At 38.9% G+C, this 72,089-nt stretch overlaps 2 protein-coding genes across 2 annotated transcripts; both read right to left on the reverse strand.

Annotated features, from left to right (window-relative positions):
* Positions 1-3,993: 3,993 nt before the first annotated feature.
* On the reverse strand, positions 3,994-7,328 carry LOC128981724 (alpha-1-antitrypsin-like). The gene is made up of 4 exons (XM_054400659.1): positions 6,545-7,328; positions 5,805-6,075; positions 4,892-5,039; positions 3,994-4,200 (listed from the first exon to the last, which is right to left on the reverse strand). Exons 1-4 carry the CDS (start codon positions 7,326-7,328, stop codon positions 3,994-3,996), a joined length of 1,410 nt encoding a protein of 469 aa, XP_054256634.1.
* Positions 7,329-18,208: 10,880 nt separating this feature from the next.
* LOC128981725 (uncharacterized) lies at positions 18,209-41,897 on the reverse strand. Its single transcript, XM_054400660.1, has 8 exons — positions 41,264-41,897; positions 38,743-39,013; positions 35,871-36,018; positions 34,576-34,758; positions 20,760-21,261; positions 19,661-19,931; positions 18,952-19,103; positions 18,209-18,399 (listed from the first exon to the last, which is right to left on the reverse strand). Exons 1-8 carry the CDS (start codon positions 41,895-41,897, stop codon positions 18,209-18,211), a joined length of 2,352 nt encoding a protein of 783 aa, XP_054256635.1.
* Positions 41,898-72,089: the final 30,192 nt, after the last annotated feature.

Below are 72,089 nucleotides of genomic sequence, written 5' to 3' on the forward strand. Positions count from 1 at the left end.
ACGCATGCATTTCTTTTGGCCCAGGCTTTTGCAGTCTCTTAGCAGCCAGTTGTACAACTAAATGCACTCCATTCCAGAAAACATATTTTAGATTCATTACAACCATTGATGCCTTCAGAGCCCCCATTCTGAGCCCCAGACATACTCCATGTAGGTGATTATGCTGCTGGTAACTCCATTTGGCATATGTAAGCTGTATACATACAGTTACCAAGGGCCTGTGAAGGCTGCAGGAGAGCACTGCCTTGAACAATACATCTTTCAAAAGGGCTTCCTGAGCCTAGGTGTTAGTGTGATTAGCAGGTGATGGATGTGGCTATGTGGATCTTAGCCACAGTACTTTCATGGCTCCCACATTCCTGATGACAAATGAATCCAGGTTTTCAGCCCTGAATAATTTTCAAAGCTCTTCAAGAGCTGAGAAATTCATACAGTATTGCCCAGGGATATCTGTTAATCACTTATGGTGTGATAATTTCTAGACTGATTATATAATGAAACCCATGACATCTGATTTTGAGAACCTGGACACCCCAACTGACAGGTCCATGACATGAATGACACTATTTTCACAGAATCACACAGAATCACAGAATAGAATTGGAAGCAACCTATGGGGATCATCTAGTCCAACACCTCTGTTAAAGTAGGTTTGCTTAGAGTGGGTTGCACAGGAATGCATCCACAAAGGTTTTGAAAGTTTCCAGAGAAGACTCCACAACTTCTCTGGGCAGTCTGTTCCAACGCTCTGTCACCCTCAAAGTAAAGCTTTTCCTTATACAGAGGTGAAATTTCCTGAATTTCCTGTGTTCTAGTTTCTGTGCCCATTGCCCTTTGTCCTATCAATCTTTGTGGCACTTCACTGGAGAGTTTCCAGAAGTTCCTTGTCTATCATGAACTGAGGATCACAGATCTAGACACAATATTCCTGGTGTGGTCTCACTAGAGCAAAGTAGAGGGGGAGGAAAACCTGCCTCAACCTGCTGATCACACTCTGCTTAATGCACCCTGGGATCCCACCGCCTTCTTGGCCACAAGGGCACATGCTGGCTCATGGTGAACTAGTCCACTAGCACTCCCAGGTCCTTCTCCACAAAGCTGCTTTCCAGCAGGTGAACCCCTAATCTGTACTGATGCTTGGGTATATTCCTCCTCAGGTGCAGGACTCTACACTCACCCTTGTTGCTTTGAGGTTCCTCTCTGCCCAACTCTCCAGCCTGAAGGGATGACTATTTTCCTGTTAAGATAATGATAATGATGTGGATGTGCTGATCAATAATGAGCACCAGGAAACACATGCTGTCATGCAGGAGAGATTCTTATCCTACCATATTTACACAATGCTTGTTTTGCTTTCTTCTTCATTACAGACATGCTTATTGTATGCTGTTCTAAAGCTTCTATGGTATTGGCAGTTCTTCTACAGCCATTAACCTGAAATAGCCTTTACAGAAGATTACTTTTTACCATAACATCACCGATTTCTCTTTCAGCCCACATAGGCAATGCTTGGTTGCATGCACCTCAGATTTGTATATAGGCTTCAGAGCAGGCTGGGCTAGAAAGTGTCCTTTGCATTTTGTCTCTTGGGTGATTCATCAGGCCAGCTCCATCCTCTAGCAACATCACTGCATTGAAGAGACACACCACAGTACTTGCACACAGCAGCAGAAACTCTTGACTAGATGAGAGAAAAGTCCTTGCTCTGTTGCATTGAGATTTCTCACAAAATTCTCAGTCAGTGAAGAAACCAAAAAACAAGGATCCTGGAAAGAAGCAACAAAAATCCCAACAGACTGAAAGAAGCAGCACTGTCCTGAGCAAACCATGACTGCACTAGGTTTGTGACAGCCTTAAAGCTGACGGTTTTGGGGGGCTCACACAATCTTTCTTCACTCATTATTTGCCACATAAATTTGCCGTCTGTTGCACTTTTCTAGTGATGGGTATTCCCTGATTTTTTTGGTCAAAATAGAAAGAAAACCAAGGCAAGACAGAAGTATGTGGTCCCTAATCCCATTGGTAGATGATTCCCTTCCAGCATAATATTTTTTGATTACCCAGTTCTTAATTCAGCTTGATTTTTCTCCACCCACTTTCAGCTGAGTTAAGCAACAAGGTTATCTCTCAGAGAGGTGATTGGCAAAATCTTGCTTAGATATTTTTTTCTTATTAACAAACAGAGACTATTGATCTGGGGTCTGTGAAGAACAACAAACAAAAAGTCTCCTAGTATTTGCCTACCGAGTAATTTGTCATGACATAGATGGACTTTGACGTTCTGTCCTGAAGTAGCCCTGAGATTTGCCAACAATTTTAGATGATCTTCTGCAGAATCAGTTTATCTGTGGTACACCAAGTCCTTATATGTTTAGAGGTATGAAGCCAACTGTTTGTTACTAAATGTTGAACAGACTAAATACAGTTTTAAGAAAAAAAAATCTTTTATCATTGCTTTACATGATCTGAGAAGGGCTTTGATGGTGAATGTCAAGTGTTACTTGGCTGACAGATAGATATGGAAAAGTTCTTATATTCCTTATTTGTACACTTACTTAGATCTAGAATATACTAATATTGATACATTAGTTTAATATCAAAAGAAATAGATATGTCCAAACCAATTAAAATTATTTTGTTTTAGAAATATTTACCATAATTTTTATTTTTCATGTACATATTAATAGACTAAAGTCTAAAATGTTACCATTTATATTTTACTTTTTTTTTTCCCTACTGGTTTGAGATCTCCTATAACAAACAATTTGATCACTATGTAATTTAAGCACTTTCACTTGTTTTCTATACTTTAGTAAGACATGATATAGAATGTTGTTGTAAAAACTTAATGAAAAATATTTTACGTTTTTTCTGATTTGAGTTTCTTTCATAACTGTACAACTATCTAATGTAGGTGATATGCTAAAATCCTCTCAACTGAGTCACTATAAAACAACACAACAGCAATGAGTTAGACTCAAAAACCTTGAAGTGAAGAGGTAGAAATGTCAACTCATAGTATGTTCTTACTCTGTACAGTAACTCAGTGTGAACATTTAGAAAAGTGACTGCTCGACTATTGCCTGTATTTTGAATGTGTGTCTATGAGACCTTAAAGGAGGTTAGCAGTCCCTAGGAAAACTCTGCTGTTCCTACTAAGGAATTATAAACCCTATGCAGTTCTAATTTTTCATTCCTCCTGTTTTCTACCAAAATCTGAGAAGTCTAGCTGGAAAGTGTGATAGTGAAGGCAGTGTCAATAAAAGAGTGACACCAAAGTGGTGGTATGTCAAAGACTGCACACCAAAATTTTATCTCAGAGCACTGGCAATGATAGCTCTATTGGCAAGATAAAACAGTCTTTTTACTGGTTATTTTATTACTTGTTATTATCTATTATTTTCATGAGGATGGTTTCCATTGAGGAGGAGACAGAGGGAGGCAAGCTAAAACAACTGCACTCATCAGGCCTTTACATGGATTTGTCCTCTGATGTCCCAGTCACTGATCCTGCAGCCTCACACCATATGTGGTTAAAAACAGATTAATTAATGACAATTTTCTCCAATATTACAGGAATCTGCATTTAAGACTGGTCAACAAATATTACTGGGCTGAATAGACAGGACCTGTATCTTGCACCTCCTTTCTTGTTTCACCTCTGCTATCCTCCCACGAGTGTACAGCAATAGCTACATCACCTGTACACTTTTAACATCCTCAAATACCTCTCAGGAGCATGTCAGGAAGGGCTTTTATAAAAAAAACTTGAAAAGTGACTTGTGTTTCATTAACACTAGAAGTTATACATGGCTACAGACTAGGGGAAAATATCAGTGACTTTTGGACAAGGAAAAATAGTTTTTATGTTATAAGGGATTAACAATGTGTATAAGGATAATGGCTGAAAGATGAATATTAGTACCTAGCAGTACATGCTGGATCACAGGAATTTATCCAGCAAAGCGCATTAAGTACATGTCCTCTGGTTGATCAGTCATTTTTCAGAGGGTTCACAATTTTCCCCATGAAGAGGACAGTGCGGGTGTATTGATCCAGAATCACTAGGAGAAAGGGCCTGTTGAATTTGACTCGAGGTGGCTGAGGAAAATCACCAGATCTCCAAGTAACCTCCTTCACTGTGGCCCCTGCTGCTTCAGTACCATTCTCATGAATATTCAGCACAGCTCTGTGAATCACCTGGAAAGACACAAAGCAAAAACAACCTCTAGCTAACAGGTGAGCAAGAAGAGAGCAACTTTTGCCAAAGGGGACTTGCCTGTGGCAAGACCCAGCAGCACCAGCCTCTGGGAGGGTAATTACCAGCCACTTGCCTTCCCACCACAGTACAATCAGCCACCAGACCAGCCATGCTAGCCTCCTTCGCTGAGTAACCCTCAAACAACAGACTGCCAAAGAGCACTTAAGATGTCCGATGGCAACAAACTCTGGAAGCAAAGAAACCTGGTAATTTAGCCTAGATTTAGTTTTGCCTTTGGCAGCTTCACATATTATTATGAATTTACCCTATCATCTAGCTGAAAAAAATAACTCTTTGAGAACACCAGAAGAGCATGAATAACAGCCTTTTGCCCTCTGTAGGCAGAATTAGAGAAAATTTTACCAAAGCTAAGGTGTTACCTCTACAGAATTTTGTTTAGCAGCCAAAGAACTTCTAATTATATGTATGTCGTCTTCTTTGTTCTCAAACCATGTATCTATAACCCGTATAAACCTGTTTGGCCTCAGGTTTAGCAAAGACAGAGTTGGCTTTGTCTTCAGACTGGCAGTTGTTGATGATTCAGTGATGCTTCAGAGAGACTGGGATATACTTTTCATGCAATATTAATAGACAAATCATGTAATAGCTGTGTTTCACATGCTGACTTACTTTTGAAACCATCAGTCCAGGTTCTTCAGTAATCCCTGACAGATTAGCTTGTTCAGTGAACAGATCAATCATACCCACTTGTTTGACTATCTTTTTCACATCATAGGTACCAGAAATAGAAAATTTTGGAATGTGCAGGTGTATTTTTCTGTAACAAATAACACAAATAAAGACAAATTTTCATCTTGGTAACACTCCTCAATCGCTTCAATGTAGTGAAACTTCACATTTACTTTTCTAAATACTATCTCAAAGGTCAGATAGTACTTCTGACCAGGTTATGTATCTAACATGGAGAGTTGGAGCAGAATGAGCCCTGAGCCCACAGCAGGGCTCAGGTAGTGGGGTGGAAGACACAACTATAGCAACTCTCTGGCAAACAGTGGAAGTGGGTGGGTTTTTGTTTTTTGGTTTTTTTTTTTTTTTTTTTTTTTTTTTGGATTGTTTTCTTTTTGTGGGATAGGGGAATTGGTTTTGGTTTTTTTTCAGAAGATCGTAGATAGCTGTCCTAAGGCTTTTTGAATACCCAACAGTGCCTGGACCAGCACAGAAATAGTCGCAGTAATGGTGAATGAATAAAATTTCCACTTTTGCATATGATGTTCTCACATTCTAACATCCAATAGCTACTCTTTTGCAGTTTCACAATACCTATATGAAGCAAATGTCTGTTAACTTCACAACAGTGCTAAGAACTTAGCCCAAGACAGATTCCAAATTCAGTGCCCTATTTATTCCATACTCACAGCTCTTTCTCATTTTTCAGCTTGGAAAAGGTTAGGTCCTGCACAGAGATGGACCATTAAGTGAATAGAGTTCAGTAAAATAACATGGTCTTTAACGTTTCATCTTGGTGAGATAAACACCACTAATCTATAGCAGGGTCATCTCTTATCTTAGTAAGAAACCTTACCTGTCTTGGAGGAACTTTTCCCATTTTGACACAGTCCTTTTCAAGAGAGCATCTTCCACCTGTTTCATCTTCCCTTCGTCAGGCAAAACAAATAATGCTGCAGCATTTCCATTGTAAGGTATCTGAACCAACCAACAGGACAGCTCTTCGTCAAAGTAATTTCTGTAGTAACCCTTTCGATACATCATGTCAACTTTTACAGATGTTTCCTGATCCACAAAAAAATCCTCCTCTTTTGTATACAAAGTACTGAAGGGCTTCTCCCAGTGGGCTTATGACAAAAGGAAAAATAATTCAGTTGGAATACAAAGATGAATTTGTTAAAGTGAATAAAACAGAATCTAATCCCACAGCCCTCCTTTGATTAGAGCAAATACCTTTTTGAAGCTTTTGCATCCTCAGGTGTTACAGTACTGCAGCTTTTTTGTGTTTTTTTGTTTTGTTTTTTTTTTGTGCTTAAAGACAATTACGGACAGATCATTCTGAAAACACAGTTTTTCACTAGAAAATTAGTTTGTAGTCACATTAAAGAATTTACCAAAATCAATAGTCTTTCACTTAACCAATTGAGGACACATTTGTGCTAGCAATAAATATACAGACACAGATTTACAGCAATATTTTCCAGATACTAAACACGGTTTCCTCCATTTAAAGTATTTAAACTACAGTTTCTTTCTCTTAAGTATTTGTGCAATAAGATCTAAGTTGCAACCTTCTCACCCTTCAGTATTTCTTACCTTTAAAGAAGACATAGTTAACAAGAACCATTGCAGTGAGAGGATCAATATTTTCTACTAGTTTAACAATTTTCCCATTTGTCTTTTCCTCAATGTAACTGTTGATCTGATTCTCAGCACCAGAGGAGTTGTTAAAGTCAGTAGAAAAGACTTCAGAATCATAAAAGCTTTTGACATCATCCAAGAACTTCTGTAGTGGTTTTAGTGTCTCTTCTATAAAAAGGGCATTGCCCAGGCTCAGCTGGAGCTCACTGTCCGAACGGTTCAGCATGTGGAGGAGTTGGCAAAAACCTTCATGTATTTGCTGCTCCTGAGTCTTTTTCAGGTTAAAGGCAAGCCCTTCCAGAATCTGTGTCAGTGTTGCTGCCTTAGCACCAAGTGCCAGCATTGCAAAGGAAGCAGAGATGCTTATGGGTGAAAAGAAAATATTTTGATCAGTTGCTTCGGATGTGACCAGCTTGTAAAATGAAAATGCAAAGTCAGCATTGCTGGGAACTAGCTTGGCAAAGGTTTTGTTCTTAAATGGATAAACTACCTCCTCATGAGAACTGTGTCTTGGATAATATGACCCCTTAGAATCATCCTGCTTATTGCGGTAGCGAGGATGCCGACACTGGACAACAGTACACAAACCAACCAGCAAGAAACACAAGGATAAGGTGGGTTTCATTTTCCTTTTAACTGTTTCTGAAAAAGAGGTAGACATACAAAATATGGTATGGAAATTATTTTCTTCATGTTGTATGCTCCAGCCAAGTAAAATGAGGCTCTCATTCTGAAACATACCTGTTCTAAGAACACACCTGTTCTCCAGAATCCCACACTCTTATGTTTCAGATTCCCATGCCAGTGATCTCCAGAAAGAATATACCTCCAGACACGCTATTTGTATAACCATGCACTCTCTCAAAAGAAGTGTTTTTGATCATATTAACTTTTTAAAAATAGGATAGAACCACATTTTCTTAAATTTGAAAATAACTAGAAATTTGTGACCTTTTCCCCAGATTAAGTGGTAGAAGTTGGATTTGTACCGAGCTACTGCATCCCTGTTAGTCTTCCTCAATTCATCAAACAACTAAATAATTAAATCTGTTTTAAACAATAAAACCAAAGGTAATACTGTCTAGGACCAAAATTACAAAATACTTCTACTGTTTCTTCAAAGATGAAATACTGGATTGCTGTGGTAACAAAGTATATTGGCATCTTTATTGTTTTCAAAACAAATTTCATTTAATTTTGTCAAGTATCTTCTTCACTAGCAGCCAGTTCTTGATGTCTTTTGGCATGTTTTGACTTTTTCCATAACAGGTATATCACCTTGTTTCTATGTAACAAAGCACACTTCCCAGGCAATAAGATAATTTCCTGAAACAAAATATCAGAACTATCCAAGGGAAAACTAAAAGGGTACTTACACTGATATGGAAAAGATATTGTTGCTTCCATCTGGTCTTGTCTGCTCCTTCTTCTCTTCAGTACCATTGAACAGGAGAAAGCAGAGTACTCCTGTTAATCATTAATTAATTAAAATAAAAATTGACAGCAAGGATGCACAGCAAGCAGTAAACACCAGACATTCTGAACAGTTTTTTTCAACCTGGTGGTGTGATTTCACACAAACTAACAGTGTTGTGTGGTGGTGCTGCGGATAAGAGGGAGGATAAGGGAGGAGGGACTACATCTCCAACTGCTTCCATACTTGTAAATTGACATGAGAAGTACGCTGCTGTGGATGCCTGGCGGGGGAGTTACAGGCATATTCTTTGTGGTTGAAGTGAAACACTGAATTCAGGTGAAGGCCACCCCTTGCCTGGGTCTGGCTTCGGGGAATGAAGCACAGCTCACCAGGGAGCACAGCCTCTCTGCCTGACCATCCTCTTAGCTTGGCCCTGGGGAACAAACAAATGGAATGAGAACACTGACAGAGTCATAACCTCTCTGTTAGGATTTCAAAATGAGGTTTGAATTTAGAAAGTCCTTCTGTCTTTGCTGCATACGTTAATCACAACCTTTGACACCAGTCTGAAATGGTCTTGGAGCTTTTCTTAAGGGAAGCAGACTATATGTGATTGGTGAATGATCTCTAGGTTTCTTTAGAGAATAGTGTGACATTACCACTCTGTTGACACACTTATAGTCAACACAGCTGTTCACTCATTACTGTTGACTATCATCTGTGACTATTTGGGAACCTAGTGAAGAGTTTTCCCACTGTTCAGTTCCAGACACTGATTGGTGAAGAGAGAGGTGGTCAGTGAATACCTTTTTAATCAGGTCAATCTTCTGTGTCATGTACAACTGAAATGGACCCCAGCAGCACATAAAAACTACCAATCCATGTTTCATCTAGTGCTAAAGACATGCTGGCATCACTGGATGATGTTGAGTATTGAATATCATATAGGAACAGATCACTTGAGGACAATTTGAGGCAGGAAATGATTTTTTTAACAGATCTGGTTGCCCCAGGGGGCTTCCTCTCCATTGTGTAGGATGGTTTTGTCATCCCACTTAGCAGTTTTACTGACATTCCCATAATGTAGTTGTGAAATATGCAGTCTGCATCTCATTGCTTTCATGTTGTCAGAACACCCCAAGAGACTGACAGTAAGTGTCAGAGTTTGAAGTGAGAGTAATATCCATGATCCATAAATCACTGTTTTTATGCTGTAGCATATCTTGTCTCTAAAGAAAAACATAGATATACACAACTCTCTCTCTATAATTATCTGTAAGTATATCATGTTTTGCCAAGATGTTGGAGGGAGAGAATAAAAAAAAAATATCCCCCACTAATTAGAAATTTCAATGTGGAGCACACTTTCTTGTACTCCCTAAAACTTTCACCTACTTGTATACCTCACTGACATCATGTTGACAATAAATTCTCTTAGGGGACTGTCGTGGTTTAACCCCAATTGGGAGCTTAGCCCCACACAACCACTCACTTAGTCCTCCACCCTGGTGAGCTGGGGAGAGAATCAGAAGAGTTAAAGCAAGAAAATTTGTGAATTGAGAAAAAGATGGTTTAATAAGTAAAACAGAAACCATGCACATAGGCAAAGCTGAAAAAGGAATTTGATCACCATTTCCCATTGGTAGTCAAGTGTTCTTCCATCTCCAGGAAATCAGGACTCCATCACACATAATGGTCACAACAGACAGCAGACACCAACATTCTGAATGTCTCCCCCTTTATTCTTCTTCCTCCAACTTCATATTCCTGTGTAGGATGTCATATGGTATATAACATCCCTTTGGACAGTTGGAGTCAGTTGTCTTCTCCCAGCATTTTGTGCCACCTTCAGCCTATTCACTGATGAGTTGGTGCGCGGAGAGGAAAAGGCCTTGACTCTGTGTAAGAACTGCTCAGTAGTAACTAAAACATCCCTGAATTATCAATACTCTTTGAAGAACAAATCCAGAACATTGCTCCGTACTAGCTACTATGAAGAAAAGGAACTCTACCCCAGCCAAAACCAGCACAAGGACTAATCCAGATGATATTTCTCGTTTTCCATTAACTCTAGCCTCCATTCTAACTCGCATTTCTTCATCAGGATACCTAGATGCGTGGACGTGGCCTGCTCATGTGTTTGCTTAGTTACTTGCTGATTAAGTATATGCAGGAGAATGTAACCTGGAAGATGCTCTTATCAGTCGCAAACTTAAAAAAATATATAGTGTAAATTATGAAGATACTTCAAGATACTTTTTTTTTTTTTTTTTACTGTATTGGTGAAGAATTTCAACGTCTTTGAAAAGACCATTAGTACAGATGAGAACCAGTGCCAGGAGGGAGAGCTATGGTAATATATAGCAAAGAAGAGTGGCCAGTTCAGCACGAGTGTCCCTCTCTACAAGCTCCCAGGCATTTGCCTTCAGAGAAGCCTCAGACTACGTCAGAAGTCAAAACGCCCTGTATGAGTTGTTCAATGCATCTGAGTGGGAGCTGCATTTATTATCTATGATTTAGTTATGATTTATTTATTATCTATGATTTAGATTTCTGAAGGCAATACTGGAAAGGGAACTGTACCTTCTTCCCCTCAAACTCAAACCAAGGGTCTCATCCCATGGCTGTCTCATGTGGCTGTGTATAGTCCAGCAGCTAAACAAGGCAAGGCACAACGTTTGCTTTTTTTAACTCAGCAGTACTAATCTTTTACTTATTATCTAGTGACATGAGTGGCTGATCACTTGATCTAGATACAAGACCCTCAAGTTTAACAAACTATCAAGTTTTGCATTCTAACTGAGATAATCAGACCCAAATCCACTTAGCAGAGGAGTATCTCATCTTCAGACTGCAAAAGTCTGATGAGAAAGTGAAGCGAATGACAGTTCCCAGCCTTCCTTCTAAGGATGATCTGCTTAAAGATCTGCTTAAAAATGTAAAAGCTACTTATGAGAGATGTGCTGATAATTTTATGTGAATAATCATGTGTTTTTCATCTACCTGTGAAAGGCATATAATATTTATGTATGCAAATATGCACACATCTATAGATATTCATAATACTGGAGAAAGTTCAACTACTACGATGTCTTAATCTAATAATGGAAGCACAAGCCTAAGAGGAAGTTTAGGTTTCCCTCCAAGTCAAAGAAACAAAGCCCCTAGGAGTTGTTTTTGAATGTGATACCTGATTGCACAAGATATGCAAGTGTTATTAATTCCACTCATATGAGTATATCTGCTACAGATAATTATCTTTGCTAAATCAGAACCCATGGCAATAATTAATGCTTTGAATTGGAAAAAATGCTATCTCAAAGTAATTGTGATGTTTCCTTAACATAACAATAACTTGAAAACACTCTTTTAAGAGCTTTGAGGAACTGCACATTTACTAGGTTTTTATATGCAATTGTTTTAAATGAATTTTTGCTAAAAGCTAGTAAAAATAAGATTTTTCTTTTCCATCCTGATATGAAGTGATGTAGAAATACATTAATTCACCACGATTTGTTGAAAAACCTGGGAATCACTGTTAACTGAAAAGTAAAGGTAAAAAAAAAAAAAGTATACAAAAGACAATGAAATAAGTTGATATGGCTGTAAATATCCAGGCTAAGAGGAATTAACTCTTTCAGTCAATCTGTCATCAGAACAGAATATGTCATATGCTCTCTTTTGCATTCATATGCATTTTAAGATCCACTTTTCATTGCATCTTGCATTTCCTCTGTGCACAGGTGTTTTCTCTTGCTCTGAGGTTCTTTCCTGGGTGTAACCAAGTCATTGTGAGAACTACAACGCATAGTGAATTATCTTATTGTATGTCATTTTTTCCTTTCAAATATTTTTCTTCTTCCATGTAATCTGTGTTTCCTACATGGGATACAGTAAACAATATACCAATGTTTTCCTTAATAAAATAATTGCACAAGTTAAGCAGTCTTCTTAAACGTTCCACATGAGCATTACATAGATGTCAATAGAAGTTTTCCACCCACAGAGGATATGTTCTGGTTTACCAAAGTAAATTGTAAGTATTTCTTTCCAAATGTCTCATGGAAAACTAAATTGAATAAAAAAATAAATAAGATAAATAAAGACCCATTTGTATAAATCAGGCTAATTCACTTGTAATAAATTAATCTTGAGGGGTAGGATTGAACTGAGAAGCTGCTTTTGTCATGGAAGTTCTCTTTTGCAAGAAAACAGCAGTCATTTGCAGCAACATCAATGCTGAGCTGAGCTCTTGTAATCAGGTATTAATCACACTCAAGGAAGTCTACATGAAATGAATGGATTATAGGAGTTTTTTTAAACCGTAAATCTGAGGAAAGCACAATGATTAAGTTATTTAAAAAAAATTATTCTCTGTTATGCCTGGGACTGAGTACTTAATAAATGATTTTTCCATATCAGTCTTTACTGGCTAACAGTTTACAGAGAATGAATAATACCATACAGGTGTGCAGTTTAAACATAAAAAAAGTAACCTCCTGTAGGTAAGGACAGAGGTGCACCACCCATCAGGGAATGCTGAATGGATGGGTAAGATTTTAAAGTTGTGTCAGAGGACTTGAAGATGCATAGTCCATGATGATCTTCATGATCCTTTCACTGTTGAGAATTTGTACTCATTCTAGCTTCCACAGCAGTGAATATTTAGAGTTTTCAGTGAAATGGTTCCATTTAAAGATCTTTGTATTTCTTTTGCACTTTTTTGTGCTGGGTAACTGGGTACCTCTGTGCTTTGAAGACATGAGCTGAATGCAGGATTAAGTAGTAACTGCCATAAGCTTTTTTTTATACCTTGGAAAACTACCTAGACTCACATCATAGTCATGGAATCATTAAGGCTGAAAAAGACCTTTAAGATTTGGCAGTGTTAACAATCCAACTGCCAAGCTCACCACTAAAAAATATCCCTGAACACCACATCTACAAGACTTTAAAATACCTACAAGCATTGTGATTCACTCACTTCCCTGACCAGACTTCATCTTTTGGTGAAGAAATTTTTCCTGTCACCTGGAACAAGATACCAGAGCTGACCTCACTTGTAGAGTGTGGTAGTTGTAGAGTGTGATAAGGTGTCCCCTGAGCCTCCTTTGCTCTAGACTAAGCAACCCAAGTCCCCTCAGTTCCTCCTCATAAGTTTTGCTCTCCAGACCTATCGCCAGCTTCGTTGCTCTTCTTTGGACATGTTCCAGCACCTCAGTGTCTTTCTTGTAGTGAGTGGCCCAGAACTGAACACAGTACTCAAGCTGTGGCCTCACTAGTGCTGAGTACAGGGACATGATCACTTCCTTGCTTTTACGGGCTGCACTAGTTCTGATACAAACCAGGATGCTGTTTGCCTTCTTGGCCACCTGGACACACTGCTGACTCATATTCAGCCAGGTATTGGCCAACACTCCAAGGTCGATTTCCTCTGGTCAGCTATCCTATCATTCTTCCCCAGGCCTTTAGCACTGCATGTGAGCCACGTGAAGGACATACCACTTGACCATGTTGGACCCACCAATTGACCTTGGCCATGAAACCTAGTCTGATCAAAGCCCTCTGTAAAGCCTTCCTACCCATAAGAACTGAGGTGTGCACTCAATCTGCTTGTCAAGGTCATTAATAACGATATTAAACAGAACTGGCCTCAAGGCTGAGTCCTGGGCAACACCACTTGCGATTGGTTACCAACTGGATTTAACTCCTGTTCACCACAACTCTTTGGGGCTGGACAGTTTTTAACATCACAAACCTTACACCTATCCATGCCATGAGCAGTCAGTTTTTCCAGGAGAATGCTCTGGAAAATGGTCTCAAAGACTTTACTAAAGTCCACATAGACAACATCCACAGCTGTTCCCTCATCCTCTAAGCAGGTCGCCTTGTCATGAAAGGAGATCAGGTTAGTCGAGCAGGACCTGCCCTCCATAAATCCATGCTGACTTGACCAGATCACCTGCCTGTCCTGTACGTGCCGTGTGGTGGCACTCAAGATGTTCTGTTCCATAACCTTTCCCAGCACTGAGGTCAGACTAAAAGGCCTGTAGTTCCCCACATCCTCCTTCTGGCACTTCCTGTAGGTGGCCATCACATTTGCTAACCTTCATTCATCTGGAACCTCCATGGTTAGGCAGGATGGTTCATAAATGCTGGAAAGTGGTTTGATGAATGATTTTGCCAGCTCCCTCAATACCATTGTGTGACTCCCATCCTGTTCTACAGACTTGTGTATGTCCAAGAGATGTAGCAGGTAATAGATCATTTCATCTAAGATTACAGGGGCTCCATTCTGCTCCTCATCTTCCATCTTCCAGCTTGGGGTTTGATACCAGAGAGAGCTGGTCTTCCTATTAAAGACTGAAGCAAAGAAGGCATTAAGTACCTCAGCCTTTTCCTCATCCTTTGTCACTATGTTTCCTTCAGCATCCAACAAAGGATTGAGATTCTACTTAGCCCTCCTTTTGCTGTTAATGCGTTTATAGAAATATTTTAAATTGTCTTTTATGTCATCAACCAGATCAAGCTCTTGTTGGTCTTTGGCCCTTCTAATTTTCTTCCTGTATAACTTCACAACATTTTTGCAGTCCTCCCACCCCTTTTTGCAAATGCCATAAACTCTCCTTTTTTCCCTTGAGTTCCAGTCAAAGCTCCCTGTTCCGCCAGGTTGGTTGTCTTCGTCATCATCTCATCTTTCAGTACATGAGGACAGCCTTCTCCTGTACCTTTAAGATTTCCTTCCTGAAGACTACTTGGATTCCTTCACCTTTCAGGACTATGTCCCAAGTGACTCTGTCAATCACTCTCCAAAAGAGGCCAAAGTCTGCCTGCCGAAAGTCTGAAGTCCTCCTCCTTACTTCTTCAAGAATTGAGAATTCTATCACTTTGTGATCACTATGCCAAATTCATATTTCCAGTCAAGGGCCAAATGGATTACATATGTGCGGGCAGAGGACTGGTCTGCCCATTCAAGGGCAAGTTCTCCAGATATCAGAGTTGAGGTTCAAATCCCATAGCTGGAAACAAGAAAGGAAAGTCTAAAATACTGGTAGCATTTGAATAGAAAGGCAGTTGGTGCTTCTGTGATTATCTGACTGCTTTCTGCCTTTAGGGATTGAGTGAGTCCCTTTTCTTACAGATGAAAGGTAAAATGCATTGGACACATAGCACATTAGCCTTGCAGTCCCACTGCTTCATGGCTTGTGACAGCATATTACATGGACTCTGCCATGGGGCAAAGCAAACAGAGCTTTACTAACAGAAGCTATCCCATTAGCAAACAGAGTTCCAGCAGATAACAAACAAGGTCAAACAGAGCTCAGGGATTGCCAGGACAAGTCTGGCACTGAGGTCTGCTAAAGCACAGTTAGACTGCCTTTCAGGGGGACAGTCCAGTGAGTCTGTCTTCCCTTACAGTTGAGATACATGCTCTTTGGGTAAGTCCTTTTCCTCAAAGCTTCCTGTAAGTATGTCAGATGGTGGCTAATGCTCCCACAGAGGGTCATTTGCCTTGGATGTTTATGATATGGGGGTCATATACTCCACTCAAAGTTATATTAGCCCCTTCTGCTGACTGTCAATGCTGGAAGTCAGGTCAATGACAGCAGGGTTTAAAGAAGCTCTAGTTCTCTTTCAGGGCTTAGTTTGAATCCAGGTGTCCCATATACTGAGAAAATGCATATGGAAGATTAAGTTGTCCTAATCTGATCCAGTTTTGTTGTAGTGAAATGTTGAAGGATGTTAATAACATCAACTAGAGATGAAGAAAAGACAGTATACAATAAATGTGTTTTCCATATATAGAATGAATACATAGTCCCTATGTGAAAATTTTAGCTTATGTCTATCAGAATCTTTAATTACTTTTTTTAACCTTTAGTACAACAAGATAGCATGAGGAGGAATGTTCCCTGCCACACGCTAAGACAGACAAAACTAAGAGTGGTAAATAATGCAAGTTAGACCAATGCAATTAGGTTGGTTTGGGTTATTTTTTTTTTTGGTTTTGTTTGTTTGTTTGTTTGTTTTAATTAGGACAAAATGCCCCTTCTCTCTACAAAAAGCTTTGCAAAATTATCCGACTCCTAATGAACATCATCAGGACTATGCTGAGAGTAGCATCAGCCAGGCAGGTTCAGTCACTAGGCTCTATGTGTCTCCATACTCTGAACTCAAGGCATTTTTGTGCCTTACACATATGTATGGCACAAGACTAATTCATTTCCTGTCTTCCACACATCCTCTCCTTTTAGAGAAATGTGGGATGATCTCTCTTTTCATTCCAGGTCCCTATCACAGCTCCTATCATTCTTCTGATATGAAACCTTAAGTTCTTCAACTGGAGGAAAACCGTGGTGATGTCCCACACATTGGTAGATTTCTCCCAAACCCATCAAGCATTCGAAGGTACCCTGTTTGATACTTGCGCCAGACACAGCCATTCCCCATACTCCAGTGCAAAAAATCCCAGGGCAGCTCTCTGCAGTTCCTTTCCTTCACCCTCAAAAGCAAAGTACTTGGAGGTAGATGGAGTAGGAAGTTGCTCCATGTGTTATTTCCCAAAGCCACTACTCTGTCCTAGCAACCATAAGATTTTTCCTAACCTCTTTCCCTTTAGCAATAGACCAGGAACCTGTTTTTCTGCCAACCCACTCTGATAAAAATCTCACCATCCTACCCTCTAATCAGTACCAGTACACCGATTTATCAGAGTAAGATCTCACTGGAACTGTTCCCAGCTCTTGTTGAGTTTCTACAGCACCATGGAAAGGTCTGCTTCACACCACATCAAGTTATCATGGATCTCAGCTCTGTAAAAGACACTGCTTTGCACAGAGACATGATATGTACTAGTCCACTGAATGATGGCATCTTGCCCCAGCAGAAGCAATATCTCAGGACTTCCACTGAGTTCTTACTGCTTGGGGCAAAGAGACTAATACAAAGCAGCAGTCTCCAAGTCTCCTGAGTGAGAAACATAGCCTTGTGTACACCAAACCCATGCTGCAGTCACTGATAGGTCTCAATGAAACATCTCTGTACAGAGTAGACCAAGTTTGGGGGAACAAGTCTGAGGGCCAGAAAAATGTCAGGGGTAGTGAGATTGTTTGTTAATTTGGGGTTTGCATTGCTCACAACACACTGCCAGGATTGCTGTAGAAATGAGCCATCTATGTTTCTATTGCCAGGGAGAAGTAAACTATGCTTGCAAAAAAACAATCCAAGGGGAATATGCAATGGCATGAGTCAAAGCAGTGCAGTGAGAGATCAGCTGTCGAAGCAGGTGTCAGACTTTTCTTGAGAGAGCAGATGTGCAGTAAAGGCTTTGCTGTACAGTTCACTAGGGCTGAGCACTGTACCCCAGTGCTCCATTGCAGTTCCTGGGTGGTCTGCAGGACAGAATGCAAATAATTGCCATCTCCATATGAAAAAGTTTGAGTCATATAACAGCCTGCAAAACAGATTTTACAGACATGCTGCTGTGTTAGTAAGAATGACTGAAAGTTCTGTTGACTTTGGTTTACAGAGCAATACCAGGACACTGGAGCCAGTCCTTAAATGGTGGATTTTAAATAACAATATTTATTTTATTCATCAGCCATAACAATAATTAATGGATGACATCACAGGACAAGTCTTTGACAGTTTATTCCTGAATTCACTGTTTCTCAAAGTCCATTGTCTAAGAGACTTTCTTTTTTATTTTTTGTCAATGTTTTTTGAAAATGTCCTAGGCAAAGAGCTGTAAGATGTGAGAGAGCCTACAACACCCTAGGCAGCAAAGAGCTATGTAAGCAAGAACAGTCTCTAGAGGGACGAGCTCAGATGCTGATCATCAGCATGTCCTGGAGAAGGCATGATTGACTTGAAAGGGATTTGTTACCTGTTGGGATAAAGCTTTTAGTGAATAATACAGCACTGAAAGTACTCTGGACAAAACTGCTTAGCAGAGAGAAATCACTTGTAGAAATAAAAGCAGGCTTTACAAAAAGATTATCTTCCAAGGAATATTTGGAAAACATATTAATAATTGAAATTACCCAACTTGGGAAAGTGTTACATTTAAAAACAGTCAATTTTTGGGAGGGAAATTCATCATTTACATCTTAATAGTCCTCAATTAGAGAGTAGTTAGTAGTACTAAATGGCCCACATGTGCAAACTCATTTTTCATACCAGTATGTCCAGTAAGTCAGCAATTACTTCTTAGTAGGATCAACAATCTTCCCCATGAAGAGTGTTGTGCTGGTTTCTTTGTCAAAAATCAAGATAATGAAGGGCTTGTTGAATTTGATGGTAACAGAATGTTGGAGACCTCTGTTCAAGATCATGGCTGTGGCTCCTGCAGCTGTAGTTCCAGCCTCATCAACTTGCAGCAGGGCCTTGTGAACTGCCTGCAAGGAAAAGACCAAACATTGTGGTATATATATATGGGACAGCAAGCAGAAGATAAACTCTTTTCTTATGGAATATTTTGGAGAAGAAAGAAGTGGTAAAATCCAGTGGACTAAACTTTACTATACAGTAAATCTCCAACAGCCTACAAGGGTGTTTTACACATCAGGAATGAATGGGGAGGGGCAAAAATAAAAATGGACACACTCTAAATGAAGTCTTTCCAGTGCTCAGTAGAGGGGAGTAATAATGGTCCACGCACTAGCTGGTTTATTTTCTTAGATAGTTTGAACTTCCACTAGCAGCACTTTCTCTGTTATTCCAAGGCTAATGAAAGTTTACTATTTAAATGCTAATAATAGGATCTGGTGGGTACAGCAGACCCTCTCTGTAGAAAAGCACAATTACTAAGCAGGCCCTTACATGTCATTTGGAGCTTTACTTATAACTCCAGTAAGACAAGGAGGGAAACCAAGTCTTTAAAAACACTAGACATAATTGGTCAGCATAACCAAACATCACCCCATCACCAGCTCTGTCTGTTCACTTACTTGTGAAATCTGAAGATTAGGGCTGCCACTAATTCCAGACAGATCAGCATGGCTAGAGAATACTTCGGTAATGCCCATTTCCTTGAACAGTTTTTGAACATCGTAAGACCCACTAATAGAAGTCTTTGGTAACTGCAGATGTAATGACCTGTTGAACAAAGAAAACAAAACAGCAGTGAAGCATTGCAGCCAGCAAGCTGGATATTATGCAATTCAGTGACACATAAAAACATTATTTTGAGTACTAATTTGTTTGGTGGTAGCATTTGTATTCCCTGAGAAATTCAGCATCCAGAGAGAAGCACCATCTTCTTGTACCTACATTCTCTCTTTGATTTTGGAAAAAGAAACTAACTTCTTCACTGTCATTCTTTCATCCCAGTGCCACACACACAGCCAGCAGAGTTTTGTAGTGAGAGGGCTACAGAAAGTAAGCAGACCAACTGTGGAAAAGAATAGAAGGGAAATGGAGGATAAAATCCAAGAGGGATAGTAGCCAAAAAGTAGCGAAACTAGTCTTGAGGAAGTTGTTAACATGTTGTGCTCCCTTCTATTAGGTCAGAGAGCTTCCAGTTATTTATTTGATTATGCTCTGCTCTGGCTCATCTTGGGATTCCCTAGTTGCGATATTATACTCAGGGGGAGGCTGGCTAGTAAAAATAGTGAGACATCCTCAAATATAGTAATCCATCGACCTAAAGTTACCTGGTCTCAAGATTTTCATCCCATTTGCAAACAGTTTCCTTGGAGAGAGCATCTTCAACTTGCTTCATCTTTCCATCATCAGGCAGAATTAGCAATGCTCGTGCAGTGCCCCGGTAAGGCAGCTCTACCACCTCACAAGAGAGATCCTCATCATAGTAACTTTCATAGTAGCTATCACTTTGCATCATGTTGACTCTAACAGATGTATTTGCGTTCACAAAAAAATCATCCTCATGTGTACGTGAAGGATCAAAAGATTTTTCCCAGGTGGCTAATGGGGGAAAGAGAAGATGTTATGTTCAAACATGTGAAGGTCATAAAAAAAGGCTGATATAAATCAGATCATCTCAAATGTTAGAATACTGGAGGGATACTTTTGGCAGAAGAGGATCACTAAATCACTTCAACCTTCTACAAGGAAGCATTTTATCTATGCAGTATGTTAGCACAATTAGTGTGAGTAAGTCCTGTCTTGCTGAAAAACAACCAAAGGTTAGTGAGGATCAATGGACTAATTCCTGCTTCTATTGTAGCCCTGTTCCCATCACTTGTGCCTTTTGTATCATTCGAATTGCACCATAGGACTTTGTTATTCCTTTCCTGTTAGGCAGTACATGATGCAAGCCGGCTGCACTCAGCCTGGTGAGGAATTAATCAGCAGAATAAAGGATCCTAACATTTAAGTAGGGCTTCAGTAGCACAGGCCCTCAAAGTACTATGTCCTAGATTTTCATGCAGTGGACAGTCTGGAAGTGCAAGGATGTCAATCCACACAGTCTGACTGGCAGATATAATCAGCATAGAGGTCTTGGAAGCATCTTTATTCACGATGCCCCCAGACCAGTGACATTGCATGCAGTGGGTCCCTGTCTGTGAGGTGGTCCACTACTGTGGGACTTTTCTGTCTACAACTTTCAGGTAAATTGGGCCAAAATCAAGCAGTCAGTATTTCTCTATAATAATATATAGATCCAGTCTGTACTTGGAAGGTCTTGTGCAGTTTGACTCTTTTCTAAATAGTCACTTCACTAATCAGGAGTTCCCTGCATTTTTTTTTTAATCAAAATAATATATTGGAAAATTATGCTAAAAATCTTACCTTTAAAATAAATGTAGTTAACCAGAACCAACACAGTACTTGGATCAAGATAACCAATTAATTCAGGAATTTTCCCCTTTGTTTTCTCTTCCACATATGTATTGATTTGCTTCTTAGCTTCTTCTGGTTTATGGAAATTGCTAGAAAAAAAATCCACATCATAAAATTTTCTGGAGTTTTGTAAAAATGTCTCCTGTAGTTCATACTCAATAGCCCTAAACAGGGCATTCCCTACATTTAATGTGGTGTTAACATTAGTGCAGTTAATGACTGCTAAAACCTTATGAAAACTTTCATGTATATCATGTATGCGAGTTTCGGACAGATTGTCAAAGCCCAGTCCATCAAAAATCTGAGACAGAGTGGTTGACTTAGCACCAACAGCCAGCATGGCAAACGCAGTGGAGATGCTCAAGGGAGAAAAGAAAACATTTTTGTCACCTTCTTTTGATACAGCTTGCTTGTAAAATCTAAAAGCAAAATCTGCATAGTTAGAGCCTTGCTTGTCACAGTTATATTTTAACAAATTTTCTGTTCCATCATGCAGGTTACTATTATTGACTTCATGGCAAACATCTTGGTGGTGGCAATGGGTCACAGCACAAAGAACAGCAAGGAGTAAACACAGGCTCAGGAGATACTTCATCTTCTCAAATTATTCTGTCACAAAATAAACAACCATTAGATGAGCAGATGGTAATGATGAGTTTGACAATAATAAATAATGAATAGTTTGCTAACATAAATAGTATAAATTACAGCTGTAAAGATCTAATATACATAGGATATTTAAAACAACCATGGACAGAGTGTCAGGTGTCATTAATAAATTCAATCAAATTCTAAATTATAATTTCAGGCATAATAAACCAACAATATTCCATTGTAACTGCTCTGAAAAAGCAATTCTTCTCACTGGCAATGAATGTATGGAGCCAAAGCGCATGATAATCTCTGTTAAGACATTCTCTTTCCTGTCTCTGAAAATAAGGTTTTTGCCTTTATGGCTTTTCTGCAATGAATATTTCTAGAACTTTTCTGCTCTTATGGCTCCTTTTGACTTTCCAGCCAATATGGCCTGTTTGTATCCTTCTCTTCCAGGAATGCATTTTCCCGTGACTGTCAAGGTGAAGTTCTCTTGGTCCAGTATTCCTTCCCAGATGCGAAGGATGACAGGATCTGTTGCTTAAGCATGATTTAGATTAACCAATTGCTGTATTTTTTTATTGGTATACTGATTTTTCTTGGTTTTGTAGCAGCCCTACACACTAGCTGGGGGTTGTCATGTTTACTAGGATCTGAGTATGATAACCCAAAAGACGTAGCGTAGCCCTAGATGGTAAAATGATTCAACTATTTGCATCTGGTTTAGGCAAACCTCCTCCACTTCCTCTCATACAAAAAAGAAAAAACAACCACCCATCTTCATGCACAGCAGACAAATGAAGGAATTATGAGTAGAGAGAGTGTTTTGAAATCCTTGTTGTTTAACATTTCACAGATTGCTTTTCTCTAGTCATTTGAGATATTGCATATTTAATGAAAAAGAGGATAATATTTGACTGTCTATAACCACTTTCTGTGTCCAAACAAAGCTTAGCCTACATTTCAAAGAATTTCTGATCCACAGATTATGGAGTTTCTGCAGCAATTTCATATTAGGCATGACTTTGTTTTTAACATCTACTATAAAAGATATTTTTTAAAAACTCTTCCCAGTATCACAGCTCTCTACAAAAATATTAAAGGAATACTTCTACCAGAGGCTGGAAAACACTGAATATTGTCATCAAGTTTTTTTCCCACATATTATTCACTTTAGGTGTATTAATAGATCATTTTGAATTTAGAAGATTTCAGTCATGGATTTTTTTTTTTGGTTACCATGTCAAAGCTGAAAAAAATTGGAATGTGCTTTACTAAATCTGGAATGTGTTTTTAATATGCAAATTGGAAATTCAGAAATAATTCACTATATATGGGGATAAAAGGAGTAATTAAATTTAATTTGTGTCTTTCTACTTACCCCCTACATTCACCCTGGTCCTAATTAGAGAGTCCTGCCTTAGCAATTCAATGGTCACCAGAAGAGTTTGTAAATTGTTCAGTCACTAGTGGAATTCTGCTAATTTTGAGTCACTGGGAAGGCTGTTCCCATCACAAAAAGTGATTGCATCATTATTCTGCTTTAACAATTACTTAATAAGTCCCCCATGACTTCAAAGATTATTTTGTTCTCATTTCAGGTGAAGTATATTCCCCTAGAACAGCAGGTCCCACTGGTCCCTTGCGTGTTTGCTTGATGAATAATTCATTGCAGCATCTGCACACAACCAAGTCACATGCAGATAAATGAAATTAACTTAACATGAAAATTCCACTGACAGCAGAAAGCATAATTTGCAAGTCTCTAAGAAAAAAAATGCATGTGTAGTACTTACAAAATCAGAAGCTCCGATACATTCAGCTGATCGTGCTCTTCTCCAATACTATTACTTAAACTGCTACATCATCTTCTGCTAATTTCCACTGTTAAACATTAAACAGATGTGATAAAAATGAGAGACAAAAAAAAAAAAAAAAAGAACAGGAGGAAACAGAACAAATATTGATGAAGTAGAGTTTCTGAGGATCACCTATGCAATTCATCCAATGGAGATGGCATCTTCAGCAATTTGAATAGTAGCTGTGGTTTTCTGTTTGTTGCCTGTGACAATATGGAGAAACTTAAGACAAACATTATGTAATTAAAACCCTACTGGAAACCAGGAGGTTGTGCCTGAAGCCACTCGAACCAGATGCCAGCCCCTGGCACCAGAAGGGTAGATTTTTGTTGTGTGCTGAAGCACCCATGGAGCAGACAGACACACATCACAGCATCTCCTTACTCCTCCAGCGTCTGACCAGAGCTAGAGTCTGATCCTCCTGATCCTTAGCCTGAATATGAGCTCTGAACTACTTGGTGTACCTTCTCAGTCTGATTGCAATTGCCTGTCATCCAGAGGACAACATGTTTACCTGATGGGTTTCCTACTGTGACTGATGTGGCCCCTTACTATCTTAGTTTTGTGTGCATGCTATTTACTGCCTCAGGCAGGAGCTGACAATACAAGTAGCAAGCATGTGCACATCCACTTCTCCTTCTCCTGGTTCTTCTCACACAAATTTAAATTGGTGGAATGGAGAAAAGCACTACTTGTTTCTATCAATGTTTTCCAATAGGGATAGAATGCTAATGGATCAAGTTGACTGAATATTTCCAGTAAACAATAAAGACCGTGAGTAGTGGTGACATGAAATACATTTCCCCATTTGTGGTGATTCTTTTTCCTCTGTGCTTGTTTACTCACATGTAATTTTGTCAATATAAACATAGATAAACAGGGGGACAGAACATGGATAAACCTTGTCTTGATGTTCTTCTTAGTTTTCCCTTTGTTTCTTTTTTCCCTTTCCTTTTTACTTGTTACCTCTAATTCCAACTGTAAAAGGTCACAAACACAGAGATTATTTTACTCATCAAAGCCTAGGTAAATTACATGTCATGGTGGTCAAAGATGAACTGTGTTACAAAATGTTTGTAAGCCTCTTGTTTTCTTTTTCGTTGGTGAGACCTTGTAATTACTGTTTCGGCTTTAATAATGTTAAGCTATATTTTAACAAGGCATTTACCTAGTATTTCATTATGGCTAAAGCAATGAGATGCTACATGAGCTTTAAACTGTAATGATGAACAAATGTACATGTGTCAGGTGTACCACACATTGCCATGAGCCATTGACAGTCCCACCTCTCTGCTGACCACAATTCACTCTAAAACTGTGTCATGAAACCATATTAACCAGATTCGTACCAATCATTCATCTATTGAACTAGATCTTCCTTCTCTACTAATTTTTAATAGGAATAAAAAACATGAATACTGAAATAAGAAAACAGATGTGATTTATGTCTTCAGATAATTAAAACCATGACAAAGTCTACATTACCCAAGTCTGTGTTACTGCTGTGTTCTTCATGTAGGTGTCCTTATCACGTCACAACTCACATGTTTAGAAGAAAGAGACCCATGTAATATTTGTGCATTTACCAACATCTTGTAAACAGCTTCTCACCTATTTGTTTTGTTTTGTGCAAATCATTCTGCAGCAGGTTTAAAAAGATCTTAAGTTACTGCTGTATCTTACATAGGTGCTATATTCAATGGCAACAGAACCATTCAACTTATTCAGTGGTTTTGTTATGATTTTTACACTTTGGATCAGGAAATCATAAGGTTTGTGTCAACTTAGCAACCACAATAACTGTTCTGGGATTATGGCTCATAGATATACATGTTGCTTCAAATATATGTATAAAAAATTCTTTATCCATATAGATCTATTTTAAGTAATGCAATGATTTGTTATGCTTGAAGTACATAGTTTTCAAGCATATTGGCATAGCAAATTCCAGGAGACTGGAATTTGGATTGAGATGAACATTGCCTTCCCCTCCCTCCTGTTAGTTTTGAAGTTATTTAATAGTCTTTGGTGAGGATTGGGCAATTAGAATGCAGGGAAAATGGTTAAGATTGATGTAGGCATGCCTGGTGAACGATGGTTCTTCTTGTCTGGATGAGCTATATAATGAAGAAAAAAAGGCCCAATCTCTGCACAGTGGTCATGCCACATTTTCAATACTTATTGGAGAATCTCCTCCATCATCCTGCCAGGAAGTTAGAATTTATAAATTTAGAAATGGAATGTTAAATTGGGATAAAATACAATCTGTATATAGTGATTAGAATACTCCTGAGGAGGGGGGGAGTTCTGCTCACAGAATTGATTTTCATTTGCATTAACATCACTAATAATATGTAGGAAATAAGTAGAAAGTAGGGACTGGAATAAAAAAAAATATGCCAATGGCACTACCCAGTAATTAACACTCATCACCATTTTTTTTTTTTGTTTGGAAAACCCAATGCCAATTACATATTTCCTACCAAATGTAGCAGGTGTGTTACATGTGTGGTGCATCAATAATACCTAAACCTCCTACTTCATCTTTAGGTTGGCAGATAGGACACAGGGCCTATAGCAGACTTGGACTCTCCTGGAAAAGGACTAGAAAAGTAGGCAGGTTGCTCTAACATTAGAAATGAGAACTTTTCTGTATATAACAACTCCAAAATCTTTTTGCACTTGAGTATTTCTATTATACGAATATTGTAAAAAAAATAGCTTTCTGTGATTTTCCTATTTGAATTATTTCCAACAGTGATCTTGTGAAAGAACAGTGTGCATTCTATTTTTTTTTCCTTCTAACCCCCAAGATAGCTGTCAAAATAACCATGTTGCCATCTTCATGGCTATAAAGTTCTCCATTAATATTTTCCATTGTTCAAACACTGATCAGGATACTTGAATGGCTTCAGGATGGGATGGACTGCCTAATGAGAGAATCACTGGGTAGAAAATTCAGGATAGATTGCTAGCTCTGTTGAGCAGCTTAACTCTGACCTTGGGAACACTAACTGTCTGATGGGCTTCAGTTTTCTCATCTGGAAGACAAAACTGACATATCTAACTTCCTTCTTGAGATAAGATGACATGAAAATAATGAGCATCACTTCAGTTCTTTATTGAAGTTAATGAAGACAGGATTGTTTTTTATCAGTTGGATACCACGGTTTCCTGGGTAACAGTGACATAAATTGAAAAAATGTGATCTGCAAGATGCAGATTTTTGCAGCTTCAGAGTGAAACGGAAAATGTTCCTCAGCTGCTAGCTTCAGCAAAAAGTCCTCTAGACTTTATAGGAAGTGTCTTCTTTCCTGGTGTGCTTAGATTTGCATCCAAGAGGTGATAGCTACCTAGGTAAATTACAGCATGGGCAGAAGTGATGAAGCACACACAAATCGTAAGTATTAATAACTTGCATGCAGGACACTGCTCAGGCCAGCCTTTTTTATATTTTGTTTCATGACTAGAAAATGATAGTTACTACAACACAAGAATCTTGTACAGGAAAATAGAGAAGAATAAGATCATTGTGCTCACTGAAAAAAAAAATTCTTCACCTTTTAATTTGACACAAGCTTGCACCATGCCAGCAGGGATCATTTTTCACGTGAACCTCTTTATCTACTGCCAGTCTAGGGTTGTGCTTTTAAAATCGTACCCTTTATTTATGGTAAGGCCCCTGAATTCTGTTCTGACTGTTTAAACAAAGAAAGGAAAGATAATCATCCTCAGTCTGCTATAAGCAGACAAGAAGTTAAGTTTATAGAAAGTGAACCTGTGACTGATCTGGGAAGGGGAGCAGAAACTTCCAAGCCACAGCCCAATACTGTGTAATTACTGGCTCAGCCGCCTTTCCTAATAATGTTCTTCCACTAAAGAAAGAAAGAAATTAATCAATTAATTATGGGTTTCCAACAGCAATATAGTACTTAAAATTGTAATAAATGTGTGTCTATACAGCACGAAAATATAGTCAACAAGAACCATCCCAGTGAGTAACTCAAGACTTAAGCAACTAACACTATTTTGAAAGCCTTCATTACAGAGTTCTTCACCTTCCCATTTGGCCCACTGACCCTGCTATCTGAGACCATCTCATCTGAACTGCTTCCTTTACCTCCTCTGTACTCCTGAGAGATACCGACTTGAATGCCTACCTTTAATCATGAAGCTGATCAAATAAGGCTGATCAAAGTGGATTGAAGTAAACATTAATGACATTATTTGGTGACTCAGAAGATCAGATGTCCAAGCACACAATATGGATTTTGGCTAATGCGGAAAGAGAGAACCCAGAAAGAGGTCTTGCAAGCACCAGGGGTAATTCACATTATTACTCCTTGTCAGTCTCTCTATTCATATAGAGCAGCTCTTTGGAAAATCAGGGTACAAATGTATTGTTTATCCAGCAGAGAACAAACATAGTAGAAAGGCAGTTTTCAATTTTATTTTGAATTACAGCAGATTAAGCTTTGTTCTGGACACTACTTTTAACTATGGTAGGATAAAATTCAGGCCAACACTGCATAGCTTTTGAAAATCCTGCTTTAGATCAACATGCAGACAAGAAACCATTTTTCCATGTAATCAGCCAAGCATCTCAAACTTAGCTTAAACAGAAAATTGGCTTTGTGGCTATTTCAGAACAGACCAAAACTTCTTAGATAGGCAATACCCTCTCTAATGTTGGCTCTTACATACTACATACTGATATCTGACATTCTTTTTTTGCCTTTCTTCACATTTCCCACAGTCACCTGTAAACTACTCTCACCTCTTGACACACCATGCCTCTACTCTATCCTCCCTATATCATCTTGGAGAACAATGGCAAATAAAGCCTATTGAAGAATATTGGACAGACACATTTCCAAAATGAGTCACAGCAAGATCCTTCATCAAATGTCAACCTTTGGGGTCCAGGAAAAATCTGGAATGATTTTCACAGATCTTTTTTTCCGTAGTGTAGCAGAGCATTTTTGTACTCCTAAGGCTGGGGTCAGCAAGAACGGAGGTCAGCCATAGAGAGCAAAAAGGTTAATCAGGTCACAAGAACTTCTAGGTGGCAACACACTGCTCTCAGGTTCATTGATCAGCCAGTGAGAGTATTTTTTTTTTCCTTGATGATGCAATGTTTTTAAATTAATGCTTTTGGTAGAACTTAGGTGGGTGGCGATTATGAAAACCAGTTTGAACTAGTCTCCAGCCTTTGTGCATGCTCCAGCTCTCATACTAATGATGATTGAACTAATCTCTTAACAAACACGTTTGTTTTTCTAATTCGCCTCCACATTCATAATTACTCTAACTTCAAACCCAACACCCAAATATTACAGAACAGATGTCATCTATCATCTCCTGCTCTTCGGTGATTTCCGAATTATTGAGATTCCTCCTGAGGTAGTTTGTGAAGCACAATGACTACCAGCTGGCTCCTCACCAGAAACAAACCCCTGCAAGCTGGGACTAAGCCTGAAAGTTGAAGATCCCTATTCATCTTTGGTAGTAGCAGGTTTATAACTGAGCTACAACTTCAGTGTTGTATTACTTACAAACTACTTGGAAAATTTTCACTTCAACATTTTTCTGCATCTGAGAAATTTTGCTAGAATGTGCAACTACCCAGATTCTTTCTGTCACCCTTGTCCTCTTTAAAAGTTCTTTCTCAGGAAAAGTTCTTGGAAGTTATCTCAGGCAGTAATTTCTATGTAAGAGAGTCAAGCAAATCATGACATTTTCAGGAATGCATTTGGTTTGTCAACATTTTCAAACAGAGATGATGAAAATGTTCCACTCCAACTTCTATCATAAGATGCCATCAGATGACAAACTTTCCTACCATTAACCAATAAAAATGGAGCAAATGTCAATACTATTTTCAGGAAAACTGCTGAGATTTAAAATTTTTGTCACAATTTTGGAAAATTCAACAACCTGAAATTTCTCTTGGGAGAGAAATGGCATTTATTGGTTGTTAAGATAATACCAATACAGGAGTATAGATATTATCTAAAGGCTATTTTAGAAGAAGATTGACTAAAAAGAAAATAATTCTTTACAAGTCAGGATGCATAAAACTTCTGCATCTGTTGTAGAGGTCCTTAACAATGATACTCAAAATTGTAGTCTCATTTGCTTTTTTTTTTAACTAAAAATAAATTTGTAATATGCTGTAAGATCAAAGATGTAGAGGAAAATTAGTTTAGAACTTATATACTGAGAACTAATTAACATGTAAAAATAAATTTTAAACATGAAAGTTTGGTATAAATCTGATGGCAAGGACAGACTAGTAATGAGATACTCCCATTAAAAAAAGAAATGTAAAAATTTTTAGATAAAAAAAGGAACAACCCACAGAAGCTTTAAGAGCTATAATAGATCTAGTTAGCCTTTGTGAAGGTACACTGGTAAATAGCAAGGCATTCATGTGACTGTAAAAAGTATGATCAATGATTGTAAAGTGCAAATAAGCTTACAGATGTAAATTCACCTATTTCAATCATTCAGAGAACTTAACACCATTGCAATCCATGTAAAAAAAAAAAAAAAAGACATGGTCTGCCATGGGGGCATACTAATGTTTCCTTTTTCTCTTTTTCTTTCTTATTATTCTCTCAGTGTTTGTTTTACTCTTTTTACCAGCACTAACCATGCAGATGACATATTCAGTAATCTATCCTGCATCACTTCAAAGTCTCTATCCTGAGTGGCAGTGAATGGCAATCTTTAGAGACCATCATGCCAAATATAGGACAAGTCCTTCATTCCTTGTATTCCCTTGGATGGGGAGGGAAACAATGCCAAAGGATGAGGAAGAGACTGAGCTACTTAATGCCTGCTTTGCTTCTGTCTTTAACAGGAAGACCAGCTCTCTCTGTGTACAAAGTACCCTGAGCTGGAAGACGGGAGATGAGGAGCAGAATGGAGCCCCCATAATCTAATAGGAAATTATCAGTGACCTGGCACACTGCTTAAATGCACACCAGCCTATAGGACAGGATGGGATCCACTAAAACACTTTCCATCATTTTTTGAGCCATCCTGCCTAACCATGGAGGTCCCAGCTGAATGAAGGTTAGCAAATGTGATGGCCACCTACAGGAAGTGCCAGAGGGAAGATCTGGCCTGTCAGTCTGACCTCAGTGTTGAGAAAGGTTATGGAACAGAACATCTTGAGTGCCATCACATGGCACGTACAGGACAGGCAGGTGATCTGGTCAAGTCAGCATGGATTTATGGAGGGCAGGTCCTGCTCGACTAACCTGATCTCCTTTCATGACAAGGCGACCTGCTTAGAGGACAAGGGAACAACTGTGGATGTTGTCTATGTGGACTTTAGTAAAGTCTTTGAGACCATTTTCCAGAGCATTCTCCTGGAAAAACTGACTGCTCATGGCATGGATAGGTGTAAGGTTTGTGATGTTAAAAACTGTCCAGCCCCAAAGAGTTGTGGTGAACAGGAGTTAAATCCAGTTGGTAACCAATCGCAAGTGGTGTTGCCCAGGACTCAGCCTTGAGGCCAGTTCTGTTTAAACCCTTTATCAATGATATGGATGAGGAGATTGAACACATCCTCAGTATGTCTGCAGATGAAACTAAGTTGGGTGGGAGTATTGATCTGTTTGAGGATAGGAATGCTTTACAGAGAGATCTGAACAGGCTGGATTGAATGGGCCAAGGCCAACTGTGTAAGATTCTACAAGCCCAAGTGTTGTGTCCTCTACTTGTGTCAAATTAACCCCATTAAATACTACAGGCTTTGGGAAGAGCATCTGGAAAGCTGAGCAGCAGAAAAAATACCTGGGAGTGTTGGTTAACAGTTGGATGAATATGAAGTCAGCAGTATGTTCAGGTGGCCAAGAATGCCAATAGGATTCTGGCTTGTATCAGAAATAGTGTGGCCAGCAGGACTAAGGAAGTGTCCCTTCCCTTGTACTCAGCACTGGTGAGGCCATGCCTCACTGGAGTTGTTTGACCTGGAGAAAAAGAGACTCAGAGGAGACCTCATCACTCTACAACTACTTGAATTGAGGTTATAGCTAGGTGGGGGTTAGTCTTTTTGCCCAAATAATAGGACAAGAGGAAAAGACCTCAACTTACACCAAGAGATGTTTAGATGGGATATTAGGAAAAAAAAGTTTCACCAAAAGGGTTTTTAAGCACTGGAAAAGGCTGCCTAGGGAAGTGGTTGAGGCATTATCCCTGGAAGTACTAAAAGACACGTAGATGTGGCACTTAGGAACATGGTTTAGTGGTGGACTTGGTATTATTCAGTTAATGGTTGGACTCACTAATCATAAAGGTCTTTTCTAACCTGAATAATTCTACAATTCTATAGAAGTCACGTTAGTTCTTCAACATGTTGTCATACTTACGCATACAACGACAAATTCTACAGTTTCCTAACTCACAAAGTTGGAATAACTTGTCTAAAATTCGCTGCACGCTCACTTGCACCTTTAAAAAAATAATCAATTCACATTTGTCACTTTTTATTAATCTAAAGCAGGCACCAGTATAACTGATATATCACAATAGAAAGCTTCACATTTTTCTTTTGGAGACAGCTAGAAGATCTCGCACACATACTAAATAATCCTGTCAATTTGCTGCTATTTGCTCTTTGACTTCTTGGTCTAAAAATGCTTCTACTGTTAGTTTAACCCAGGCTCAACAACTGTAAAGGAAGTGCATGCTCAGTGGATTGAGCTTTTATGTTTTGTTAACACCACCTCTGAGCACTTCTACACTTTGAACATCAGCTGTCCCTCAGTCTTTTTTGGCAGGTTTCTGATGTCTTTGAAAAAAACCATGTTATTATATACTATGATTTCTGCAAACTTTTACACCAAGTTTTCTTTGTGCTTTCTTACTACAGTTTCAGATGTAATGTTGTGGGATTGCTCTTTTTGGTGGAGGGCATTTCCCGATTTGATTGTAACTTTCATTTCATTCTCTCAAGTTTTTCCTCATAGTTCTGATTTACTTTCCTGTGTAAATAGACCTTTTCAGACCTTTTACTTTTACTTTCCTTTTTTTCCTTTTCCTTATTATTTTTTTTAAGTTAGGTAATTTTTAATTTATATCCAAATATATTGCTAGATATTTGTAGAGGAAACTAAGCTGTAAGGTCTGGTTATATTGGAAAGCTGTGACTTAGCAAGATCTGCAGTGCCTTCATATCAATATTAATTACCAAGATCTGCCAGAATCTGTAGAAAAGTAACCTCTGTCAAGGTTTTCCATGGATCCAGCGATGTCAAGTGTGAACAAATTTAGAACACACAGTTTTCATTTTGGAAAATACTAAATCTATTCTGCCTTAATGCCTAATTTGAATGCCACACAGATGATTTTTTCTGCACTATGACTTTAATAAAAAGTGGGGTCCTCTACCAAAAGGTGATAGCTTCTAAGCACTTTTCTTGTTTTCCTCTCATAATCTTTTACAGAAGTATGATCTAGATGGCCCATATTTTATTCATGGGATAACAGTAACCACAGCTCAAAATGTATGTGAAGACTGGTAACATAGCTGTAGAGGGGGTTGTGAGGGCTTTTTAAAAAGGGGATAAGAAACACACACAAAGATACACACTAGAGAGATCAGAAGCAGCATGCTGTCTATGGCCCTTGAAATACCTCTGCATCAAAGAAATGCCTAACCTTCCCCAAAAGATCTTCTAACAGAGATAGCCTTTTATGGGCTAAAGCAGAATTTACTTCTCAGGCCTGAAGCAGAGGACTTTCTGAATCTCCTCACTGGCATTACCATCCGCATCTCAGTGTATATGAGCAGTATATTAATAACTGTTTGTTGACATTGGTCAAAAACCCTGCTTGAATGATACTTAACTCTGAAGTACAAAAATAAAACAGCAAAATTAGAAACTTTTTAGAGTCATTTTTATTCATTGCTGTTGTTCTACCGTAGTACATTTGTCTGTATATTTCAAGGCTGTACAAAGGCTGGTGTTAATGCTTAATATCTATTAACAGATTAACCCATTTTAGTCAATAATTTACCCCTCCTGCAACCAGAAATCAGATATATACCATGAGCATGAGCAAAGTAATGAAATAATGGTAGATGCTGTGAAAAATGGAAGAAAAAAACAGATAGGAAAGAAAACAAGAAAAAAGATAAGCATGTGACTTATGAATATGACTTTTAGTATCATGTATCTTAATGGCAAAACCAGATCTTTATAATATTTTGGCTGTACTAACTATGAAGCAGATGAGAAATAGAGTACCAATGTTGTACTACCTGACAGTCTGGGAACAGAAGGGGTGATGTCAAGTGACATGGTGCTACTGATAGAGTACAGGTGTCACTGACAGGGGTGTTTGATCCTACAAACAATACTGGAATGGTACTTACTAGCATGGCTAATCATCCAGGGCCAGATGGTAATGTTACAGCTGTGCACTGGCATCAGGGAGAGATGGCTTGTGTTTCTTGCTGCTTGTGGGATTCTAAAAGATGGTTTAGGTGCAGACATAGGCTAGAAGTAGTCTTCTGGCTGCTCTGAGTTGTATCTCTGATTCACAAAGGGTGGCTCCAGGGCACTTAACTGCAGCGATCTGGTCTACCTCTCCTTTTCTAAGACTCATTTCTTAGATCCTCTAACTTTTACTCTTGAATGAGTCTGGACATTAAATTCTCACAGAAACAGTGGACATGCCAGTATACATCTGCAGGGGAAAACCACACCTTCTTTGTGACCCCTTTGCAGTAGCTTAGTTGGGATGACAGCTGAAAGGCAAGGATGTAATAGACTCATTGGACAACAATGGTACTATGCAAGGTAGGAAGCATTATGAATGTTAAGAGCTATGCTAGATATAAAGTCTGTGTTGGTAGGAAAACGGGCAGAAGTAGTAAATTTCCATAACTTCTACCCATTTGTTAATCAATGCAAAAATAAAGGTGAAAAGTCAGTTGTGAGGGAAGAACCAGGATTACACAACCCTCTCCACTCACATGCTCCTCATCTTCCCTGCTAGAAGTTGTATGTATGCTGACAGTATTACACAGGCCTGTTTTATCCTAATGACAGTTCTGCATGAATGCAACTTTCTTAAAAAAAAAAAAAAAATTAAAAAAAAAAAAAGACAAGGCCCAAACAAACATGTAACTATGACAACCTGAATTGATGAAGAGTCTCATCTACAAAAAACAGTGAATAATAGTGTCAGTTAAGAGGGGGAGATCCCTCTGTAGCCATACCACACTCATCGGGTCAAACACTTGATTGAACAGTGGTGATCACCACATACCTAATATGTACTTCAACTTAAGCATTTTTCAGAGGGTTGACAATTTTTCCCATGAAGAGTATATTTTCCTCCATAGTTATGACTGTTAGGAAGGGTCTGTTGAATACAATATTAACTGGAACAGACATAGGCACTATTTCCATGCCGGTGGCAGCTGCTGCTTCGGTGCCAGTCTCATCCACCTTTACCACAGCCTTATGAATAGCCTGTGAATAAACAGACATTTTACAGGTCAAAGGGGTACAAAACCCAGTCACCTAAATAAGAGCTTGATCTGAAAGTGCCTGAAGAAGTTAGTGGTAAGAAACAAGTATCAGATGGGCAGGTATGAGTCCCCTTCACAGAAAGCAAAATTGGAAAAAAAAAATCAGCAAACTACATACAGAAGAGCTTTCCTAGTCATAGAGAGGAAAAGATCAGCCCCAGTGGATGGGCATATCCCTGTTACTGAAAATATTTGCTTGCTTTCTTCCCTGATCCCACTTGTGCAGATCTGTGGATCTATACTAAAGGTTAAGATATCATGATCATATTTAACTATGAAAAGCTCATACAGTTCAAGAATTAACATGCAGGTGAGCACAATGAATAACACCTGATATTATGTTTCCCATGCTCTTAATGTCTTGGGAAGAACAGAAGCAAAGGAGAAGGTCCAGAAAAGGAGGGACAGGGCAGAGAAACGTATTAAGTTTTACATTGCAAAATCAAGACAGTTACAGACCCCAATTCACTAACTTCCAGCTGAGATCATGAAGGAAACTATTTTGCTCATATTAGACAATGGAATTTGCAATGATTGCCAGCTTTAAGCTCTAGGTTTATTGAAATATGACTTATCTATAGCTTTTGCCTAATGAGAGTCATTTCTCACAGGCTTGAAGCCAAATGTTTTTATTAACTGCATTTTTCCCCAAACAGTGCTTTTCATTTCCTCTCCCATCCATAAAACACAAACAGTGATATATCCTACATCTCTCTGCTTACCCACAGGTAGGCTAAAGAAGAAATGTAATGACTATAACAACACACTGCCAGAGGGTATTGAGGTGTGAAGAAATGATGACTTGGTCATGTCTGTTTTATCAGGTTACCTTATGCAGATAAAAAATGTCTCCTAGATTAAAACACTGGACTTGTAACTTCAACTCAATTGCACTGAGAGTGCAAGTGATATGGGCAAAGTACTCTGTATGCCAGCAGCTGCCTTTTCATATAAAGCAAAGCCTCTTTACACAAGTTTTGCATCATGAATGTAATGTAAAGAAAGTGATGTAAGTGTCAGTAACCAAACAAAACAAAAAGAAATATGACTTACCTGGGAAATTCTGTGCTGGGGCTGCCCAGTGATCCCAGACAGGTCAGCCTTATCAGTGAACAAGTCCACGATGCCCATTTTGTATAATATCTCTTTTAGATTGTATGTCCCATAAAGAGTGAATTTTGGAAGATAAATATTTGCTGAGCTGCCAGAAAAGAAGTGCAAGAATATGGTGAGGCTTGTGATCAGATACCACAGGATAACTCAGATTCCCAAGAGACAAGCTCATTTTGCTTTCTGCCCAAAGACATTTTGCTTGCAGGCTCTCTGTAGCCTACATGGGAGATGTAGAGTAACATTAATCTGAGGAGAGGAAAAGAACATTATAACAATGTTGGAAGGCTGGTTGAGAGGACAGGGTTGTAGGCTGCTGGCTCACAGTCTGCAGGATTCTAACACAAGAACAGTGAGATTGAACCAATGATCTTTCAGCACAATAGAACTGATGTACCTCCGTAAGGATCCTCGTCTGACATTTTCAGAAGTTACTGGTATTTTGTACAGTCTGCTGGAAACACCTCCATCATGCTCCATACAGAGGATTCAAATCAGGATAGAGAAAACAAAAAGATGGAACAAAGGAGTAGGACATTATGTGGTAGTGATTGTATGGATGAAAAAGTAAAAAAAAGAAAACCACATTGACAGAATAGAGTTAGTCAACAGAGAAATACTTTTATATGTCAAGTCCAATGTCTGATTTACTAAATATTTTTTTATGTTGGAAAGTGACTAGTTTGCTGCTTTCTATAAATTAATCAAAGGTCTATATTTCTGACTCCTTTCTTGCTCTTTCAAGTAAGAAAATGAAAATTCATTTTCATGGGTTAAAGTCAACATTTACATCTAGAGGCAGCACAATGAGACAGAAGTTAGTGGCAATGATGGCAGTAGGTTTTGGTTTGGTTTGGTTTGGGTTGGGTTGGGTTTTTTTTTTTGTCTGGTGACAAACCTGGACAAAAGTCCAAGGTTCCTGGTCAGGGAGATGTGGAGCACTTTGTGAAGCTCATCAAAGAGCAAGCCATACACTGGGAAGGAAAAGGCACATACCTCCAGAGTACCACAGTATTTAAATGTCAAGTCTGGCTGGTAACCAAAAATGAGAGTGCTAGTGGATTGATAACAGGTTGCTCATCTCTTGATTCTGCCTGTGCTGATTGCTGTCTCAGATGAGGATGCAACTGTCATTGAATCATCTGTCTTCCTGTTACATAAAGACACTCAATCACAAGCCTCCACTTGCTTTCAACGTGCAGGAAAGGGAAAGCTGCATGCACACAGCAACAATGTGACCAGGCTGGAAGCACTGCAATATATTTTCCAGAAGAGACAGTGATGTTTTCTCCATAATTCTACCATTAAATAGATGTCAATTGCTTGTACTGGCAATACTTTGACATTATCCCATGTTGAACAGCCAACAGTAATGAAAAATATTCCTCACAATACTTCTGCAGCTTGTGTCAATGTCAGTGTGCAGAGAGAGATACATGGACAAACCCAGCTTGCCTACAACCCTCAAAACATTCCATATCCTACATCAAACCCATTTATTAAGACATTAAAGGGACTTCAAACAATAACAAGGCAATGGGTTGCTTTGAAAACTAGGTGGAAAAGGAGGAGTTTGTATCATTAATTTGCAGAAGAGAACTGTCATAATGAAAAATGTGGAGCTGCATGGGACAATCTCATCTATAGGAGTGATGCCAGTTTATATTGCAAGATTTACATCTCCCATTCACAGCTTTTAGGTGGATTATTCCAAACTGGGGATGAGGGAGAGGATGAAGAGAAGAAGCATAAATTATAATTAGTGCCTTTCTTGCTAATTTTAAAGGAAACTGTGTTCCTTTGACAAAAACAACACATCTAGATTCATCATCCTATTTGTCCTGTTATGATTTTAGTCACAAACCATATAGCTTCTCCCAGAAGTTTCCAAACTGTGAAGTGGCACAGAAAATTACATACATTGTCTGTCTTTTCTTTTTTTTTTTTCATTAATAGAATTTTAGATTTTTTTTTTTTTTAAGATTTAACAATAAATCAGAGTTAAGAGCATGGCACTGGTTTTGGTTTTCTGTATTTGGATGTCATTTTTGTCTTGAGAACAGTATAATATTCATATGTGTATGTGTGAAGGTCTCTAACATAACACATCAGATTCATGAATGAACTGAAGGGCTTGATTCTGTAAACATGTTGTGACTGTGCTTTTATAAATATTTCATCCTGTCCAAAGGCTACTACTGCAAATGACACTAAAGAGGAATCTAAAGTTGTTTTTCAAAAGCATGTAACATTTTTGCCTTCTAATCTCAGGCTTACCTTGAAGCAAATGCAGTTTATCCTAATTCTGCTTTTCCTAACTCTTCAGAGAGCCTGAGTACAGCAGATCTATACCCTTATCATTGAACTTTGTCCTCACAACTGCCAAAAGAAAGTTGCTATTTCAGCATTAAATGTGCAGTTATTGGTAACTGTAATAGGCAGAAAGGAAGCGAGAGACAAGAAAAAATGATGAAGGAAAATGATAAGAATTTACTTGTAAGCAAAAGGTAGGAGACTTCTTCCAAAAAAAGTGCAAAATTTTAAAACAGAAAAATTGAGCTTTGGACAGTTGAAGATGGGAAACAAAATGTGGAAATGGCAAAGGTCCTAAAGCTGTGAAGGTTTTCACTTTGTGCAGTAGAGAAAATGAAAACACAGAGACACCAGAAACAGATTTCAGCTTTGGTCAGTGGGAATTCTTCTGTATATTAAGACCAAACTAAAATTAGTATCCTGATTTTGTGTCACAGTACAGAGGATTGAAACTGATGTGTCTCCCTGCCTGCCATCTGAACCAAGAACTGCAGAATGTTACCTTTTTGAGACTAGAGTCCTCCATCTTGCCATACGTTCACAAGACAGTCTTTTCTCCAGCTTCTTCATTCTTCCTCGATCAGGCAGAACAAAAAATGCTGAAGCACCTCCTTTGTAATCCATTTGCACCACAGTGGAAGACAGCTGTTCATCGTAGCCATGCTTGAACAGGCCCATTCCAAACATCATTGGGACTTCAACGGTCTTTGTTCCACCCACAAAGAATTTGTTCTTTTTGGTGTATTTTGGATCAAAAGGTTTTTCCCATTCAGCTTGAAATATAAGAGACAGAGTTACAGGGTATTTTGAGAACATGAAACCATAGGACACATTCATAGATAACAGAAAGTGGTACAGCTGGATTAAGTTCACAACCAGTTTGCAGCGAGCACTTAGTCTTAGTTAATACTCGGAATAATTCAATAGCAATACACAGTTCATAGTGCAATGTAAAAAATTCCCTCAGATCTTACAGAAGGCTGCAATGTCCTTCACTTAAATGAGATACCAAGTGTTGCACTTTGTACTTTTCATCCATGGCAATTTAAAGAGTCTATAAAACCCTCATACAATGCAGCCTTTAAATGAGAACACAGAAGAAAAAAAGATTCTCTCCTTACTTCTGCACAAAAATAGCCTTGTGAAGGGTTACCAGGGGATGGACTTTCCATAAATTAAGGGATTCAGGTTAATTGAAAAGAGGAGTTTCATATGCCACTTTAGCTGATGGCAAATAAAGTAATGAAGAACTTAATTCTACCAGACGTCTGGATTAAAAAACAAATTAAGGCAATTACAGAAACCTTTAGTAATGTCATGCTCACAGTATTAAATTTCCATAGGCTTCTCCTGTAGACATAGTTACACAAATTGTCTATATTCAAAGATTCTCATCCTTAGTGGAGATGAATTACTAAGCCAAATTCCAGCTATCCACACTTTGTCCATTTAAGAGGCTGAGCAGATTGAAGAAAAGAGGAAAAAACGGAGGAGGTGTTTGTTTTGGTTTTGTTTTGTTTGAAAGGAAGACATGTTTCTCTGTAGTAAATTTTGCTTTCTAGAACAATATATTTTAAAAATCAAATTTGGTGTTCAAAAGCAGTCACAATGCTCAATGAAATAAATGCCATCAAGAAAACCATGAAACAAGATGCAAGCTCTTTTGCCTTATGATTTCTATTTGAACAAATGGTTACTAGGCATCTTGGTACAAATGAAATAATTATCATCTGCTGTTTTCATTGTCTGTAAAACAGACATAAACAGCAATTATTTAATATTTGGAGAGGGTGAGATGAGACTTAGTGCATGTCTTGGGCTCTGAAAAAATATAAATAGACAACTTGAATGTAAATAGACTTGAAGGCAGTTGCTACTGTTCTTCAATAAGAGTGGTGTTTTCTACCATCAGATATATAACAGGCAGAACTTCTGCCTTCATACATTTAAGGGAAAAAAAAATCCAAAAAGGAAGAATGAATCACAGAAACATGAATGACACAAGTCCTGAAACACTCAAACAGCTTTTATCTAATGCTCAACTCAGGGAAAACACCCACTGATTGCAGATAGAGCTCTGCTTGATTAAAAACTGAGTAGGATGTTAGGATTCAGCACACAGATTAGACAGAGATGATACTCACTAATAATTTCCTTCTGTTTCAGAGGAACTCATTCCTATCCTCTCCTTTCTCTTAGGACGCTACCTTCTAGGGATACTTCACAGTGTTCAAGCAGGAAAAAATGAACCTCGAAGTGGTGACCAGCTCAGCTAGGGCATGGTAAAGGAAACTGGTGTACTGTAGAACAGCATGCTTGTGGGCTGAGAACGGGCAAAATACTTTCAGACTTCCCAGATTTATGGTCCAGAGGAGGATTTCTACATTACTCCACTCTACAACAAAGTGGGAGGAGAGTCACCTATACTGTGCAAGCCGGGCAGTAATACACAGAGTGTGGACAAAAGCCTAGAAGTAAGAAGTGTTTATAGAGGTGTGTGATGTTTAGAGATCGTCTCAAGATTAATACCAGCTTCTAGACCAATTAATATTAATCGACTCTTGATTTCAAGATAAAATTTCTAAAAATAAAACTGAGTCTCTACCAGCTTTGGAGAAGCTGAGAGATTAAATCAGTAATATAAATAAATATCCAATTTTAAACAGAACTTGTTACTAGGTCATATGAAAATTATCTGTAATACAAAGTTACCTTTAATACAAGGTTTCTCAAACTTCTGTGCCTATTGGGTAAACAAATGTATTGCTCCTTCAAATACCTTTCAGCAAAAGAAAAATCAACAGCTTTTTTTCCCCCTGGTTTTTAAAGGTGTGCTTAATGCTAAATAAAAGCCTGTCTTGAAAACAGTACTTGAGTTTGGCCAAATATTTGTGCAAGAGAATTAAGAAATACGTTCCAATCTATATCATCTATATTCCAATTATCTATATTCCATTTAGCTGACCTGAGGAAATAATGTATGAAGCAGGAGAATGTGAGAGAGAGATGTATATATATCTTACCGTTGAAATAAATATAGCTAATAAGAAGAATTTCAGTAAGTGGATCAAGGTTATTTATGAGGTCCTTGATTTTTCCATTGGTTCTTTGTGCTACATATTCATTGATCTTTGTCTGGGCTTGATCGGCCCTCTTGAAGTTCATAGGATAAACTTCTCCTTCATAGAAGTTTCTGAGATCACTTAAGAATTTCTCTTGTGGCTTCAGCTTGTCAAGCACAAACAAGACATTTCCCATATTTAGTTGTAACCCCCCATTCTTTCTGTTTACCATTTGCATGAGTTGCCGATAACCTTCATGTATTTCATTTTCAGAAATCTCACGTGGATTAAAGCTAAGGACCCTAAGAATCTGTGTCAGAGTGTCTGATCTGGAACCCAAAGTCAGCATTGCAAAGGCAGTAGAGATGCTCAAAGGAGAGAAGAAAATATTCCCACTGTTTTCCTGAGAAGAAATCTCTTTGTAGAAACAGCATGCAAACCGGCAAACACTGCTCCTTACAGCATTCTGTGCAACATTTTGGTTTTCTTGGCCTCTTTGATTTTGGTTTCCTACACCTTGGTAATTACTTCTATAGCAATAACTGTTGGAATGGATCACAACAATTAAAATGCACAGGAAAAACCACATCTTCATGTTTCTATAGCTCTGTAAAAGAAAAAAAAAAAAAGAAAAATTACATTTTGCTTTTTACATTGTGCTTATTAATAAGTCAATCCCTGCACTGTACAGAGTTGCCTTCGTACCAGTGATTCCAAGCCATTTGAGTTCAGGGACACCAGCTTTCTATTTCAAGGAAGCAGATACTGGAGAGTTACTCAACTGAAGAAATTATGAAAGAAAAAAAAAAATTAAGTCAAAGAGGGATGCAGTACTACTGAAGACACCTTCATTAAGTTTAGGCTACAATTCCTTTGCAACAGTTTTGTTTTTAGTGTTCTGTTTTTAATGTGGTTTTAAGTGATAAAAAGCTCTAAGTCAAAAGTACAGAACTATAAGCAGAAAATAAGAAATCCAGTCACATCTAATCAGTTAAATTTAGCACGATAAAAAAGAATCAAAGCAGAAGAAAGGTACAATATTCCTCCATTGTGAGAATTAAAATACCATACATTTTTAAATGGGCTGTGTGAAAACATATTGTTGTGTACCAAAGATAAACAAATGCACTTGTTAATGAGAAAGTGATGAAGATTTACAGTGATTCCATAAAGCCTGAGCATTTGAGCACCATTTAAAAACAAACCAAAAAACCCCAACAAAACAAACAAGCAAACAAAACCAAAACAAAAATCCAACAAACTACTACATAATTAACAAAAGAGACAAATATACTTTGAGCAATTATGAAGGTATCAAGACCCTAGAAATACAGCACTGCTTACTAAGAACTGAAAATGAGTATGTATACAGAACTGCAAATGGGAACAAGTGTGCCTGCTGCACCCAAAGGCCTGTCCAGCCCAGTGTCTGAACCAAAATAAAAATAAAAGAAATTTTAAAATAGAACAACGTCTAGAACAATCATTATGTTTATCATCAGAAAGATAGGTAAAGGTGATTTTGGCAGAGAAGGTTGCAGTGGTAAAATGCCAGGAAGAACGACTGAATTCTGGAGGAACGAAGTTACAAAAAGATACTGACACAACAGGAAAGTCTTTTCAAGAGCAGCACAGAAATCATCCACCCCACATCTGGGGCAATACTTTTAACTATAGACATTAATACTGTACCACATTTGGTACAATCAACAACTTTTATCAACGTACAGAACAAAGTAAATATGTGGAATTTCCAGATGGAAATTCAGAACAGCTACCTGTGGTAGGTATATGACAGAATCTTTTATATACTTTATACTTTATATACTTATATACTTTATATATATATACTATATATATACTTTATATATATATATACTATATACTTTATATACTTATATACTTATATACTTTATACTTTATATACTTTATATACTGACAGAATCTTTTATATACTTTGTATTTAATAAAGTACTCTCTGGAGAAAAATGTGAAAATATTCAGAGGGGCAATATATTGTAAGTTTCTGACTTGCAGTGAGAAATGGTATTCAGACCCTCATGCCTTGTAAAATCATTGCATTCTTATCAGCTCCCAGTATGACCCCACATTCGTGTTCTCCGTTTCTGATGTATTGGTTCTCCAACATACAGTGATCTCAGAATGCTGATCACTGCTTTAATAATATATGCTACAAATATTCCTTAATTCACACCCTTTGAATATGATGGTTATATCAATACCACTACCACTAGGAAGGGCCTGAGCTCCATGGAAAACCAATTTCAGATATCTCACTTTCATATTTAGAACACATTGAAATTTGAGCTCTGATATGTTTTTGACTTGCTCCACCATCACTCTAATTATTTTACCTCTAACCATAGTTTTTTCCAAACTCTCTAGAAGTTTTGAAAGCAATCCTTAATTCCTTCACTTTCCTTTCATTCCATGCCTGCATTTATTATCATCCACTTACTTAATTTAGCTCTATAAAGCATTTAGAGATGCAGCTTTCCCAAAAAGACTTATGCTATACAAACATACTTATCTTACAGGTGGCTTATTTTAATTGTAAAAATAATATAAAAAATAATAAAACAACAAAAAAAGCTTTAAATTGCAGCTTGAATATGAATGTAGTCATTTCTCAACTGATTATTCAGAAACTGTTGTTTCACAATTTTTCCACAGGAAAAGAAAATTTGTTACTTACGGTACAGTCAAAAGGGTCCTGCTGTATTCATCAGATCTGCACAGGTCCTTGTTCGGTTGTTTATGCTGCTGAACACAAAGCAGGGTATCCTCTAGTAAAGGTTAAGATCATCTAAAGGCTGTGACTCATACATCGTAATTTTAGAGATTAGGTAGTGCAATGTTGAAACTAGTTTTACTGGACACCTAACTTTGCTGAATATATGTTTCACACGTGACTTTTTATTATTCATGACTGTGTGATCGTCCTGCTTAGATTGAAACTGATTTTCCTCAAACCGAACCCATTTTTTCTTAATATCAAATATTCAGACACATCTCATTTGTCCAAATCTACTATTTTATGAACAAGAGGTCATCAAAAGTAGTAACTACACAGGAATATCTTCAGAATCATTTCCAGTGACAATAGCCCTGCTGCCACTAAGGCAGGATGAGGTTTGAAGCACTGGGACAATCTGAACTTTTGTGACCTAGCCTGCTTGTCTGCTGCATATCCATGCCTGGGCTTGACTGTCTCCAGGTGAACCAGTGACAATTCTAATTGGTGCAGGGCTTAAAACACTGTTTTGCTACATTAGCAAATGCTGCTGTGAATGTGTCTGACTATCACACTCCCACACAGGGAATCCACTGGCAGCAAGAGCTGTGATAGTGACTCCTGGGCCACTTGCATGGCCCTGCGCCCAGGGAAGAAGGAATGCAGCTGGGAGGCCATCTCACATGGGTGATCCCAGTTACAAACATGGCCTGGGGACAGGGGGTGGAAGCCTAGGAACATGGGTGTTAGAGGAAGTCTTTATATCAGCTTACTATCTTGTGATCTGGGATGTGGGGAACAGGCCCCTCTGATTTGCCTGATCAGGTGGGTCAGATCAGACAGCCTGGTATCCTATGCTCAGCTCTACTCATCATAATAAAGTCCTGTGACTGCTGGTGCAAGCTGATGGGTGCAGAATAGCAGAATCGTTGAAGAAGGTAACTCTGGAGGCTGTGATGTATTTCAATCTCTTGCTCAAAGCTGTGTCAGCTACAGCAAGTCACTCAGAATAGTGTTCAAGCTGGGTTTTGACTTCCTCCAGTGAGGGAGATTCCACAGTCTCTCTGGGCAATGTTTCCATGTTTAATGATACTGACATTAACAAAGGTGTTCTCTACATTTAAATGGAATTTCTTGTAGTTTAGTTTGTGCTCATTGTTCCTTGTGCTTTTGGTGGATGCTACTGAGAAAGGACTACTCCCATCAAAAAATCAGGTACTTTTATGCATTGGCAAGATCCCCACAGGCCTTTTCTTCTCTAGGCTAAACAGTTCCAGCAGTCTCAGTCTATCCTCATATGTTAGATGCTGCAATACCTCAGTCACCTTTGGGGCACTTTAATGGAGTCGCTCCAGCATGTTCATGTCCTTCTTGCGTTGGGCAGCCCAGCACTGGATGCAACACCAGGGATGATCAGAGAGGAGGGATCACTTGCCTTGACCTGCTGGCAATCCTCTCCTTAATGCAGCTCAAGAAGATGTTAACTGCATTTCCTGCAAGAGCTTGCTGCTGGCTCATAGCCTCCATGCTTGGTCTCCACCAGGTGTGCCAGACCCCCATGCAGAACATCTCATGTCTCCCTTTTAAATGCGAGCATCTGGGGGGAGGGACTAACCTTTACTATACACAAAATAGATGGAGCTCATCTCAATGCTGTTTTTAGGTGCAATTAAAATACTAACTATAACAGTAACATAGCAACATTTTCTAAGAGGCAAAGATAGTGAAAGCTGATGATTACAACCTATCAAGCAACTCGATAGATTGAAAAAAACAACTCTTAAACAAGTTGCTTATGCACTAAAACTTGAGAAATAGGAGGCTTTGGGGCAGTATACTGGACTCACACATAATGTGTTCTCTATGCATGACACTCATCTGAAAAAGCACTTGATACTATTTTCACTGCTTCTTGTATAAATAAGCCCCAAGAATCTCACTCAGAGCTAACTTTTAATAATGGGCTGCAGTTTTCATGGTCTATAAAAACTGATTTCTGATGAAGAAAGGAAGGAAGCCCAATTAAATACAGACGCCATGCTAATGACAAGGTGACGGATGAATGACTAAGCTTGATTTGAACACACCTAGACCACACCTCAGGACACTCACAGGAGAAAGCCTGCTACTGAACATGGAAAAGCCTGCCCTGCAATTGGAAGGAAAGCAGAGGAAATCAATACAAGAACAGTTTTTATGAATAATGCAAATCTCTGGACACTAGTATTAAAGGAAGTCCAAACTGTCTTTCATAGAATCATAGATGGGTTGGAAGGGACCTCAAAAGGTCATCTAGTCCAACCCCCATACAGTGAGCAGGGGTATCCTCAACAAGATCAGGTCACCCACATCTCTGTTGAGCCTCACCTCGAATACCCTCAGAAATGGGGCCTCAGACCCCACTCTGGGCAACCTGTACGCTCATTGTAAAGAACTTATTGTAAAGAACTTTTTCTTAGCATCATATCTTTCCACTGTCAAGCCGTGAAAGGAAGGAAGGTAAGGAAAAAAGTAACAGTACCTGAGCCAGGTTCCTGATTTCTGTATATGATGAAAAATCTTCAACAACTATAAAAAGTCATTAATATCATAACTACAAGCAGAATACTGATTTACAAAGAATTCAGCCTCTCTGTTCAATTTTTGAAATTTGGATATTAAAAAGCAACATTGCGTGTGTGAAAAATATGATCTGGATAATGACAAGGAAATTTTCTCACCTACTCTGGGGACTTTTCTAAAAGTTCCCGTGGCTCTTAACACAGCTACTACCAAATTGTTTGTATGTGCTTAAGGCCCAGTTGATAAAATGTAGTGTTAATACATCTGCTTGGAGCAAAGAAGTTTGTTGAAAGAAGTTCGTTTATGCAAGGTTCCTCTCTTTGCAGTAACCACTGATGGCATAAGTAGGGAATTCTATTGAATAAACAAGGCTCCATAGTCTCTCCTTAGCCTGTACTAAACCACAGATACCAGGTGTGTATATACCTTCAAAGAGATAGAAGAATCTCTTAATTTGTTGTCCCATTGAAACTAAAGCACTTCCTTATAATCATAATTAAAAAGGGAGGCAACAGGGACTGGAAAACAACTCTGTATTAAGTTGTACTTTTCCGGAGCCGGCAGTACTTTCTCCTGAATAAATAATAGATGAGAGTGTACAGCCTATGTGACCTGTCTGACCCATCTGATTTAGGACACCTGTTTCCCACAATAACAAAAATGGGGCTTTTTATAAATGATTCAGACCTTGAAGAATTTTTCAGTGACTGCTAAGTCCCCTTTGATTCCACGGACACCGTTTGCCCTCACCTCCTGCATCTCCTCTAGCCTTAATGTTACATAAAGGAGAGGTGAGTACAAGATACAAGTAGCAGTTTGCCTCAAGAAAGTTGAAGAATCGTCCTGATGAAGAACTGGTGGTACAGGTTTACTCCTTCTCCTCAAAGCCAGGGAATTGTTTTCTCACAGGAAATCAGATCCCTACGTTCTCATCATGTCCTTCAGCTAAATATTACTTTCCTGCTATAGAAGAAAACTCCTTTTTTTTTTTCTCTTCCCAAGTGGTCTGTGAATCACTGTCCCACACTTTCAGATCTTTTGTGATTTTAAGGGTCTGTCCTTGCAAATTTTCTTTGATCAGCCTTTGGTGACATTTTACAACTTTCAAGGGTCTGTCTGCCAGGAAAATCTGCATAGTACTCTTTTCCTCTTATTTTCAACAGTCTTCTCCCAAAACAGTAATACTTTGACAGCAGAAACCAAGGTTAGTGGCTTTTCTACTGTCAGTGCTTTTCACATGCTCTTGACATTTTAAATAAACAAAGGAGGCAAAAGCACTACAGAGATGAAACACCCCCCTCCCCACCCCCCCATATTCAAAATTGAATTCACACCTGACCAGAAGAAAATTCTTTAAATTAAATTATAAACCATACACAGACAAATTTACTGAAAATATCTTAATTCCTTTTTCTTACTTCTTCTGTACAGGTTTGACTTCCCTTCTAAATGGCTTTCTGAAACCAAAAAAAATTAAAGATTTTTTTGCATGTAATCAGACTAGGAGTAATCTCAAACTACAGTATGCTTCCATGATGTGCATCTGAAAAATCTCAAGGCACTTTGTATAATCAAATAAACATCATCAAGTGTTTAGTGGGGGAGGAATTTGACTACCCTAAACTACAACATAATGCCTTCTCAAAATGCTTCTGCTAGACATGCAGTGAGACCTCAGAGATTATAAACTGAAAAGGGTAAGTAAGAAGCTCTGTCTTAGAAAGCAAGAAGTACTGTGCTCTATGTAGGAATGAAATACAGAAAGGAAACTTTTCACTGTGGGATCAAAGGAAAAATAAAACTAAGTAAAGAGGTGTGAGAAAGTAGAACTGAAAAGCAAACTTTTCCATTTCAGGAGCTAGCCCTAGAGACTGCTATGCTGTGTGCACTTGGTTGTCACAGACAACATTGCACCAGGAGATGAATTACTAATCAGAAAACAGAGAGGTCACCACTTATTGTAAATTGAATCATAGACTCATGTAATGATTAAAACTGCAACTGAGCAAAAACTTTGGGTATTAGAAATTACACAAGTTAAATTCAAAATTTACAGCAACAAGCTGCTGCACACTGAGGAAATGTGTGACTTAGAGGCACAGAGAGAAAAAAAAAAAAAAGAGGGTAAAAGTGTACTCCTTCCTGAAAGCTCTCTGGTCTCATGGCAATGAACTCACTGGAAGCAGAGATGAGACAAAGCAACTAAGAAAAAAATGGAACATATGTCCTGGAGCAAAGCACTCCCCAAAATGCAGATTAGATCTGACCTCTCCATGGGACATACTTTGGAGCATAATTCTTAACAGGGCACACTTTGTACTTCAGGAAGAAGCAACTTCCCTTCAGGGAGGCTGCAGATAAATATTTATTCACACTGGTTGGAATATTTATTTATTTATTTTTAATTATTATTTTCACTCCTGTGAAATAGCCCTAGGGTGAAATATTATATCTGCACATGTGGTTGTTCTGGTCCATTGCACCAACCCATTGTTCAGGATTCATGCTGTTTCCAGCTACACTATTGCAACTATTTGTGGTTGTATTCAAAATGCTAAGCTCGATTGCCACAACTCTGACAGGCTGAAAAGTTAAATTCTGATGTGGACTTTGCGCTGTTTAGCAACAAGCAAACAGATGAGCAAAATGGGATTTTATTTGATTTATCAGAAAGCAAACAATCTGAATGTCTTTGATGACTTTAAGCTACAGCCAAGGGAACTGTAGGCCTGAATAGCTCCAAAGAAGTGGGAGCTGGGATGCTGTGTGCATCATCACTTCATAATCAGGGTGAAAATTGCACGTATAGAATACATTAATGATTGTAATGAGCATGTATTCAGTGGTCTATGGAGACCATGATCATCCAAGGATAAACATGTATGCTGAAGATTAAACAACGCATAAGATTCGCTGTGCTTCCTGAAGTCTTCTGTTAGGCAATGTGGACAACAGCCCAAAGAAAATGAGCTCTAGTACAATAAAAACAAGAACCAATGGAAATTGCTTTGGAAGAGGGAGCTACCTGTGTTAGGGGCAAAGGACCTCAGAGATGTAGTGAACTTGGTCAGTCAGGGTAACTAGCAAACTGGTTCTGAGTAACTGGAACTGTTTGCAACATTATTGCATGGCTAGTATGTCTGAGATGGGGAGAAAAGGTCTAGTGATGAAAACTGTACCTAAAAAATGTGGAGTGTATCACTAAGTGTGAGTAACAACTGTGCAACTAAATGAAAAGAGAATTAGATTCATCATAATTGCAATGTTCCATGCACTAAATTAAACTATGGCAATCATGTATGCCCCAAATTATTCAGCTCATTTGTTCCACAAATGCTTTTTTTTTTTTTTGGCAGCGATCTGTGGAAATCTTCAAAATCTAAATATGCCTTTAAATCTATTTGGAAGCAGAGAGATTATAACCACATCCACAGAGAGCTGGTTGGCTTAGGATGTCCTGTAGAGTCATGACGGCAGATCACTGGCACTTCATAGCTTCCCACTTAACTGCTAGAAGGAGGATTCAGGCCTTAACAAGACTGAAACCTCCCACACCGTGTATTCCTTCTACCTCTTTAATCAGTGCACAAGCAATGAAGAATGTACACATTATAGATCTATGTATTTTTAAAGTTGCTTAATAATGGGCTGTGTTGCATGAAAGGAAGGGAAAAAGAAATGGTTGCTCAAGAGCTGTCAAGTGAAGAGACTTTCTGCAACAGCTACTAAAACAGGAGGAGCTTCAGCAACTTCAAGACAGAAAAAAACATAGAGGATCTCACGTTTTGGTGGTGTTGGCTGTTGCTTCTCAGACAGATCCTCACTTGAGCAAGCTAATGACAAGAGAAGCAGTCATCCCTGATTTAAGCAGGGTCTGCATCAGGTCCCCACTCAGCACTTGCTGCACTCCCCGACCATCTGCAGAGTGAACTGTGGACTCACAAACTGTTCAAACAGTGGCACAATAATGTTGAGGCTTTACGTTTTGTCTCAGCTGCTCACAGCCTGGTGCAATCTTGAGATATTATCTCTGAACTCCTTCAAGACTTTTGCAGCCTACATTTGTTGTGGTAGAATGAAAGATGGGGCCTCGTCAAAATCCAGCTGAAGTCCATGGAAAAAACACCAACTGTTGCTGCTTCTTCAAGGCTCTTCAAGAGAATCAAGTTTCAATCTCAAGGATTTCCTTCATATATGACAAGCTTTGTTTACAGTTTTGCCCATTTTAGTAGTTTCCTGAACTTAGGGGAGTTAGAACAGGTCAATGCAAGATAAGCAAGGATGGAGTTTGTAGGTGCCAGATACTCTCTGGTAAGATTCTGTGTGCATGCTCAAATATTGCAGTAAAAATGCACTAATCTACCTCTACTTCATTATGAATCCCATCATAGAATCATAGAATGCCACAGGTTGGAAGGGAATCAAATGTCATCTTGTCCACCCCTCCCCTCAGTGAGCAAGGACAACTTCAATTAGATCAGGTTGATCAGGGAAACATCAAGTTTGACAGTGAACATCTTCAGGGATGGGGCCTTCACTATGTCCCTATACTTGTTCCAGTATTTCACCGCCCTCATTTTAAAGAACTTCCTCCTAAAGTCCAACCTAAATCTGCCCTGCTCTATTTTAAAACCGTTGTCCTGTTTCCTATGGCTACATGGCCTTGTAAACCATCCCTCCTCAGCCTTCCTGTAGCTCCCCTTCAGATACTGAAATGCTGCTATAAGGTCTCCCTGAAGCCTTCTCTTCTCCAGGCTGAACTACCCCAATTCTTCCAGCCCATCTTCGTAGAAGAGGTGCTCCAACCCTCTAATCATCTTTGTGGCCATCCTCTGGACACGCTCCAGCAGGTCCATGTCCTTCCCGTGTTGAGGACTTCATAGATGGACACAGAACTCCAGGTGAGGTCTTACCAGAGCAGAATACTGTGGAAGAATCACCCCTCTCAATCTGCTGGCCATGCTTTGATGCAGCTCAGCATACAGTTTGCTTTCTGGGCTGCATGTGCATATTGTTGGTTTGTGGCCAGCTTTTTGTTCGCCAGTACCACCAAGTCCTTTTCTGTGGGGCTGCTCTTGATCTCATCGACCCCCAGTCTCTATTGATAAGGAGGCTTGCCCCAATCCAGAACCTTGCACTTTGCCTTATTGAACCTCATGAGGTCCACCTGAGCCTACTTCTCCAGCTTGTCTAGGTCCCTCTGGATGACATCCCATTCCTCAGTCATGTCAACCACACCAGAAGTAGGTTGTCTTTCATTTACTGCAGGGTAACAGTGGTCACTCAAGCAAATATATACAGGACTGTGCCCAGTGAGTCAGTTCTGAAACTCCAGTGTAAATCATACAACACAGATAAAAAGCAGACAGCAGCTCCTAGTTTTTTTATGAGGTCAGTCCCAGGATTACTGTCTTAATTTGTATTAGCTCCTTGAGAAAATGGGCTGTGCATTGCACATAAAAAGGTATGGCAGTGCTATTTTTCACACCAAATTGTGATTAATTTGTATTCCTGTTACACTCTGAGCATTAAAGGACACATTTTATTCCTCACTTCTGACAGTGCTAAGATACCTTTCAGATGTGTTTGGAAGCTTAATGGGATTATCTTCATAACTCTTCCAAAAAATACCATTCCAGTTTTCCCACTTTTCTAAAAGAATACCTGTGCTTGCCAAAGTACACACTGTCCAAATAGAGCAACCGTTGTCAGCAGTCTCTGCAGTTTGGCTCAACATGACAAATGTTAATGGTAAAGCATAAAGTAATACTAACAGAAATTCCATAAAGTTTTCAGAGCCTGCGTCCCGTTTTCAAAAGTTTGTGAGGAGTCGGGTTTTCAATGGAATTTAGCACAGAAAGAAAATTGAGTTTTCATTTGCTTATACACAGACTTGTAAACAATTTGAGCACTTTTGAAGCAAATGGCAATTATTTTTATGTGCATGAACATTTTCAAAAATCCATTCCTTGAATGCTACAGTTTCAGTGCTTTAAAGAATTGGATTCTCAAGTATTTAAATACGTTTAATTGAGATTTTTCTGTAAGTAAAAAATAAAGGAGAACAAAGAAATGAGAAAGGAAAACTGAATTTACAAATACAGATCCAGTAGTTTGATGCCCACAAAGCACAGGGTTTAATAATTAGGCTATGGATACAGATATTTCAGCAGTAAAAGCTATCATAATGGATTTAGTTTTATTTCTTTTACTATGTTAAAGAATTTCAGCTCTCCTGCCTGAGGAATCAAATAACACTGGCCAAGTGGTATAAACACATTTTAAGTGAAAACAAAGTGAAACCACTGAAAAGGTGAGCAACAGCAAGCTAGAGCAAATAAGAGCAAAATAGGGAAAAAGTCAGACAAAGGGGAGACAAAGAAGGGACAAGAAGCTTTTGAAAATGGTTAAATATGTTAGCTATACTTCATGTAGTCAGTTTATATCTATACAAAATAACATCAAACTGTTCATCGTCCTGTTATCTCTTAAAAAAATTAAGAACTTTGTAAAAGGAGATAAAATAAATATCACTTTGGTTTAGAGACAGAAGTCCCTCTTAACCTCTCATTAATGTGTGATTGATACTATCAACTGCATTCTTTGTCTTCCTGCAAGAGCCACATAAATCAATGTCTCTAGCTTACGTGTAGAAAAACATTTCAGTAAAAAGTCAGCATGAAATATTGTTTGGCTAAAAAAAAACCCTTTTCCCAAAATACTCCTGTTGGACACTTCACACCACAAATGGTTTTCACACTAAGAAATATACTACACTACACACAAATACAAATACACTTTACCTCTTACTAAGATGATACTGAGTACTGGGCTGCAAGTAATACCAAACCAAGGCTCTCTTTCTGTTTGTGTCCAACCTTTGTTATGGTAATAGTATACCACACAAACAAGTTGCTAAGAGATAACACAGGTTGTGAAATTATGGTACATTAGCAGCAAGTGTTTGGATGCCCATGTAATCTTACCCCCATTGAGTGTAATGTAGTTTGTACCTCAACGGATGGGTGGCAAAGGACTATCATGTACCATAAAGAGAAGCCATTGGGTGGAGTATGTAACATGCTGTAAATCCACACCCCAACTTGCTTCATGATAATTTGTCCATGCAGGTATCCCTTGGGTTGCCTGGAGATGGATACTCTTTCCCTCTTCAAAGAAAACAAGGAAAATGTACCTTATGAAAGACAAACTGAAATGTTTATAGAAAGTGCAAGATATTTCACTGTTGTAAATAACTGAAGAGTCAGAAGCCATATATGAAAATTTGTCTCTAAGTAGGAAGTTATTTGAAACAATAAATTTGAAGCTGTTTTTAAATTTTTTCCTAACACAAATCCATGGTCTGATTTTCAAAAGTAAAAGTTTGATTTTTAAGTCTTTGGGAATTCAGAAATCCCTAGCATGAAAAAGAGATGAGATGTGCAAGGACCCTGACACTAACTCCCACCCTACAAAATGAAACAAAGTTATATCCTGAGCAATGTAGAACTAACCTCTGTAGCAAACTCCGTTTATGATTCTGGAACACTGTTAACCACACATTTTTTCATTTTTCTTAGGATTTGTATGTAAATGTTATCACGTAAATGAGTCATAGACAACACCCCAAGGGGATATTTTTATTTGCTTGGGATTTAGTGTTTCGGTTTTGCTTTTTACTAAACTTCCTCAAACTAAAAACCTGGTATATCTAAGTAAATAATTACAAAATCAACACTGTCATGTACAAAAATGAGCATATTTATCAGCATATGTGTTCATTTATCTGTGTAGTACACTCACTTTTTGAACTTACTTGCAGACATATTTTGTTTACAAATTTTATTCAGTCAATATTTAGCTTTAAAAGCATCACACTTTCTCATTAAAGATCAAAACACTGAAGCCAGCCTTTTGATAGTGTGTAGCTCCTCTTTAATAGTTTTTACTCTAAGACACCAACTACCTCAGCTAAGTAACTCTTGCAGGAATCATCTTGAATTTTAAAAGATATTTTCAGTTAGAAAAGAGAGTAGAATTATAAGTAGTAAACTAAGTAGGTTTGGGAAGGTGTGTTGCAGTGTTTTATCTATTCTTCTTATTATATACTTACTCTTAGATCAAAGACATAACCTGTGCGGTACTACACAATTAGTGGCTAACAGAGGAAGGAAGAAAACAGAAGAGGGGGGAGAAGGGAGAAAAAAAAGGAAAAAAAAGTAAGAGGGAGCAGAAAGGGTTTAGCAGAAAAGTAAAAGTGTTTATTTGAAGCCTGAATTTTCCAGTCCACAGTCTTAAAATGATAGATCAACTACATCACTGACTTCAGTTGCTAACTTGCCTTTTTCTCCTTGTAAATTAGTTTTCTATGTTCCAAGATCTCTCTCTTTTTCAGCTGGAATTTTGTGGCTTGAAAAGCAAACAAATGTCCTGTCATTCAGGAAACTTCATGATGCAACAATGCTGAAGACATCAAACACTTTAAACTATACAGAGATCCTTACTATAGAAGGCCAAAGAGAACAAAACCTGCCATGACCTCAACAAAGCTACAATCATCTGCTTTGTGGCAATACGAGGGCATAAAGCAACAAGCACAAGGCCAAGTTCAAGCTCTACAGTTAGAAAGGTGCATACAGATGATAGGCTCAGATCTAACTCCCTCCTGATGCAGGAGTAACAGACACACCCACATCAATGACTGGAGAGAGATTTATTTAAGTGAGGCATGCAGGGCCAGTACAGCAGGATAGGTGCAACAGCACAGTATGCATCCCGCCAGACAAAACTCCATAGCTATTTGAAGAAGTTCCTATTAAATTCTTGCTTCATACCCAGTACCACCCTAAAGGAAGGAATGTGTTTATGGCACAAGTTAACAGGCCTGCCCACACCCCTGTCATGGAGGAAGGCACAGCCCAAGGAGTGTGTAAAGAGGTCAAGCCACAAGATAAAGCCCACAACAGAAGCAAAAGGCCAAAATACATGCCAGTATCAACTTCAAAGTAGATAAAGCAAAGTAAAGCACAAACATATAATGCCTGAAGATATCCTCTGATGCAGCAAATGCCCAACAACTTACCTTTTGGCACTATGGTAACAGCAGATGTTACATGCTTCCTAGCATGCAGAGGAGCACAGGACTGCACAATTCTCTCAAATGGTAACTGCAGACTGATAGGACTCTGGCAGAGACTGATACATATTTGGAGAGACAGGACTGCTACTCTGAAAGCACAGAAAGTGAGACTGTTCAGGTCAGTTCATGACAAGCAAATAGCTGGGGAAACTGCACCTTCTTCCTGTGCACTCTAATCTCCACCTGCTTTTATAGCATGGGCTTTCCTGATCTCCATCGTATACTTCCTCATCACTTCCCTTTTAGCATGTGTAACTTCTCTCCCTCAGACTATTCCTTCACATGAGCTTGATTTGACCACTCCCATTACGAAAAACATCCCACCATGAGCTAATTTGTTTCATAAGTATCACTCCATCTTCTTTTCATTCTGAAGCTCTTTGAACACAAACTTTACAGTTTCTACCTGGGGCTTTTCTCATTGAGTGGTTCTTTCCCTTTACAACTGAAGGTGTTTTTACCAGAATACTTAAAATACTTCTGTGGCCAAGAGGTACGTTAGTAACCTGTAATTTGTGGGAAAGGAGAGAGAGAAAATCTGTGTACACCTTATATATTTTAATTGATGTTATACAGTTGTTATGAAAGTATTGACTAATGGAAGACCTCATTATATTGGGAATCTATCATTTGTTTACAAAGGCTGCATCACTTCCCTCAGGCAAAGCACAAATAATGAATTGGTATAACTTTAAAGATAACTTATTCAAAGAGCTCTGGTACAAGTAGTTGGATGAAGTCTAAGAAAACCATCTTTATATGAAATTCAGAGCAGAACAAAGGAAACCAGGCCATCAAGGAAGGAAATTGGAATATTATGGAATCTTAGGTAGGAGTGATGGGTTCTTTGAGTTGCAGAAACTTACCTCTAAATTAATACATACTAAAAAAGATGCGAGCGACAGGACATCCAAAGACTTGAGGGCAAAACAGACTCTTGTTCTCCCTGGCCGTCTATGATTTCCTCTGTAATTATTCCTTCAATATGTCCCTCAAAGATGACATCCTGCAATAAAGTCTATGTGAACATCTGCTTTTGGGTTACTCACCAGACAGCTGAAGTCACAAACACTTGGTCTTTGGCTAAATAAATTCTTGAAGAATCTAGTCAATCACCCTTCAGTTTTGGATCTTCAGGCAAACTTGTGCAATGCAGGTCATCCCCACATTCACTCACCTGTCCCTAATCTCTATGCTTTTAAAATTCCACTGTGACTTAGCAATACTATTGTCCAAACCCTAAGAGATTATATAAACCTTTGTGTTTACAGTTGGACTCCAAAGGTACAAGAAAAACAAGAAAGAAGTGTTTTACTGATCACTTCTTGCACATCATTTGTTTGCTTAGTAGCCATTAGAAATGCAAGAAAAAAAAAAATCTAAATATGATGCCTCTTCTGCTAATTCTCACTGTTTTTGGAAAACCCAGAGGATCTGTCTGTACTCATCAAAGCTGTTTCACTCTTCTGCAGTGAGCACTTGAGCAGTTCCTCCCCTAGTCAGAAACTGTAAACAAAACCAAACCAACCAAACAAAAAACCCACCCAAACAAAAAAAAAAAAAACCAAAACAAAAACAAAAACAAAGGAGCATACAGTTCCCTTTTTTTTCTTAAATTCCTTTTTTCTTCATATTATTCCCAAATCTGGTTTCTCTTAAACATTTGAGACTGATATTTTGTAAGGTCAAAGACAACTCTCTATTCTGTCTCTATGATTAGCAGTGATTCTTTAGGGATACAATAAAAAAATGAGGTCAGCTAAAGGCTGACACTTCCCTCCCATTTTGTGGTAATCAGTAGTTTAAGGATTGCCTACAGCGTTGACCAGCCCTTGACAGAAGAAAAGCATATGTTCTTTTTTTAAAATTTCTGAACCCATTTATGCTTTTGGCAACCTGTCACAAGGAGTTTCACTATTTAATTCTGTGCTGCATGAGGAACCATTGCGGTTTGCTGGCCGTAAATCTAGGGCCTAGTAATTTACTTGGGATCCACTCAGTTCTTGCAGCAAACGAAAATGAAAAGAGATTCTGAGAAATATGGAGGGAACGAGTTGTCTTTTAAATTACACTCCTGCTTGCCCTGCCATCTAAATTAAATCTTTCCCTTCCTACTATAAGAGATTCTACATGAAAGGCCTGAACCATGAAGGATGTCATCCATGCTCTTTACACATAACAGTTAAAAGAAACTGCATGTCTTATTAAGAGATTCTGTCACATAATTTTGAGAAGTTCCAATATGTCTACCAGATCTATTAATCTGTGGAGACCTAATTCACTTATAAATAAACTATGCTGGTTCTTCCACTATACATCATAAGTATTTCTATGGCCACTAATTATATTCTTTATTATAGTTTCTAATAACTTGCCTGATGTGAATTTTTTACTTGGTCGTGCCTGGATCCTCCCTTATCTAAAACCATTTAAAGACTAGGAGCACATTTTGATGAAGTCATGGTGGTGTTCCAGTTTATTCCCCCCATTTGTTCTACAACATCTTCCAGATGACTCAGTGTTCTAAACTCCTTTCCTACAGCATGTTTAAGTATATTTGTTTTCAGGAAGATTACTCTGTTGAGAAACCATTTTTTTCCTCAGAGGATCTGTTTCACTGTAAAGAACGTGTGCTAATATTAACGCTTTCTAAAAATCCTCAGTTAGTGTGTTTGTGTCATTGCCCTTAATAGCTCCATAGGAATCCAGGGAAATTGCAGGAAGATCATGATCACCACTAAGCCAAATACAAAGCTTGTAATCTCATATACACAGAGAGTAAAGAAAATACTTATTTTGAAAAATTTGTCTTTATACTATCACCCTTCCAATTTCTGATGTGGATTTTATAGAATACTGTTTTTCCTTGTCCTTTGTGCCTCAGCCTGGGATATTTAATCCATTAACAAAGGCAATTTACACTATTGATGGATTTCAGGTCTACCTTCCTTTGCAAAGCTAAAATGAGTCTGTCTCTCTGTCATCACTTCATTGCCTGGACTCCATGTCAGGCTCAGTGCAGCAAAATAAAAACTCTTAAATATTCCTCAAAAGGAACTTTCACTACTGCCTACCATGCACATATCAGAACAGGGGCAGCTATAATCTGAAATGTTTGCATAGCCATGAAAACATGGCACTGTTGGGAGATATGGAAGCACACACAACACTAGCTAAAACTAATGCAGAGGTTAAAATTGCCCTGGTCATTCCTCGCAGGGTATATGTGCCTAGACACCATTGAAATCTTATTTGCTTGAAAGACTCATAACCTGCTTCTTTTCTTCAGATATCCATTAAGTTTTTCACAATCAGTCTAGTTTAATTCTGCAGATTTTTTGTGTGTAACATATCTATATATTGCCATGGTTGCCCATACACACAGCAAACATTTTGCCCAAGTGATATCGCCAAGTCCTTTCCTGTTCCTGACAAATGTACTTCTGCAAGAATTTTCAAATACGTCACATTGTCTTTCCCCATGCATCTATTCACTTTCTTTTCCTTTAAATGATATTAAATACGAACTCTTTATTTTCTTTTTGGAGACCTTTCTAGTATTTCTACTACTTACATCTCTCATTCAGTGTCAATGGAGAACTCTTACCCCTTATGCCCATCTGCATCATTCCCATATTATGTTTTCAAACAAGCACTTTCATATATTCTCCCATCTTGATACTAATGTTTTGAGGGAGATCTCTGTAATTATTGACACAGCTGCTTAGTTGTTCTCTTTTAAATTTCTCTACTATTTTCCTTTGTTACAGTGCTTCTATGGTAGAGAAGCTGCTCGTACAGTTGCAATGCTTATCCAATACGTACTCTGCAAATGACACTATTCATTAGGGTCCCCTAACTGGCCACTGCTGTACATCACCGTGCCTCTGCTCATCCTTCCTCTCTTGTCTAATTACACTAAAAGTTCCTAGGCACAGTCTTTTGTGTCTGTGTATTTGTGATTAAGAAAGTCAAAACCACAACAGTGATAACATACCACTGCATAGTAAAAGGTGTAAGGCTCAAAGAACAACCAATTTGAGCAAGGATACTAAATACATGTGGCACAAGAATCATGTCTAATTTCACTGAAGCTAGAAAGGGAAATTACTGATACCAATATTGCAAGATGGCATCCTTAAACACTCGAAAGCCACGATGACATCCAGATGAGCAAGCATCTTCATGATTCATTCCTAGTTGCCTGTTGATAAAGAATATTATAGGCAGCTATTGTGATTATCACCTTCTCTGCTAAATGTCAGTATGAATTTCATCCCCACTCAGACTCAACAGTGAGTGAGGGACAGTCAAAGGAAACAAGAACATTACTAATTCTTACCCTGGTGCAGTGGAGAACCATGTCCACTTTTTTTTCTGCTTTGTGGCTTGTCAAATATTTTGTTGTATCCTATAATGTATTTTTACTGTTTTCCACGTTGTGCGTGTAGATGGGATGTTGTCATAGTCATGTTCAACACAGTACTACTTGCACAGTTAGATCTTTCTTACAGCTTCATGTTTTCCATGCAGTTAAAGTAAACTGAGAGAAGGAACAAGAAGTATGCATGGCAAAGCTTGCTTTATACAAGATCTTAATCTTTGTATTCCTTTCATTTCTTGTTTTTCTAATTCACTGTGGCACTAAAATCAGATTACAAATTCACTGGGTCAGGTATTTTGCACCTCTTTTGCCAAGTGCCTTGTGCAAGTTCTACACAAATGGTAAATGTCAATCATCACCACAATACTGATAAATGCAAATTAAATGCTGCTCCAGGAGCTATTCCTTCAGTGCAGTAATAGTCAGCATTTATACAGGACTTCCCCTCACCCCCCAGACTGCAGATACGTTAGTTAATTAATCGAGGCTGAAGGACAGTGACGTAATTAGCCAAGCCCAGTCTTCTCTTAACAGTAATGGGGCTACTAACATAACAAAAGCATTCATGACTCCAGGAAAGTACCTATTATTACTTCACTTAGATGGAATTAAAATATTGTTTATTCACAGAATTCTTGATCTCACAACACCATCAAGTCTACACAGAATTGTAAAAAACATGGGAAATGAACACAAAAAATCTTGCACCTTCACTTACCAGCTGGCAACCACTACATGTGATTTATAGAAAGTGTCTGAAGAGCACTGGAAATTCCATATCATATGGATATGGAATTTCAGTCTTTAAGAAACCATCCAGCATTCAGGATATACACTGAACTTACTGTGTCCTTGGAAACTTACAGAAAACATTCATCATCTAGAGCATAACAGTTTTGCAGTAGCCACATTCACCATGACAAGAGTGCATATTGTCTACTGATGATATGCTACCTCCTGAAGTGAGTCTATGCCAATCATATGTGAGATATATCATCTACAAATAAAGAATACTGCAAAAGTTCATTGAGAGCAGGAGTTGTTCAGTCCCTGATTTCTTACAAATCCAAATGATAAAGCCCACGTTGGGGAATAAGACTGTCTTTGGTCATGCTGCCATCACTTTATAAACTATCCTCATGTTCAGATTACACAAGTGCCAAGGAAGGTCATGCAACTATGCTACTGGAAAGAAAAAAAATTCAGAGATTTTTTTACTGTTTCACAGGCAAACTAACTCAGGACTGCCCATGCACTGTGAGCTAGGTACAAAAGCCTTGATGTGGCAGGCAGAGGAGCTGTATGTTTGCCTAGTAAAAATACTTGTGTCCACAAGTGGCTGACGTACCCCATTTCCTAACTCATCCATCACATGCATACACAAACAAACCTGTGGAATCCCAGGAGATATCATTATGACTATGACAAGTGGGGTAAATTCTGTGCTATACCTTAAACTGTTGGACTTCAAGAAAAAATTACCTAAAGCCATTATAGCAGCTGAGTATCTTGTGCAGCTGGAGTGATCCTCTACAACGATTAGAAGTCCTGATGCTGTTCTCATTTACTGTAAACTGAGAAAAGCTGACAGACAAACGTCTCACAGTTCACTTGCCTTTACTTTTCTCCTGATACTTGTTTTTCTCCTCTCCCAGAGAAAAGTGGGCTGGAAGCTGCAAAGAAGCAGTGCATGCCATCTCCAGGCTGCTCCTAATATGAAGAAATATCCCCAGGGGTGCAATTTTTCAGGATTTCTACATATGACCTGCAGTTCTGTAGTATGATCATTCTTCATGGTCTTTAGAAAAATATTCCAAGACTTAAGAAAAACTCAAAGCCTTGCTGTCACTGGCTTCCAAAAATGTATCCTATTCTGTCAAGTGCTTTACAAGTTGGCTGCAGAATAGATCATGATATGGGAAAAAAGGACAATGAACAGTTAGAAAAGTTGAGTGTATAGGTGCTGTATCAAGCAGTACCACTTGGAAAAACTTGCAGTTCTCCACAACCCCATTGCTGATATCATCAAAAGCCATGAAACAAGTCAAGTATGGTAATGAGCTATGCCTGTCACTAGTGAAGCATCATACAGTTACTTAAGCAACCAGATCTTCTGAGCTAACCACCAGGCACAAAATTAAGTTACATATTGTGCATGCGCCTACTGAAAAAAAAAAACAAACCACAAAATCGAACCAAACCAAAAACCCCAAAACAAACAAAACCACCAAAAAAAGTCTACTGAATACTTCCTGCCTACCAAAGAAAGTTAACTGACTGAATATAAACACTATACACCTGAGGTTCATATGTGCATGAGAAAAACCTGAAGATTAACATCTTCACAGTTTGTAATGTATTCACCTCTCTCTATGCTGGTTTGCTTTGTTTCTCACACTGCTTTGCCACTTCTCTGGCTGCAGAGATCGCAGAAATTTGGCATATCTTGGTGGCTGTTGTTTTCTACAGACTGCTCAGTGAGAGCTGTGCTGAGAGGCAGCCAGGGAAAAAAATTATCTATAAGCCAGTTTCAGTGGAATCATTTGCCTTTTTCCTTTCTTACAGTTCTTTTCTTCAATAGGAGAAGGCATCTATCCACATGTTCTGAAGGTTCTTTTCTGTCTCCCACAAAAGGATGAAAGGAGATGCAGCTACATCCAGCCACTATCAGGTAAAAGGATTGTATTCAGCTCCAGCATTGGCTTCTAGGGTCTGCAATGATAAGAAAAGAGATATGTCACTCTTCATTAGTGAAAAAAAGAGGTTTCTTATAATTATTTGATGCATGATCATCAAACTATAGGTAATGAAGAAGTACAGTAATGATCTAGTGAATAAGCTGGCCTTAAGGAGCTGAGCAAGCGATCTCTGTGAAAAGTAGGTTTTTAAAGAGATGCTGAAGTACAAGAAGTATGCTACTCCACTCATTTCATGCATGATACATATTTTTTTGTAAAATCTGTATCTGTTCTGGCATGAGAGTTTAGACCACAATACAAATGCAGAGACAATAGTGAAGATGGTGATCACACACTTGTAGTTTGATTGCCATTTCAATAGCCACACCATCATGGTATGAATGAACTTATCAGAGCTGAGCTGTACAATGGGAATATTGCACCACCAATACATCTTTCAGCTTGCTCCTAGCAGCCTACTAGGAAGAATCATGAGGTACCATTGTCAGATAGCTGCATATCTACTGTTTTTAAAGTTCATGAGAGAAGGGATACACAGGGCACTGTAGAATGTCTATGCAGTTTCGATCACTTCAATAGCTTTTTTTATGGTGCTCACAGTAAAACTTACATTCTGGATGCTCTGCTTCCCTGAATCTGGCAACAAATGCTGATACACAGGCACACCCATGCTGCCCATGCTGCTCAGTTTTTACTTAAGTTCTCTTGGTATCTGCCATATAGTATGCATGTATGTGTGTGTACTTGTATATACAGGTACACATCTGTATATACGTACAGGTACACACCCATACATAATTCCTACAACACTTCCTATGAGTTCTACTGAGTACTTCTGTGATATTCCTCTTCTTATTGCTTTTTGCAATCCCCTTCATTGCACACAGCACAGAATGGACTTGTGGATATCCTGTTCAACTGGAACCTTCGGGTGGAGAAACACTGTTGGCAGCAGTACCTCCTGTTTTCTCTCCTCTTTTAGGCGTAGCCCCATGTCTGATTATCTACAAGGCTTTATCACTGCTATTCCTAAACTCTGGCACTGCTCATCTACAGATGACTTACATACATGTTACTGACAGCTCCTCAGTGTCCTACTGCGTAACCCTTCTAAACAGAAAGTCAAGCACTGTTTGACCTTATTTCACCACTAGAAACCAATGTATTGCTCCTTGGATATCTGTACTGAGAGAAGGACAATGCTAAGGAGAATCCAAAGATACAGAATTCCAAACATTTAGAAACTCTCAGTCTGATTAGGCACAACCACAGTCAAGTTGTTGCTGGTATCAAGAGACTGAATCCAAAGGGCATTTTCTGTGTATTTCACTTTGCAGGTTCCATCCCTCCAGGACTGCCTGTTAGCTTGCATCAGTTCTCTGTCTGTTCTTCATATCTTAGGCTTCTTCAGCAAGCACTCCTTCCATCCTCATGAGTTTTCTCTACTCAGAATCACAAAATGGTTGAGGTTGGAAGTGATGTCTGGAGGTCATCTTGTCCAATCCCTGCTTAAGCAGAGTTACCTAGAGTAGGTTGCCCAGGACTATGTTCATATGGCTTTTGACTATCTTCAAAATGTCTCCAATATCTTCTTTACAACTACCATTGAGGTATTTATCTAAATGGATACTTCAGTCCTTTAGTCACCTCTATGGCCTTTTGCTGGACACTCTCCCATATGCCCAAATCTCACTGGGTCATCTGGAAATCCCAGAAATTGATACTATTCTCCAAGTGTGGCCTTACTAGTGCTGAGTGGAGGGGAAGGACCATCTCTTTATCTACTCCTTATCCACCTGCTCTTTATTTACTTCTCTATTCCACACATAACCTCCTATATGATCATATTTCTTCCATTATCTTTGTGTCTATGTAAATCTTTCTTAAAGGCATTTGTTAAGCTACTATGCTGTTGAACATCCAGTATGCTTCTGAAGGACAGTAAATTCTTCACAAACCATGTAACTCATCAGATACGAGAAATTCATATGCAACAATTGAACTGATTTCAAGTAACCAAATTTTCTTAAGATGGGTAATAAAAAGTTAACACAGTGTAAATGTGACGCTCCATTTTAACTATCAGTAAAAACTACCAGAAATAAAACCATACTCACAACAGATTTTTTCACATGAACAACTTCTTCCCCATTTCCTGTTTGAAGTTCTTCTTTGGCTTTACCGAAAAAACAAATAGATAATAATGATGATATAATCTAACCACTTAGACAAAAGCTGCCAAAATTTTTCTTTAAGATACAGAGAGATAGAGTCAAGTATGAGAGCAGTTAAGTTTTTACTAATGTCCTCTCAGGAACATTGAGTTAGGTATTACAGAGATCCACTTCCATAAATGCTAGCTATAAGCATTTGACTCACTGATTTGTAATGAATTTTGGGGAGCAAACCAGATATAGTTTACACATAATTGTACACTCTACTTATTATTGCATTGTCACTGCAACAGCAGCTAGGATGGTTCTTATGTCGAATGCAGGCAATGAAAAAACTGTGGCCCATACCAAAAGTTGTAGAAATAAGACTATGGGAGAGGACAGGTTGAGAGGACAAGCAAACAAGCAGTAAGACAGCATGTCAGTTGTGCTGTTGTTAGTACCAGGGAGAATATATAAATTCCTTAGTCTAAAATGTATTTGGGGACTAGTAAGCTGCCTTAAAAAGCACTATATACTGCTTTCTCTGTGTAGCTGCTTTCCAGCAGGTCAGCCTCTGACATGTATTGCTGCATGGAGTTATACATCCCCAAAGGACTATAAGCAAACAGGTGTAGAGTCACTGCTACCAAGAGATCCTGGAGTGTCATTTAGCAAGTTACCTCTCTCTCCATCTATCCCCAGATTTACTGAAGTATGGAGAATTTCAGACCAGATATTCTATCTTGGATGAAGAAATTAGTATTTACTCTTAGATGTATATTCAAACAACAACAGCAAGAGAATAACTTCACTGAATACTTCCAGACCAGTTCTCTGTTAAAGGTACTGATATGTAACAGGGCAGAAATCCTTCCATCACAATGAACCAACCAGCACCTTTATGCCTAAAATATCTTTATCAAGGTTGTCATTTACAACTACCATAAAGCTGATCCCAAAATATGCAAACAGCCCTGAGCTAACAAGTCTAGCAGTTCTGTAACATATCCTGCTTCTCCTGATTTGCAGAAGCCTGGAGAGCAAGTATCCAGTCATTAAAGTACAGCTGACAGAGTGTTGCCTTGAGAAGCAAACTCTTTGATTACTCTTAAGTTTCCTAAATGGTATTAGAACTCACAGGAGTGTAAGGAGGTTCAATTTTTAATCCTTTCTTTTGACTGGTGTCAAAGGCAAAATCTCCCCAAAAGATGTGTTAGTTAACAGTCTAACACCACTCTCAAAAACTGGTTGCTCTGAGAAAAAACAAGGTTAAGTTCATCATCACTGTAACTCCATACAACCTTTTAAATTTTCACACCTATTTGCAATAACCACCCTGATATCTGGATAGCACTCATGAACATAGCACCGCACAAAGTTTGCTGTAAGCATAACATTAGAGCCAGGGGTGCTTTACCTGTGTAAGGTGTGCATACACATGAGTAGTGTGCAAAAATTGTGTGAGTACTCAACATCAGATTTAAAAGGAAGTTAGTATCTAGTCTAGTTCGCCTAGTCTGAATTTTCAATCATGCAGAAGGAGAATGAAGGAAATACTTTTAGATATAGTCAGTAATTGTAAGAGTGATATTCACACTCCAGAGCAAGAGTTAGATGAGTATTCATTTGCCTGGAAAACACCAGAGGCAAGAGGGAATCTTCCAGACCCTGCACAAGTCCATCCCTGTCTACACCCCCACTCTTAATTCCTCCTGTTCTTTACTTCCATTATTATGCCAGTGCCTCTGGCACCATTGCTTCCTAGGTTACTCCCTCTCCCTCCGCTTCCTGCCTGCTCTTTGTACATCAGATTACTTCTAGCTCATGGACAGGGAAAGGCAGACAACCTCTTTTCAGCTAATCCCTTCTAAAACAAGCACTACCTTTTACTGAGCATGCCAATGCAATCAGGAATGGTTCTACACAACTATTAAAAATAATTATCAAGCTTTGATGATCATCCAGGACGTTTTTATGTGTTTTCTCCCACCATTGTATGTGGTGGGAGAAAGTAAGTATTGTAAGACTGTATTTAATTTTCTCTGCTTGCTACAAGCATTTTAAAAATAGTCTCATCAATGAAAATATCCAAAGCTGAGCATAGAAGAGCTGGACATTATGCCGTGCAAGTTCTCTGCAGTGTCACAACAACCATAAATTGCACAAAATCCTTTATCTTCAATCACAAAGTGTCTTTAAAATCTAAAAGCACTGAAGTACAGGCTCATGTTCACATTATTGGGAAATCATTTTCCCATCCTTAAAATTCAGGCACAAAAGTAGCAATGAGAGCAGGGTTTTGTCTGTTTTATTTCAGTTTCCTAAACTGTCAGAGGCACCAAGCCAGGAAACATAGTCACTGAGGTTACTGTTGCCTAAGAGAAAGCCAGACTTTGGTACTCTGCACAGAGAGCATAGAGCAGTTAAAGAAATTCTGATGAGTTTATGTCAAGTGTCAATTGAATTGTCCAGGGGTGTCCAGGGCATATCAAATGTCATTATCCACTTGATCACTACAGCCTATAAAGCATTCAGGCCTCCCCTGGGTCTTAAATCACACAGACCAGTCCCTAGGAACACATCAAGTATCCTAAGCACCTCTGAAAAACCAGGCAATAGCTACGGTTATGTAAATTGAACACAGCTTCCAGTGTTCATGTCATTCAGTTATAATTTTGAGACTGAAGGTTCTGGTCATTAACCAACTGTACAGCATTGCTGTGTAAAATTAAGATAATCAGCAGCTACAACTGGATATTTGCAAATTATGAAGGAAAATATTTGTTTTTTAAAATAGCATATTTTAAAAGACTTGGATTCATAGAATAGTTTAGGCCAGAAAGGACCTTGAAGATCATCTAGTTCCAGACCATGTTGCTCAAGGCCTCATCCAACCTGTCCCTGAACATCTCCATATAGGGGTCATCCATGGCCTCTCTGGGCAACCTGTGCCAGTGTCTCAACACCCTTATTGTGTAGGATTTCTTCCTAAAATCTAGTCTATATCTACACTTCTTAAGCTTAAAGCCATTCCTTCTCATCCTATCACTACAAGCCCTTGTAAAAAGTTCCTTCCCAGCTTTCTTGTAGGCCCTATTCAGGTACTGAAAGATTTGAAAAGTCACCTGAAAATTTCTAATGCTGCTATCAGAGTAACTTTAGAAGTTGGAACAAAAAAGCATTGGGAGTTGGATTCAATGGCCCTTATGGATCCTTTCCTGCTTGATATTTTCTTCAATTCTATGAACTACCTATATGTGACAAGTTTAGCATAATAAGGTGCTCATTTGTAAAGGGATGAGAAGAATATTTCTTTTTAACTAAAGTTTGATGAAGTTTAAATGCAATCTCTGTGTGTGTGATCACACAAACATTGGAGTGTAAGACCTCAGATCAAAGGATTTGGTGCAAATACTGTTTTGGGTGAAGCAGGTTTCTGTCTGAGGCTTTTTTGGTTTTTTTAGTAGTAAATGACATTGACTTCAGTAAAGCTTTTCATACAGTCTCCCATAACATCCTCATAGAAGAGCTCAGGAGATGTGGCATAGATGGTTGGTCAGTGAGCTGGATTGAAAACTGGCTCCACAACAGTGTTCAGAGGGTTGTCATCAATGGCACAGGGTCCACTTGGAGGCCTGTGGAATCTGTCCCTCAGGAATCAGTACTGGGTCCAGTTTTGTTCAATATCTTTATCAACAACCTGGAGGAGGGGATTGAGAGTACCCTCAGCAAGTTCACTGATGATACAAAACTGGGGGGGTTGGCTGACACCCCCTCAGGCTGTGCAGCCATCCAATGTGACCTGGACAGGCTGGAGAGCTGGGTGCAGGCAAACCTCATGAAGTTTAATAAGGACAAGTGCAAGGTCCTACATCTGGGGAGGAATAACAACAGGCACCAGTACAGGCTAGGGGCTGCCCTGCTGGAAAGCAGCTCCACACAGAAAGACCTTGGAGTGCTGGTGGACAGCAAGTTCTGCACGGAACAGCAATGTGCTCTTGTGGCCAAGAGAGCCACTGGGATCCTGGGATGTATCACGAAAGGTGTGTCCAGCAGGTCTAAGGAAGTTCTTCTACCTCTCTACTCTGCCCTGGTGAGACCACACCTGGAATACTGTGTCCAGTTTTGGGCTCCCCAGTTCAAGAGAGACAGAGACCTGCTGGAGAGAATCCAACAGAGAGCCACGAGGATGATTAGGGGACTTGAGCATCTCCCCTATGAAGAGAGACTGAGAGCCCTGGGGCTGTTTAGTCTTGAGAAGAGAAGACTGAGAGGGGATCTGATCGCTGTCTATAAATATCTGAGGGGTGAGTGTCAAGTGGAGGGGGCCAGGCTCTTTTCAGTGGTACAGAGTGATAGGACAAGGAACAATGGGTTCAAACTAGAACATAGAAGATTTCACCTCAACATGAGGAGAAACTTCTTTATAGTGAGGGTGACAGAGCACTGGAACAGGCTCCCCAGGTGGGTTTTTTTTTTTTTTTGTTTTGTTTTGTTTTGTTTTTTTTCAAGAAGGTTGGAAGAGACCTCAAGGATCATTGAGTCCAACCTGTCACCCTACACCTCATGCCTATCTAAACCATGGCACCAAGTGCCACGTCCAATCCCCTCTTGAACACCTCCAGGGATGGTGACTCCACCACCTCCCTGGGCAGCCAATTCCAATGGCCAACCACTCTCTCTGTGAAGAACTTTCTCCTCACCTCCAGCCTAAACCTCCCCTGGCGCAGCTTGAGACTGTGTCCTCTTGTTCTGGTGCTGGTTGCCTGGGAGAAGAGACCAACCCTCTCCTGGCTACAACCTCCCTTCAGGTAGTTGTAGACAGCAATGAGGTCACCCCTGAGCCTTCTCTTCTCCAGGCTAAACAGTCCCAGCTCCCTCAGCCTCTCCTCATAGGGCTTGTGCTCAAGGCCTCTCACCAGCCTCGTTGCCCTTCTCTGGACATGCTCCAGCAATTCAACATCTTTCCTAAACTGAGGGGCCCAGAACTGGACACAGTACTCAAGGTGTGGCCTAAGCAGTGCTGTGTACAGGGGTACAATGACCTCCCTGCTCCTGCTGGCCACACTATGCCTGATGCAGGCCAGGATGCCATTGGCTCTCTTGGCCACCTGGGCACACTGCTGGCTCATGTTCAGGTGGCTGTCAACCAGCACCCCCAGGTCCCTTTCCACCTGGCTGCTCTCCAGCCACTCTGACCCCAGCCTGTAGCTCTGCATGGGGTTGTTGTGGCCGAAGTGCAGCACCCGGCACTTGGACTTGTTGAATGCCATCCTGTTGGACTCTGCCCATCTGCCCAGCCTGTCAAGGTCCCTCTGCAGAGCCCTTCTACCTTCTAACAGATCAACACCCGCTCCCAGCTTGGTGTCATCTGCAAATTTACTGATGATGGACTCAATCCCCTCATCCAGATCATCAATAAAGATATTGACCAGGATGGGGCCCAGCACTGATCCCTGGGGGTCACCACTAGTGACAGGCTGCCAGCTGGCAGTGGCACCATTCACCACCACTCTCTGGGCTCGGCCCTCCAGCCAGTTCCTAACCCAGCGCAGAGTGCTGCTGTCCAAGCCACAGGCTGCCAGTTTGGCCAGGAGTTTGCTGTGGGGGACAGTGTCAAAGGCCTTGCTGAAGTCCAGGTAGACTACATCCACAGCCTTTCCCACGTCCACCAGGCGGGTCACCTGAGTCTCCTTCTCTGGAGACTTTCAAAACCCACCTGGATGCATTCCTGTGTGGACTATCCTAAGTGAATCTGCTTTGGCAGGAACGTTGGAGCTGATGATCTCTTGAGGTCCCTTCCAACCTCTGATATACTGTGAGACAGTGAGACATTAAATCACTTCTGAGCCTTCACTGCTTTTTACTTTTTAATTTTACCCCTTAAAGACTCTACAAAAAAAGCCAAACCCCAAATCACAGAATAGCACAAACCAGCTATAAACTCTGATATGAAGAATCACAACGTTATCACAGTCCCATAATGATAAACTATTTTCTCTAGCTTAGATCCCATGTAGACTACTACAACATGTACTTTCTCGTGCTGTGACTGTTAAAACAAATGAAGATTGACAAGTTGAAAGAATACACAATCAAACTGAGAAATTAATATCTAAATGGTGGAATCAGTAAACATAGCTGGATCACATTGCACTGTGAATGGAAAACAATAAAACCATATTTTAGCACAGATTGACACAGAAACCCAGCATAGACAAAGGAAAAACAAATTCCATAGTCACAAAACAACCTACTTTATAGAATAATTATGCAGGTAATACCTTGTTTTATATATTGCCAAAAGAGTTGTATCACAGAATAATTTGCATGAATGAGATGAAAAAACTTTTAAAGTTTTGACTACTTGGTTCAGATAAGATATGACTACATCTATTTTACTTCTTAAATGTTTTTATAAAAGGCTTAATAAATATAAAGACTTTAGTGGGTGACATATGCTAATTTTTGATTGTAACTGGCACATAGTTAAATAAGGAAACATTTTCAGTGAAAACTGGCAGAAGCACTGTTTGTTTTAGCACTCTTATAAATGCAGTTTAGAAACCTTTCTGGGCTTATGAAGAGGCTTTTTGTTTGTTTGGGATTTTTTTTATTTTTCTTTTTCAGAGTGCAAGCATGGTGGCAGTAACTCATTAATTCAAGTGAAAATAATAAACTACCTAACTACCTTCAAGACTGACAGAGATGATGATCAGCCTTTGCCTACCAAGAACTCATGCACAGACATACTTTTTTTTCTCTCTGGTAAGAGTAAGTGTATAAAACCACATATTTCTGTACAAACATAGTCAGGGCTGTATTTGAAAGGACTGGCTAAATTAAAAATGGAAGTATTATGGCAGTTCCACAGAATATCTGAAAAAGTTCTGTGACAAACTTTCGAAAATACAAATTGAACATTATGAGGAAAATTTCTGAATGTTAATCCAACTTTAGGACTTAAGTCTGTTGAAGTCAAAGAACCTTCAGAATTGGTGAAAACAAATGCAGCAAAAATGCAGTGTTTTACTGGGTCATTTTACACTAGCATCTCCTTTTAGTTTTAAGCTCTGTCATAACAGATAGATA

The sequence above is a fragment of the Indicator indicator genome, chromosome 4, assembly GCF_027791375.1.
Source record: "Indicator indicator isolate 239-I01 chromosome 4, UM_Iind_1.1, whole genome shotgun sequence".
Lineage (NCBI taxonomy): Eukaryota > Metazoa > Chordata > Aves > Piciformes > Indicatoridae > Indicator > Indicator indicator.

Bases quoted from the DNA above. Each gene is read 5' to 3' on its own strand.
- LOC128981724 (XM_054400659.1), bottom strand. From the start codon at position 7,328: ATGTTTCAGAATGAGAGCCTCATTTTACTTGGCTGGAGCATACAACAT. The intron at 5,040-5,804 runs GTAAGGTTTCTT...TATTTGTTACAG, and splicing joins GAAAAGTTCCTCCAAGACAG to AAAAATACACCTGCACATTC. The intron at 4,201-4,891 runs GTAAGTCAGCAT...GTGTCTTTCCAG, and splicing joins CTGGACTGATGGTTTCAAAA to GTGATTCACAGAGCTGTGCT.
- LOC128981725 (XM_054400660.1), bottom strand. From the start codon at position 41,897: ATGAAGATGTGGTTTTTCCTGTGCATTTTAATTGTTGTGATCCATTCC. The intron at 39,014-41,263 runs GTAAGATATATA...TTATATTTCAAG, and splicing joins TAGCTATATTTATTTCAACG to CTGAATGGGAAAAACCTTTT. The intron at 21,262-34,575 runs GCTTAAGTTGAA...AACTGTGACAAG, and splicing joins TTGTCAACCCTCTGAAAAAT to CAAGGCTCTAACTATGCAGA.